This window comes from Patiria miniata, unplaced genomic scaffold (assembly GCF_015706575.1).
Source record: "Patiria miniata isolate m_02_andy unplaced genomic scaffold, ASM1570657v1 HiC_scaffold_25, whole genome shotgun sequence".
Classification (NCBI taxonomy): domain Eukaryota; kingdom Metazoa; phylum Echinodermata; class Asteroidea; order Valvatida; family Asterinidae; genus Patiria; species Patiria miniata.
This window is the reverse complement of record NW_024037064.1, coordinates 9901487-9972983: the sequence shown is the minus strand read 5'-3', so window position 1 is coordinate 9972983 and position 71497 is coordinate 9901487. Positions and strand designations below refer to the sequence as shown.

Genomic DNA, 71497 nt, shown 5'->3' with positions numbered 1-71497 from the left:
CCACATCTACAGTGCAGAACGTGGGCAGAGATTCGGAGGTGATTCACACTCACAATTGCAAATGTACAATTGAAACCCGGCCAGTGCTTTTAATAACTTTCTTTTTGAAATTGCAAGACCCTCCACATTTGCTGCTTTTGAGGAGAAACCTATGTTCACTTGTTTCGTAGTTACGTATCACACCACTCTTGTCTGACGTCCAAATTGCTTCATTTATTCAAAACTGAAAGACTGTTTGGCAAGTTTGAGATTTTGCCGTTGCATATTGCTTTTGTTTTGTTTTGGTTTTGCCAGAAGCAACTTCTTGACTCATGTTTTTCCATGTACTATATCGGGCTCATAATTAATATAACACTACATGTATTGTTCAGGGATCGACATGACATCGAATACAGAATTGAAATGTAAAATCAAACTTTAAACCTGATTCCAGAAATTTTAATGTATCTTTTATCATTTATTGACCATTCATCTAGTGTTTTTACTCTCCACGCAGTCCATGGCTCCTCCTTCTACAGCAAATACAATTAGGGCGCGGTGCTGTCAAAACTGTTTCGTATTGTTTAATCTGCAATTACCTGAATTCTTTGTAATTTCAAACTGTGTTCCCAAAGAGTGTATTTCCTGCTAATCAGTTTAACACAGCATATGCAGAAATACAAAAATGACCTGTCAAAATTCAAAAGAGGTGATTGCTCAGAGACACACAGCATTATTCCATACCATTCAAAGGGGCCGTTTTCATTAGAATATGATTTTTAAAAAAAAATGTAAAAAAATACATAAACAAATTCCTTAAATTCCCCATGAAACCATGCAGTTGCTTTTGACTTTTATTCAATTCACTGTTTGCAGAGCTCTGATGAGACTGACCATCTGGCAAGTGGCTGTATATGATGAACTCACTTGGATTACAGCTCATGGAAAAAATACACTTTGTAGTTTTGAGTATTGTGTAGAATTTGGATGTCTCGTCATCATTCAGATTGTTTGCAACTTTATGTTGCTACTTCTACGGCATTAACCGATGTGGATGGAGATTTAGAGGTGATTCACACTCACAATTGCAAATGTACAATTTTATTATTATAATTCCACACCATTCAAAGGGGCCGCTTCCATTAGAATATGATTTTTATAAAAAAAATCCTTAACAAATTCATTTAACTTTTCCCTCACGTTTCCACACGTTTTTGTTTTGGAAATGGACTCGATTCGAGTTGAACATAGTCCGAATCAGTCACTAGCCGAGTCTGACTCAAACCGAGTCCAATAGGCAACGAGTGTGATGCCAGTCACGAGTCAAACAAAAAATAAACAAATAAACGGACTCGAGTCATCCAAAATATACCCGCCTGAATCACCTGGGGGGGGGGGTTTGATAATTCAAATTACGTTTGCTGAATAATTACTCCTAAACCTATTATTGGACAACTTTTCCCCATTTTCAATTGAAAAAATTTGTACTGCCAAAAATAGTACACAAAATAAATTCAATTAGATAAAAAAAACGCTTCTTTGCCATTTAAAAACTCCCCGATCAAATTCAAATACAGTGTCAATAACAGGACTATTTAATTAGGAATCGAAATGTTAAGTGTCATTACAAAATGTCCAAACATTTAGAGTGTTGTCTGCTAAATGAGTAACGCCTACCTCCTGTAAGTCATTTAAAAAGTTGAACAAAACATACAGTTAGCACATCATTGATTAGTGTAAAGAAATCCCCGCTTTAAAATAAACAAGTTTGTTGATTGCTCTAAAATTATCTTGTGGAAGTGGAAACATTGGCCGAAATATACAGACAAACAAGTATAGTGTACTGCATTGTAGACGAGTGTACGGTACTCGAGTGCGCGGTCGATCTTTTGGACTTCGTTCAATTGGCACTCGTCAAGGGCATTTATCATCCCATGTCAGGCTTGTGTGCCCCTTTAAGTTTGCGCAACCTTAAGTCAGCCACAATCACGTACTGTTATCGTGAAGCCCTGAGAATCGGCCTTTCACATGCAGTAGTTAAATACACGACTCCATATAGTACAAGCCTGCATACACATGATGCAGTAGATGTGTTTAAAACACTGTCTTTGAGCTCAACCTTGTTCTAAAGTACACAGGACAGTTAAAACATTCCTATTGGCCAATAACCGGTCACGTGGTATGAATTTAAGTGAAAACTAAAATCAGATAAGTTATTTACGTTTATTTTAGTATTCACTATTTACAAACTTAATTGCATGTAATCTATACGAACCAAAATCTACTGAAAACGTATCGTTGATGTCGAAAAAAATACAATAATACTTAATTGTAGTTTTGGTTATAAAGACAAAACATTTCCCTAACTTCTGTTCATGGTAACTCGAGTGTTGGCAATAATGCAAATAACAAACAAGAGCTGTCACTTCCCTAAGACGGTGTTGTTACTGCAGGAGTTCGTCTATAAGATTATCATGAGTTGTAATAATCACATAATTTGTTTCAATGGAATGTTTTTAATCCGGTTTCTTCTTGAAATTAAACTTCTGAATATAAGCCAACCCAATAAGTTGAAGCCGCTGAAATAAACTAATAGCACTCAGTTTTTAAATGAGCTTAGTCAAATCAACAGAAAATGGTCACATTTTCGATAATTTTTTTATATTTACAGACTGGTTACAGAAATTAAAACAAGCTTTATGCTTAAGCTTTCAATTTGACTCCACCGGCATATTTAAACAGTACATTTTTAAATCATCTCAATACTTTTGAGAAATTGTGTCAAATTTGCTTGGCCAGTTCAAATAAATGTATAGTTTGATAATTTATATGAACATTTACCAACACTGTTTTACTTTTCAATTGAAAGCTTAATCTTGTCATAAAATCTCACAGTAGATTCCTTATTATTTTGGCCAAGAACCTATCACGTGGGTTGAATTAACCTTGGAAAATATCAGGCCATCTCATTTTCAGTATTTACAAACTGAATCGCATGTAATCTAAAATTTACTCAAAACATATTATAATATCGTAGATGTTGAGAAGATACGTATATACATAATTGAACTGTCGGTTACTACATCCAACAATTCTCGTGACTTCTTTACATGATAAATTTAAGGTTATGCTGGTTTTAATGAAAGTAACACTATTAATATCATGAGTTGTAATAATCACTGCATTTGATTCAAAAGATTTGTTTTCAATTTTCTTCATGAATTTAAACTTCTTAACATAATTTAATCCATTTATTGAGGCAACTGAAATCAACTAATAGGCCTACAACTCGGTTTTTAAATGAGCGAAATCGAACAACATAGAATGATCAAATTTCCTAAAACGTTGTACTTACATGCAGATTGAATATATATTCATAAATACCTAAGACAGTTTACGCATTCCTATTGGTCGAGAGCCCGTCACGTGGCCGGTCTTAAACGGATGATAAAGACATGGCTAGCTGGTCTAAAACACTTTTCCAGTGTCACAATAAAATGTGGACTCCTAAAAATCCAGTGCCTCTTATCGTTTCATTGGTTGAACGTTCACAATCCTCACGTAGACATGCGCAACACTACCAGGGAGTCAGAATTTTAAAGTTCTAAATTCAAAACGCAACGCGCCAGGTGCGTTCTGCGCGACATCGCACAGAACATGATACGCGCGCGTCAATCCCCATAAAAGGGTTGTTTACATCGCCAGCTGAACACTCCATTATTTTGCAAGAGGGATGTTTCAAAAAGCATAAAGTGAATTTGTTGAACAAAATTGAGATGTTTTGAACGAATTATATTATTTTTTCTTACCGAAAAGGTATTTATGAATGGGAATAAATATGTGCTCCGTCGGTATTTATCACTCTGTTTAAGACCACTTAGAGTCTGGCTGCTGATAATTACCCTCGCCTCCGGCTCGGGTAATTATCAGCACCCAGACTCTAAGTGGTCTTAAACAGAGTGATAAAAACCTCCGAAGCACACATTTATTCCCTTATTAAAATATGTCTTTAACAGAACGATTAAACTTAGCTTTAAATTTGACTCTACACGTGCCGCAATTTCTTACCAAAGGCTTTTATCTAAAAAAAAATCAAGGAATTCGTGCAAAAAATCCCGATTTTGATCAACAAGTTCACTCCAGCTTTTTGAAACATCCCTCTAGCAAATTAATGGAGTGTTCAGCTGGCGAGTAAGATGTAAACAACCCTTTTATGGAGATTGACGCGCGCGTAGCACGTTCTGCGCGATGTCGCGCAGAACGCACGCACCTGGGCCGTTGCGTTTAAATTTAGAACTATAAAATTCTGACTCACTGGTAGTGTTGCGCATGCCTACGTGAGGAATGTGAACGTTCAACCAATGAAACGGTAAGAGGCACTGGATTTTTAGAAGTCCACATTTTATGTGACACTGGAAAAGTGTTTAAGACCAGCTAGCTATGTCTTTATCATCCGTTTAAGACCGGCCACGTGACAGGCTCTCGACCAATAGGAATGGCTAAACTGTATGAGGTATTTATGAATTGAGGTTCAAGTTATTCATCCTTGTAGTACTTGATCTTAGAATGAATTTTTATATACATGAATTATGTAGGCATGGAACACTCAACTGTTAAAAATAGTCCCTTAACTGATTTTGACTGAAAGGACAACTTTGCACAGAATGTATGTTTGCATATGAGGGAAAATGACCAGCTAAAATTCTAACGAGTAGATCGTTCAAAGAAACACCTAAGCATTATTCCATACCATTTAAAGGGTCCATTTTATAGAATTGCTGGGATGCAATCGTCCCACTTGGTATAAATTTGTTGTCAGAACCGTTTGCCATTGGAAATGTGAATCGTATACATGTAGTTATACGATGTCATTTTTTTGGCCATAATGTATTTTTTTTTCGGGGGGGGGGGTTCTTTCTGCGTCGATAGTGACAGTTACAAGAGTTATTTTGAGCTTTCATTCCGGGTATTTTTTGTGTTTGGTGTTTCTTTTCTTCCAATTACTGAACCCTCAGATGTCAGGAACAGCATATTGCTTGTATAGAAACCGATTGAATGACAAAGATGACTCATTATAATTCGAAATGGCTATTTATAAAAGAAAAAAAAAAGTTTAAAAAAAAGTTAGGACATTAACTCTTTGAAATATCCAATTTACTGGAAATATAAACTGCTTACAGTGGTAAAAATAGTACATGTATCCTCGGTGTCGTATTGAATAGTGTTTTAAGAAATTCATCATTTCTCTTGTTCAAGTGATCATTCTGTTAAAGTAAGGTTTAAACCAAAGACCCACACTGACAGCTCCAAATATACATGTATATACTTGATTAGAAATGACTGATAACTATATGTCGTATCACACCTGGTGATAAACCTTCACTGAGTAGTAGTCAGCCACTGCCAGCTGCCCATCGGATGTGAATGTTATTCCCATGGGGTAGGGCATACCCTTTGTGATGCATGTGAGAAAGCCACCTTGAGAGTCATAGTGATGGATATGACCTGTGTAACAAGCACTACGTATTGCAACATAGATACCTGAGCTATCAGTCCATACACCACAGCAGTGTTCCGCTGGTTCACCTTTGATGGTTGGTTTGATGATACGTTTTGTAGTACCATTGCCATCAACAATACCCACTGTGTCTGACTTCCATTCATTATCACTTATTATCGCTCGATCATTGCTGTCAAAAGCCAGAAAATAAGGTTTAATCTTGACTGGTATGGTATGAAGGAGCTCACCATCAGTGGGGCTGTGCACTGTCAATACCATCCTCGCCACATCTCCCACTGCAATGGTACCATCATTCTTGACAGCTACGCCCTGGAGGTTAATCGCGGTCTTACCGACCTCACTCCGTGGCACCGTTGGGAACTTGTATGCCAGCGTGTTGTCGCTGTTGAACACCTTCACATGGGATGCGCTTTCCTCAACAACCACCAAACGATTGTCAGTTGGTGTAGCTGCGATACCGCATGGATCTGTAGGAGTCACGATATAAAAACAAACAGTCATAATAATCAATGGTTTATTTGGATTTCAGTTGTCTAAAACCTCCAACAATGAAATATTTAATATAGTGTTAATAAGCAAAGGTGTCCGCCAAAGAATATTTTCGAGGTTGGATGTACTATGCTTGGGAAATCATCACGTGTTAACGTATCCTTTAAATTTTGAGGTTTTAAGCTTGTCTATATATCTATGCCCAGATAATGTGGCAGAAACTGTTTTTCATTAATGTATCTTTTAGTGTGAATAATGGGAAATATAAAAGACTTTGACTACCATACAGAAATCAAACGAAAATGCGTCGGGAAGAGCAAAGGCCAAAAAAACCATAATAATAAAAATTAAGCTTGTATTTGTTCATTTCATGGACAAAAAAAAAGGAAATTGGATTTTTCAACATGGATGATGCATTTATATTAAAAACATCTCCATGTTATGAAAAACAAGGTATTCATGAAAATGTCATGCATTACATTTACTGCGATACCGTTTCATGAGATCTTGTGAGGAAAAAATATAGTAACCTAATAATGATGGGCAAAGAAGAATTGTTAGTGTGCATAATTCGGGAGATGCACTGTAATTTAAACTTACATCCTTGCATTGGAATCGTGCTTTTTTTGTTGCCATCGATGCTGCAGATCACAACTCGACTGTTGAAGCGGTCACCCACTGCAATCTCATCAGGTTGACGAGCAGCAACGTCCCAAGCCCCTCTGAACTCTCCTGGATCGCTTCCCGCTGTATCAAACTCTCGATACAGCTCCCATTTACCTTCCGTTACCACCTCACCCAGACTGATGCCACCAACACCCTCAGTCTGCTTGAACTTCAGGAATGCGAGCCTGTTGTCAACTCTAGGTATACTCTGATCTGCCAACAATTTCAAGTCTTTGCTGATTGTGGGATAGAGTGAGAGAAAGTCACTATCCGATGCAGTCATTGTCACTTCTCTAGCTGTGTCTAGTGAATGCTCGAATCTTTCCAATGCCAAGCACATAGTTTTCTCACATTCTTCCAGTTTTTGTTCGCGATCTGTTTGGATGTTTTTGATGTCGTCAACGATGCGATTTTCCTTAGCCGTTACCTCTGCTCGTATATCAGCTGCTCTGTCTTGCACTTCTGTCATGACCCTCTTAACTGTGACACCCAAATTTTCCTTCATTCTGAAGACTTCCTCCCGTGATTTCTGGATATGCAACATTGTGTTTTCAAGTGGAGTAAACAGTTCAGCCAATGACTGCTTGAAAACCGATGTGGCTTCATCTCTCTCAATATATGTGTGTTCTGGCATGCGGTGGTTTATGACGGTACAATCTCGGCAGATCAACAACTCACATGACGTACAAAAGAACCGTGCCACTTCCCCCTCATGGATCAGACATTTCGGATGTTGTTTCGGATGTTCCTTTGTGACTGTAACCTTTCCCTCATGAATGTCCTCCAATGGAGCTACCTTGTGGTTTGATGTGGCTGCGAATCGAAGATGCATTCTGCTGCAGACTGAGCACATATACTGGCCACAATCCAGACATCGCTGCGTTGCCTCGTTGTCTTCCTCACATACATCACACAAAAGACAGGTATCACCCGATCCCACTATCTTTTTCTGAAGTTCAAGCTCCTCAACCAGACCAATCAAATGAAAGTTTGTTTTCAGACCCTGCACCCCCACCTTGGAAAGTTTCGTCTCTTGCCGACACACAGGGCAAGGAATTTCTGCAGCGTTATGATGCTTTGTGCAGTACTTCAGCAGACAATGCTCACAAAAGCTATGCAGGCATTCCAGTATCTTGGGCTGTTGGTATCTCTCTTGGCAGATGCAGCACTCAAGATGATGTCTGCCGATCGTCTCCAGAGCTGAACTTACTGCAGGTCCAGTTGCCATTTTTGTCTAACAAATGTGAGGAGACATATTTTAGTAAGAAAAACAAGAGTGATAAAAATGTAGCATAAGTTTATCATTCGCATGTCTTCTTACATGGGTAGGGACCAATAGTAATTGGCAGGATGTGCTTTGTATTTAAAACGAATCGCCAGGTACAGGGCTCTCAAGATGTGAATTAAAAAGTCCAAAACACACCCATTATCCATAACTGCACATCCTCTTAAAAATATCACAACTTTTATTTTATCTGTGATGCTTCCTTGGCATTTTTAGATGTGGCTTCATGCGGGAAGGTAGAGAAATCTGGAATGGACTTTAATCATCTAATGTTGAAATTCATCATTCTTGTCCAGTTTTTGAATGCAATCTATCAATTTACTTGTGATAAGTTAGAGTTGTAAGATGCTCCATAGTTGTCCTATAAAAATATGTCTCAAATACTGGCCTTCCTTGGTATTGAGAGCACAAAGCATTATGGCCTTATGTACATGCTACATTTCCCTATGGAAGCTGCTTGGTTATTAACCAGAAGAAAAAAAAGCGAATCTCGTACATCATGCACTTTACAGGGGACATTTTGAATGTTGACGACACTTTAAAAACACACACACACACACCCAGACTTGTTTCACATACCTAGTGTGGACTTTCCTTTCTTTTCGTGTAGTTAAGGAACACCAGTGGAAAAACTCATTTTTCTCAAACTGTGAAAACTCTTACAACCCAATTTTTTTTCAATGATTCCCTTTAGTGTTTCTCTTCATTCTGCTACAGATAAACCTAACCCAAAAATGCCTCTAAACCTGTTTTCCGGAAATGGGGAAACACTGTGTGGACGTGGGCAAGTCCACACTTCGTCGCTGCTACCTACATTATGTGGACGTCTTTTGTTCGGAAGTCCACACTGCGTATGTAAGACAAGCTCACACCCACACACCCAACCCCACACACACACACAACAATTATCATTTTTGCAGTGTAAAATGTTATTATTTCAGAACAAGTTAAAGAAAGCACTTTTGTTGTTCATCATGGAAAGTGAAAATCACACGTCATACGGGGTAACATGTCATGGTTTTTCTTTATGTTTACGTTCTTCTACAAGCTGTCATTTGTTTCCATAAAAGGAAGTGGATTTAAAAGTTATTTTGGAAGAGGATTTCCTAAAGTATCTGATACTAATTTATTAATTTCCTCTCACCGTGGCTGCACCGGCTTTCTTTTAGCGTACGCTAGTTTGCCAGAGGAATCTGAGACGACCTCTGCTAAATTAACGTATTACTAAAAGAAAACGGTGAAGGCCAAATATTCACCGCCTTCTAAAAAGGATAAAGCGATAGCCACATAAGAAACATTTGTACATGAACGCAGACACTTCAACAAAATGTGTCATATAATACCGTCAATCAAAATATGGATATAATGTAGTCATGGTAGTTTAGGACACCTTTTTTTTGTTTACAAACACATGACAGATTATGTTAATAAATCACAACCCTTCCCTCTTTCAACAACATTAAGCTAGCTAGTAATATTCAACATGGTATCTTAGCGAACTATTTAGATGATTCCAAACACATACATGTAAAGTGACCTTTCCTGCTTGTATCATAGCCAAATGTTTAGGTTTTAATTAATAATTAAGTCCCCAAAAAAGTGTATTTTCTTTCTCTTATATTGAACGGGCCGGTGCTCCACTTCACGATTAGTTTTGCTTGCACCGGTACTTTGCATCGGGTACTGCCATTACTGACACAGCAAGTAAGCCTGATATGACTACAGTATAACATCATACACAGTATTGAAAGAGACCCAAATTTGCGAACTAAACAATAACATGCCTAACGAACGTTATAATTCCACACGTCGCACACACCCACAAAATTAAGATCATCGTTTCACAACAAAATGCTTCTCCAGGGTTAGCCCCACTAGTGTGGCCGCAGTCATGGCAGTATGCTGCGCTGAACCTCTGGCCACACACCGTGGTACCGCGCACTACTGAGGACGTTTTTTCATAAAAAATACAGGCAGTTTCTTACATAGGCCTTATGGTTGTATTCTATGATGTCCCATCTATCACTTCTGGGATGCTTAGGTGTAATGATGTTCAATTTTCCGAGATATTCTTGAATCTTTCTGGAGCCCATATGCACTCGTGAAACGTCTGGTGATGGCAGCCATTTTGAATGTGACAAGAGATGACCTCAAGCTGTGACGTCGCGTTTATGCAAATTGCTTGTCGAGTGAGGGCGCGAGTTGCAAATGCGACGGCTGTTTCCTGTGCCGTGGATCCTGAATAGAGATCAGTGCACGTGGCCCCCAGACGATAAATGCATGGTACAGGAAACAGCCGTTGCATTTGCAACTCGCGCCCTCGCTCGACAAGCAATTTGCATTAATGCGACGTCACAGCTTGAGGTCATCTCTTGCATGTCACATTCAAAATGGCTGCCATCACCAGACGTTTCATGATGCATGAGTGCATATGGGCTCCAGAAAGATTCAAGAATATCTCGGAAAATTGAACATCATTACACCTAAGCATCCCAGAAGTGATAGATGAGACATCATAGAATACAATCATATGTAAGAAACTGCCTGTAATTTTTATGAAAATGTCCTCAGTAGTGCGCGGTACCACGGTGTGTGGCCAGAGGTTCAGCGCAGCATACCGCGGCCACATTAGTGGGGCTACTCCAGGATTAGCCCCATAAATGTGGCCAATGTACTGGACTAGGCCTACCTCCGTGTATAGGCCACACTTCCGCCCTGTACAAAAACATGTCAAACTTTGTCAAATTTTGATTTTCACTTTCAGGCTTAGTTTATCGATATAGTTATGTTTGCTTTAAAAGCTAAGGCTAATCTGAAAGTGCTGCCTTTTCAGATGTCTATTTTTCGTGAAATTTCCAGATTCGTTGCGTATCAAAAAATTAAGGTAGTGGATATTTTGCCAGAGGTAATGACGGCAAACTAACGTTTACTAAAGGTTTGGCGGCGGCAATCCATATCAACAGAGGGCGCTATACACTTTAAGATAGGGCTGAATTATAACATGTATTCAATTCCCATCAAGGTTGTGTGGCACGTTTGGTGTAGTGGTTAAGCAATAGCTTTAGTGAGCGGGATGGCTCGGGTTCGATCCCGATCCCTGCCACATTTTAAATGTTTTTTTTCCCATCCCCAAATAAATAAGAATATTCTTCTTTGATAGTGGATATTTTGCCGGAGGTGATGACGGCAAACTAACGTTTACTAAAGTTTTGCCGGCGACAATCCATATCAACAGAGGGCGCTGTACTCTTTAAGATAGGGCAGAATTATAAGATGTATTAAATTCCCAACAAAAGTTGTGAAGCACGGTTGGTGTACTGGTTAAGCGAAAGCTCTCGTGAGTGGGATGACTCGAGTTCGAATCCGATCGCCGCCACATTTTTTTTTCCCATCCCAAAAAAATAAGAATATTCTTATATTATTTTAATATGTCTCAAACATTTTATTGCAGAGTATTACATTTTCTTTTTCAGATTTGTGGCTCTGGAGGATTTTTTTTAAAAGGGAAATAAAGTCCGAAATTATAAAATCAAAATGTGACAAAGTTCGACATGTTTTTGTACATCACTACACATAGGTTGTCGTTGTTGTGCTCACGTTCAAAACTGCATGATAATGGCGTCTGACCTCGACCTCATGCAAATGTGGTGCGGTGCGCTTGCGCATAATGCACTGCATGCATACACGGCAGATTCCCCTGCGCCGCGCCGACGACTGTTTCCTGATGTAGAGCGCTGTGTAAGTTCGCGGTACGCCTGGGAGTCGCGCTGGCTAGCCAGGCGTACCGCGAACTTACACAGCGCTCTACATCAGGAAACAGTCGTCGGCGCGGCGCAGGGGAATCTGCCGTGTATGCTGCATTATGTGCATTATGCGCAAGCGCGCCGCACCACATTTGCATGAGGTCGAGGTCAGACGCCATTATCATGCAGTTTTGAACATGAGCACAACAACGACAACCTAGGCAGAGGGGGTCTCCAGAATTGAACGGAAAATTTCACTTTTTTTCCGGATCGTAAGTAAACTTAAGTACAACCATCTTAATCATCTATGTCTACTTGTACCTCAGGTGACATATCTAGTAATTTGGAGGCCGTTTTGAAGGTGAAATCTGATGTTTTTTGTTGGAAAATGTTGGTTTTTGGGACTGTCAGTGACTGTGTTGTCTAGGTCGAGGAATGGGCTTGGACCCTACTATCGCCAGACCATGTCCAAATTTTTAAAAAGGCGATAAGTTGGGTCCAAGTTACTCAGACTAGCATGGAGCCAGACTAAAATTTGTCACCGGAAAATGTTTAAGTACAAAAAAACAGTAACTGCGCATGTTCAGTGCATATCCGGCAAACGAACGTTTACTAAAGGTTTGCCGTCTCCGGCAAAATATCCACTGCCAAAAATTAAACATAAAATTTCACGAAAATTAGACATCTGAAAAAGACAATGAAAGACAGCACGTTCTGATTAGCCCATGAAGAGGGTGAGTATGCTTCTAAAGCAAAAATAAACTACAAACTAAGCCTAAATTTTAAAATCAAAATGTGACAAAGTTCGACATGTTTTTGTACATCACTACACATGACATGCTACATCATACACATGATACATGGTGGAAGTGTGGCCTTTATTTACGGAGGCAGTCCAGTAAATATTGGCCACATTTATGGCCTTTATGGGGCTACTCCAGGATTCACGGTTGTCAGATATATTTTGCTCACATTTATCCCACGTTTCTGGTTTGAATGGAGAAATCTTTATGTTTCTGTCGAGTCAAACGAAGAGAATCTTTCGGTTGTTTTCCTCGATCGACGCAATGAACCCGGAAGTACACTCAACGTAAACTGTAACATGAAGAGCGCCTCCAAGAGACAGCACGCTAATTTAATCGGTGCTTCTAGTTCTATCTGACCTTAGATAGATTGTGTTCTTGACCACCTGTTCGAACTTTTTTTGTTACTTTGAATCGTGCCAAAAAAAAATTATTCTCAAATTAATTTTAAAATTTAACGTCATCAGGCGTCATCAGGTTCAGTCGACAGTGCGTTCGAATGTCTCTTCCAGTGGTCTCCTCAACTCTCTCTTTGTTACCGTCGAGGGGCCTTCACACATTTTCTTTTCTTTCCGGCACTTCTCCTTCCCATCTCATTCCACAAAACTGCATTAAATAAACTGTTTTAACTTTTGTTTTAATATTGTATTAGTGTTTGCCTTTTTTCATTTTTGTTTATTACTATGTTTTAATATCTATTTTCCCCTTGCTTATTTTTCATTGATTTTTTTTTTCGGGGGGGGGGGGGGGAGGGCGTGGGGATGGATGGGCTCGGTTGGGGGTAGGGAGGTTTCAAAAGTAGCTCCAGCCTTTAAATAATTTAAAATGAACCTTACAAGGAATGTATATCATTTATGTAGACGGACATTTTCAATTTTTTTCTTCACGTTTCTTAAAAACCCAGGCTCATGCGCTAATATTATCCGAGCTGCTGTTACTGTTGAGTTTTTATTTATTTTTTTGTTAAATTCTAAACTGCTTCAATTGCGGCATCTCGTCCAACGGTCGGAAGATATGCATTCAAATGTGCATTCCAATGTTTTTTTTTTATTGTTTTGTTTTACCTCAAGCCTTTCTTTATGCATCCATTTCCGATATTCAAAAGACGGCTGGAAACCTTTCCTCATTAAACCCACTGGTATTTACTCCGGAGCCTTAAATTGACATTTATACAAATCACTGTTTGCAGACATGAGCTGCGAAGTACGTGACTGTAAAATTACTGGACTAAAGCCCATGGACAAAATTGGATTGGTCAGTTTAGATCATTATTGTGGAGGATTGAGACGTCTCATCATCTAAAATGTTTACAACTTGTTTGTTTCCTCTTCTTTAGGCATTAACCCATGTAGATGGGGATTTAGAGGTGATTCACACTCGCAATTATAAACGTACAATAGTTAAACCCGGCCAGTGTGTTTGATAATTTTCCTTCCAAAATTGGAAGAAAAGACACCCAACCTGTTGCTTTTGTGGAAAATACCCTGAAACTGACCTCTGTTCATGTTTCTTGATTGTGAGTGTATCACACCAATCTTCAGTGCTTCGATTAAAAACTCAAAGACTCTATCCGAATTGGCAGGTTTGAGATTTTGCCAATAATTTGTTTCTGTTTTGGTTTTGGTTTTGCCAATAATACATTATTGACTCATGATTTTCTCTACTAAGTTCTGTCGTTACAGATGTAAACTGCAAGCCCAAATTCCCTCCATTATGCGTCTACAACTAACTTTGAGAGATTGACACGACATTGAATACATAATAAAAATGTACATTCAATTTTCTTAATCTTCAATTTCAGAAAGGGAAATGTAAATGTAATTTTTTTTATCACTTGTTTACTATTCTGTTCCTGTTTTTTTGTTATCACTTGTTTACTATTCTGTTCCTGTTTTTTTTTTTTTTACTCTCCTTTGCTCCCTTCTTTTGTTCGATTAATAAACGTAGTGCTGTCATGAATAAGTGTTTTTATTGTGTATAATGTTCAATTCCATTACGTTTTTGTAATTCCACCCTTTATTTCCAATGTTTGTATTAACTGCTCATCACTTAAAAACAGAAAATAAAAAAAATCTACCGAAATTCTATAAAGGTGATATTTCAGAAAAACACTTCAGCATTTTCCCATACCATTTAAAGGGTTCGTATTCATATAATTGCAGGATTGCAATTGTTGTATGAGCAGTTTTTGTCTATGCAAAATTATACGATCATAGGAAAAGTGGGTTATTTTTTGGGGGGTAATAATTGATTTGTAAATACTGCGTCAATACTGGCAGTCACCGGAATTATTTTGAGCTTTTGTTCAGATGTATTTTTCTACGGTGTTTCCTTTCCCAACTGACCCCTAATTTTCAGGAACTGCATATGTTTCTTGAGAACTAAATTGCACTAAAAACGGTAAAACATAATAATTAGAAATGGATATTTGAAAAAAATTGGAGGTCATATAACCTCTCTAAAATATCAAATTTACTGAAAATGTAAACTGCTTGAAGTAAAAAAAAAAAAAAAGGTGCATGTATTCTCGGTGCCGTACTGAAAGGTGTTTTCAAAGAGTCGTCCGGGGTGATTCAAAATCAAGTTTGTAATATCACTCCTAAACTTAATACAGTACATTTTTTTCCTTCGATTTCTCAATTAATTGAATACATTTGTATTTCGAAAAAGGAAAAAAAAACACATAAACAAATCAGATATAAACCGCGTGATTACTTTGCTTTTAACTTGCATGGGTTATATTTATTTAGCATTATGGGGCAAATTTTCTGGCTAAGTTACGAAATTCCTACTTTGTGTAATCAAATACAGTGTCGATAAAGGGACTATTTAATTAGGAATTTAAAGGATGAATGTCATTGACAAAACTCCAAACAATTGGATGGTTGTTGGCGTAATGAGCTAAACCTGCCCCATGTAAGTCACTTACTTTTAACAAAGCTTCATATGTAAGCATTTGAATAGTAAAGAAATCCTCGCTTTATTGCAATAAAAACAAGATTGTTTTCTTTGTCTAAAATTATTCCATGAAAATTGAAAACATTAAGCCAAAATATACAGATAGGCCTAGACAAGTATATCATGAGACGAGTGTAAGGCGGTGAATGCGCGGTCGATCTATTTGAACTTCGTTCAATATTGGCACTCAAGGAGATTTAGTATGGTCCCGTGTCAGGCTGACCCTTTCTGTCTGCGCAACCTGAATTCAACTACAAACACGTACTGTTATCGTGAAACCCCGTGTATCGGCCTTTCACATGCAGTAGTTAAATACACGACTCCAAAAGCCTGTATACAAATGATGCGCCACAGTTTACTAAACTAGATGTAGCATTAAAATAACCGATCACTTGGCTTGAATTTAACCCTTTAAACAAATATTAGGTTATCTTACGTTTATTTCAGTGTTCTCCATTTACAAACTTAACTTAGAAAATTACACATGTATAATTAGACGTTTGTTTAAAAGATGAAACAATTGTCGTAACTTCTGTTCATGATGCATAAAGGACTGATAATAAAGGACTGCACAAAGGAGTGATAATGATATTACAATAATCTTCAGTTGTCAGATCCAGTGTATTGTTTGTTGAAAAATAAAATACATCTAACGTACCAGAACAATTGATATACAAACAAATCGTAATAATGGTATCCCAAACTTTCTCTCGAATAACGATTTCAGTTATTCATCTCTATAGTACTTGATCTTAGGATGACTTTTTATATACATGAATTAACAATCTTATTTGCTTCAACCACGCTTACGGTTAGGGTTTTCCCTTCAATTTCATTCTTAAACATTTTTTTTTACAAACTGTTACCGCATTTGATTCAATGTGATATTTTGCTTTCTCTTACTTTTTTGGGGGAATTCAAGTCTATTACTATCAACCAAGCCATTTTTTTTCAGTTGAAACAGCTGAACTCAGCCAAATTAACTTTTAATTAACAGGAGCAAAGTGAAATCAACATCATGAGAATGAAACAATTTCTCAGAAGTGCGCATTTACAGGCGAGCTGAACTAGAATTCAAATACCTAACATACTTATACTTAACATAGTTGGGATGTATTGCTTAAACTACATGTACATACCGGTACATGTCCCACATGCATGATACATTGTAATTAGTGTATGCGCATCCAACTGGACATCTAGGCCTTAACTTCAATGTATTGTTCAACCCTCCTGCTGTCTGATCAGTCACAGACAGTCAACAAATCAACCCTCTTTCTTACCATGCCTCTTATGAATCAAATTAGGTTTTGCCCTTCACCGACGTTTTTTATGCCTCTTATGGCTAGTCACCAAACAGTCAGATCATACATGTATTTCAAGCAAGCACTGTGACTAGTCAAATTAAGTCAACAGACACAAGCAGATAAGTAGTGGGCACATGTCTTATCTATCACCTACAGTCAAAGCATAGCTGTAGCACGACACATAAACTATCACAGCCAGTCAATCCTGCTTTATTTTGTCAGAGAGCACTCAATCGTTAAAAACAGTCACTAGACTGATTTTGACTGAAAGGAAAACTTGCACAGAATGTTTGTTTGCATAGGAGGGATAATGACTAGCCAATATTATAACGAGTAGATCGTTGATATCAGTATTATTCCATACCATTGATGGGGTCCATACCGTCCATTTTATAGAATTGATTGGATGCAGTTGTCATAATCGGTATAAATTTGCTGCAAGAGCCGTAGTATCGTATTGCGAATGCAAATCATAAGCAAAACTGCGATGTCATTTTTGGCAAAACATGTACTTTTTTTGTTCTTTCTGTGCGTCGATATTGACAGTTGCCCGAGTTATTTTGAGCTTTTATTCGAAGCATTTTTGTTGTCTTCTAATTACCAAACCCTTAGTTATCAGGAACTGCGCATTGTTTGTTGAGAAAAGGCAACAACTAAAAAGGGTGACTCATTATAATCCGAAACGGCCATTTACATGTATCAAAGAAAGAAAAAATTGTTGAACATATTGCCTTTTTGAAATATGCAATTTACTGGAAATATAAACTGTTTACAGTCGAAAAATGGTACGTTTCCCCGGTGTCGTATTGAATAGTGTTTTAAGAAATTCATCATTTCTCTCTTTTAAGTGATCATTGTGTTAAAATAAAGGTTTAAACCAAAGACCACATTGACAGCTATAAATATACATGTACATACTTGATAAAATTAAGACGAGAAATCTTCAACCGACCACAGTTGTGGACAAAATGACCGATTGATCAGAAAGTCACAATTTTACAGGCAACACATGTAATCCAATACTGTATAATAATGGGGTTTTTTCGTGTTGTATGAATGTGCTACACTTAAATTTATTGTGGCAATTAGAACCACTCGCTCATTTTTCTATCGACATTTCACCCATGCTTATATATTGACATGACTGATTACAATGTCGTATCACACCTGGCGATACGTCTTTACCGAGTAGCAGTCAGCCACTGCCAGCTGCCCATCAGATGGGAATGTGATACCCATTGGGTAGTGCAGACCCTGTGCGATGCACTGGAGGAAACCACCCTGAGGGTCATAGTGGTGGATATGACCCGTGTTGCTACCATTATGCATTGCAACATAGATACCTGAGGTATCAGTGCATACACCGGTGCAGTATTCCACTGGTTGACCATTGATAATGGGTTTGATGGTGCGTTTTGTAGTACCATTGCTACCGGCAATATCCACTGTTTTGGATGCATTGCGACTTATTATAGCTTGATCATTGCCGTCAAAAGCCAGAAAATAAGGTTTTATCTTGACTGGTATGGTATGAAGGAGCTCACCATCAGTGGGGCTGTGCACTGTCAATACCATCCTCGCCACATCTCCCACTGCAATGGTACCTTCATTCTTGACAGCTACGCTCCGGAGGTCAACTGCGGTCTTACCGACCTCACTCGGCGGCACCGTTGGGAACTCGTATGCCAGCGTGTTGTCACTGTTGAACACCTTCACATGGGATGCGCCATCCTCAACAACCACCAAACGATTGTCGCTGCGTGTAGCTGCGATGCCACGTGGATCTGTAGGGGGCACGATGTAAAAACAAACAATAGTGGTCAATTTCAATCTGAATTGCAATTTATAAAAATATCAAAAATGAATTGGAGTGACAATTAATGTGCCCCTGGCCAAAAAAAAAAAAATCACTGTGTCTTAAGGTATCCTCTACATATTGATGTTTAAGCCTTTCGATAATTGCCTTTTGTATCTTTCAGTGAGATAATAGGAGAAAAACTAAAAGACTTCTGACAACAATTGAGAACTTAACCGGTGAACCAGTGTATCAGGAAAACTTATATTTCTTTCATTTTAAATGGATTTTTCTTGAACTTTCATCCTTTGAAAAAATGTCATGAAAGGAGCAAACAAATTTCATAAAAAAAAACAAGAGCAAACTAATTAAAAATGCGTGGGGACAGGGCAAAGACCTAATATCAAACATGAGGTTCAATTCAAAGTAGAGTTTGTTCAATTTAAAAATAGCAAGGGAACTTGACATGGACGATGCATTTATATTTAGACATCTCTATGTCATGAAAACCAAGGTATTCACTTAAATAATTATGTTTCGCATCAAAGTAACTGTTATTCCGTTTCATTAGATCTCTTGAGGTTAATTAAAAACAGATAATGACGGGGAAAGAAATACATGTACATGTTCATAATTTTAGAGATTTCAATGCACGGTAATTTAAACTTACATCCTTGCATCGGGATCGTGCTTTTCTGGTTGCCTTTGATGCTGCAGATAACAACTCGTCTGTTGTTGATGTCAGTCACTGCAATCTCATCAGGTTGACGAGCAGCAATGTCCCAAGCCCCATCGAACTCTCCTGGACCTCTTCCCTCTCTACCAAACTCTCGACACAGCTCCCATTTGCCTTCCGCCACCACCTGACCCAGACTGATGCCACCAACACCCTGACTCTGCTTGAACTTCAGGAATGCAAGCCTGTTGTCAACTCTAGGCATACTCTGATCTGCCAATAATTTCAAGTCTTTGCTGATTGTTGGATAGAGTGAGAGAAAGTCACTATCTGATGCAGTTCTTGTTACCTCTCTAGCCGTGTCTAGTGAATGCTGACATCTCTCCGCTGCCAAGCCCATAGTTTTCTCACATTCGTCCAGTTTTTGTTCACGATCTGTTTGGATGTTTTTGATGTCGTCAAGGATGCGATTTTCTTGAGCCGTCACCTGTGCTCGTATCTCAGCTGCTCTGTCTTGCACTTCTGTCATGACCCTCTTAACTGCCACACCCAAATCTTCTTTCATTCTTGAGACTTTCTCTCGTAATTTCTGGAGTTCTGTCATTGTGTTTTCAAGTGGAGAGACCAGTTCAACCAACGATTGCTTGTACGTCGATGTGGCCAGATTTCTGTCAATGTACGAGTGTTCTGGCTTACAGTGGTCAATGACGGTACAATCTCGGCAAATCAGTGTTTCACACGTCTTGCAGAAGAACCTTGTCACTTCGCCCTCATGGATCGGACATTTCGGATGTTGTCTCTGATGTTTCTTTGTCACTGTAACCTTTCCCTCACGAATGTCCTTCAATGGAGCTACCTTGTGGTTTGATGTTGCTGCGAATCGAAGATGCATTCTGCTGCAGACTGAGCACATATACTGGCCACAATCTAGACATCGCTGCGTTGCCTCATTGTTTCCCTCACAAATTTCACAGCTAAGACTATCACCCGATCCCACAACCTTTTCCTGCAGTTCAAACGCCTCAACCAGGCCAATCAGATGAAAGTTTGTTTTCAGACTCTGCACCCCCGCCTCAGGAAGTTTCGTTTCCTGTCGACACACAGGACATGGGATCACTGTAGTGTCCTTGCGATTTGTGCTGCAGTATTTCAGTAGACATTGCTCACAAAAGCTATGTAGGCATTCCAGTATCTTGGGCTGTTTGTATCTCTCTTGGCAGATGGAGCACTCAAGATGATGTCTGCTGATTATCTCCAGAGCTGAACTTACCGCAGGTCCAGTCGCCATTTCTGCGAGGAACAAAAATATAATTGTAACACTATAAAGAAGCGGATCACTTCAGTTTTTATTTTATTTTTGAATTGTTGATCCGTGCCGTTTTTGTTATTAATCTCCAAATACTTTAATAATTGAAGCAATGCACCGGCTCTTACCCGAGTTTAGTGTACTATAACCAAAGCAGTCTTTCAATGAGTTTAGATTTGCCAGCATGGTGCGTCACTCACCCTAATTACAGGGTTCACCTGTTGCATCCGCTGTGTGTTACCTGGTCGTCTTGTGGCGTCAATAGAGTCTCTTGGTCGTACGTACTGCTCTGAATTGAACAACTTTCTTCCAGGCTTATAATACTGCACTACTGATGTGGATGATCCAAGGATAAATTGGCGGACAACAGTATAGTGTAGTGCACTATAAACGAGTCTATGTGTACGGCACTGAGTACGCAGTTGATATCTGGACTTTGTTCAAATTGCACTCAAGTGTATTTATCATCCCGTGTCAGGCTTATTTAACCCTTTCTGTTTGCGCAACCTAAAGTCAGCTATACAATCGCATAATGGTATCGTAATGCCTAGTGCATGTAGCGGTCTTACACATGCAGTGGTTAAACGCACGACTCCAAAGTACAAGCCTGCGTATAAATGAAACACCAGAGTTTAATTAAGCTAGCTGCAGCAGGGTGGCAGTATAGGTTTGTTAAAAATAACGCTCGGCCTTCGACTTTTTTTCCAACAAATGTTACGTTCTACACTCTATAAAGTTAACAAATCCCCGATATGTACATTCGCACGTCTAAAAGAAGATTGAGGTTGCTAAATTATTTGAAAATGACCTCATGTCTGGACGGATTCGAAAATGATTTGTATATATTTCGTGTTGAAAGTCAAAACTCAAAGCACTGTCCATGACATACCAAGAGATGTGATTTGTATTCAAGTGACCCTGGAGTATGCCAACATACTCTGGCGATCTGTTTTTGTTTATATTAACAAGGAATGTTTGAAATTTAACCAGTACTACCCGTTTCGTTTAATTAATGTATTTTGCATTTGTCAACATGGCTGAATGGATCACCTTTGGATACCCTCACTATACAGTTTTAGGGAGGGAGCCATAGCTTTCCAACTCTCGTATTTGCACAAAACTTGCAAAAGACGTCAAATTCAACTTGAACTAAACTTTGTCTCATAAAAGGTTCCACTGAAATTACCATTATTTTTGTTACCCAGTTAATTAGACGATCAACGGTACAGAGAATCAATTTGACTTTTGAGGATAGATCTTCGGCTATATTTCACGACAAACATCATACGGTTGTAACTGGGATTTGCTTATATATGTTTCGTTAATACACACTTTTATATCACTAGACACTCAATAATTGTGGCCCAGTATTAAAGAAAGGAGTCAATCCATCTCGAAGGAAAAAAATATCTCGTCTTGGGTCCCATATTCATAAGGTGATCCCAGGAAACACGGAGTCCTTGAATTTTCCATACAACGTTAACTCAATATCAAGTAGGCCTATTACGCTTTGTTTTTCAAACGATACATGTAATAACCTCATCTTTAACCCTAAAGGGGCCGGGGCGGATCCGCCCCCCCCCCCAACATTTTCGGCCATAGCCTCTAAAAAATTTTTTCGCGACTCGAGCTGTTATAACTTTTCAGCTTCGAGCTTTGCGCATTTTTTGATACCAAAAACATAAAAATCAGACCACGGGTTGACGTGTAGCGAAAAATTTTCCTTTTTTATTTTAAATTGGTTCCAATAAATTATTTTTGTGTCATTGGTTACAACATGCACTTATAACATGCACTTAAGCTAAACAAAAAAAAACCCTAATTAATATTACAAACAAAACGGTTTTTCAGTTATCTCAGGACTGTCAGGAAATTGCGTCAAATTCGCTTTGACAGTTAAAACTAATTTATATCCTGCTAATTTTGTTTAAAATTTAAAAACAGTAAATTTCGTTCCAGTTGGGAGCTCATCAACCATGTCATAAAATATTTAGGACGGTTAAAACATTCCTATTGGCCAAGAACCGATCACGTGGCTTAATGTTAACCCTTTGAAAAGAAATCAGGTTAGTATCTAAATATTTATAAACTTAATCTCATGTAATCTACATTGAACTTAAATCTACTTAAAACATATCGTTGATGTCAAGAAAATACATTGATACATAATTGGACTTTTGGTTAAAAGATAAAACAATGCTCGTAACTTCCGTTCATGATAACTCGAACTTTTTTTTCGCTGCAGTAGTTCGTCTTTTTAATTACCATGAGTTGTAATAATAAAACAAAACATTTTTCCAATAGATTGCTTTTAATCCAGTTTCTTCTTGATTGCAAACTTCTGAAGCAAACCCATTCAGTTGAAGCAGCTGAAATTAACTAATAAAACTCACCTTTGAAATGAGCGAAGTCAAATGACATTTACATTTCCCATAAATTGTGTTTTTACAGAAATTGAAATATGTCTTTGACAGACAATCAAATTCAGCTTTCAATTTGACTCCACTTTTTACGTATTTAGACAGTTAAAGACTTTCAGGAAATTGTGTCAAAATTGCTTAGACTCGTTTAAATAATTATAAAGGTATGTAAGTTACTTGAAAATTACCAACACTGTTTTTCTTTTTCATTGAAAGCTTATCCTTGTCATAAAATCCTTACAATACATATACATGTAGCTAACATATTCCTATTTGCCAAGAATATAACACGTGGGCCGAATTTCAACCTTGGAAAAGATCCGGCCATCTAACTTCAGTATTGATTATTTACAAACTGAATTACATGTGTGTCCTGGAAACATATTATCGCAAATGTCGAGAAAATATGTAAATATATTATTGAACTGTCGGTTATTACATCAAACAATTCTTGTGACTTCTTTACATGATCATCAGAGGGTTATATTGGTTTTAATACAATTAACAAATAATATTACTGTTGACAGGAGCTAGACCAGATGATTATTTGTACTAATCAATGTACTTTGTTTCAATGGAATTCCTCTTTCTTCTTGAATATAAACTTCTTAACACAATTCAACCCAATTATTGAGGCAACTGAATTAAACTTAAACAATTCAGTTTTGAAAAAGAGCCAAATCAAATAGAATGAACTTAGAATGATAACATTTTCTAAAACGGCTTATTTACAGGCGGGTTACATAATATTAAAATATGTCCTTAACAGAACGATCAAACGTAGCTTTAAATTTGACTCTACACGTGTCGAAATAGTTTTGCAAATTTGTTGCTGTAGTATGAACCTTTGTGTGTTTTAGGAGTTTCATTGTTTATTTTAGTCACTCAATGAGCGTCTTTTGTGTAAAAACATAATTTAGGATTCATGATATCACATTAGCACCCTCAGTTGTCTTAACCCGTATGTCGTTTGTTGAAATAAGTCTAATTTATCAGAGAATTTAATTTGAAGAAAATTGAAATAATGGTATATCACGTTTTCGCTTGAATAGCTATTTAAGTTATTCATCCTTGCAGTACTTGATCTCAGAACGATAAATGAATTACGAAGGCAGAGAACATCCCATCCATAAAAACTGTAACTTAACTAATTTTGACCGAAAGGAAAACTTTCCATATAATATATGTGTACATAATGAGGGGAAAAGACAAACCAAATTATAACGAGTTCAACGTTCGGAGAAACCCTTCAGCATTATTCCATACCATTTAAAGCGTCCATTTTTTTATAGAATTGCTGTGATGCAATTATCATAATTGGTATAATTTTGTATTAGCCTTTTTGTCTATGTGAAATGTCATAATCATGGGTGAACTGCGGGTAACATTTTTGGTAATAATTGTTTTGTTACCACTGCATCGATGCTCACAGTTGCCAGAATTATTTTAAGCTTTTGTTCAGTTTTCAGGAACTGCATATTGTTTTAGTTGAGAACCAGATTGCAATAAAAAATGTGAATCATAATCCCAAGTTGTATTTACAAATTGAACTGTCAAAAACAAGTGTCATTAAACATTGAAATCTTAACCGCTTTGAAATATCCAATTTACTGGAAATATAAACTGCTTTAAGTTGTAATAAGGGTACATGTATCCTCGGTGCCGTATTAAATATCTTTTAAGAAATTCTGTATTTTTCTCTTTTAATTGGTCAATGTATTATAATAAGGTTTAAACCAATCACCTACAGTTGAAAGCTCCAAATACATATGCATGCATTTGACAAATTGAGACGCCAAATGCTCAACCGACCTCAGTTATGAACAAAATGGATCGTTTGATCATTAAGTTGAAATTTAATCTAATGCCTTATTTGTACATTTTGTAAACATGTATCTCGTGTTGTATCAATATTCTACAACTTGCTGTTTATTGTTGAATCTATTGTTGAATCTATATTGTTTATTAATTTCTCTATGGACATGCAACCGCTGATTTGAAATTGACGACTGATAACATTGTCTTAAAACAATTGTGATTAGAACTGCTCTTTAATAATTTGTCCATAGACATGTCACCACCGATTAGAAATGGACATGACTGATTAGAATGTCGTATCACACCTGGTGATACATTTTGACTGAGAAGTGGTCAGCCACTGCCAGCTGCCCATCAGATGTAAATGTAATACCCCAGGGCGAGCGCAGACCCTGCGCAATGCACTGCAGGAAGCCACCTTGAGGGTCATAGTGATGGATATGACCCGTCATGGTATTGTCACCACTATGCATTGCAACATAGAAACCTGAGCTATCAGTGCATATACCGCAACAGTATGTTACTCTTTGACCATTGGTTGGTTTGATGGTACGTTTTGTAGTATCATTGCCAATGACAATGTCCACTGTCTGTGATAAATAGTCACTGATTATCGCACGGTCATTGTTGTCAAAAGCCAGAAAGTACGGTTTAATCTTGACTGGTATGGTACGTAAGAGCTTACCATCAGTGGGGCTGTGCACTGTCAATACCATCCTCGCCACATCTCCCACTGCAATGGTACCATCATTCTTGACAGCTACGCTCCGGAGGTCAACTGCGGTTTTACCAACCTCACTCGTTGGCACCGTTGGGAACTTGTATGCCAGCGTGTTGTCGCTTTTGAACACCTTCACATGGGGTGCGCCTTCCTGAACAACCATCAAACGATTGTCGCTGCGTGTAGCTGCGTTGCCGCGTGCATCTGTAGGAGTAGCAATGTAAGAACAAACGGAAGTAGTTAATTTCGATTTGGATTACAAAATTAAAAAACAAAACAAAAGGGCATTCTGTCAAAATGGCATATCGTGTCAAGGTTATGAGTATTCAAGGTTATGAGGCGTCGGACTTATGAGTATTGTACATGCTTGAGAAATTACCAGGTAGTTTGGATGTTTATGGTTGTCTTTATATCATTGCCCCATTACAAGGCACAAATGATTGTTCCTCATTAAAACTATCTTCCAGTTAAATGATAAAAAATATAAAACACATTCATGACAACTATACAGAACGTATTAATCGAATTTCAGGAATACCGACTTTTTATGCACATTTTCTTTCTTCAACCATTTTTATCAACTCTACCAATTCAAACGCCTTTTGCATGAGCTTTCCATCTTTTGCACAGAACTTGAAAAAACAAAGCGAACCAAATATAAAAACTATTAGAGCCAAAACTAAAACCACAGTCGAAACTCCCCACCAATATCAACAATCAATGAGTTTTAAAAGAAAAAAAAAGGGGGGGAAAAGATTCTTGACATGAACGATGCATTGATGTTCAAAACATATCCACATTATGAAAGCCAACGTCAATAACATTTTGCATCAAATATGCTGTGATTCCGTTTCTGATCTCGTAGGGAAAATTAAAAACAGTGACAGGCAACAAAAACTGTACGTGTGCACAATTCGGGAGATCGCAATACTATGCACGATAATTTAAACTTACATCCTTCCATTGGGATCGTGCTTTTCTGCTTCCCATCGATGCTGCAGATCACAACTCGTTTGTTGGTGCAGTCAGTCACTGCAACCTCATCAGGTTGACGAGCAGCAACATCCCAAGCCATATTGAATTCTCCTGGACCGCTTCCATTTCTACCAAACTCCCGACACAGCTCCCATTTGTCTTCCACCACCACCTCACCCAGACTGATACCACCAACACCCTCACTCTGCTTGAACTTCAGGAATGCGAGCCTGTTGTCCACTTTAGGCATACTATGATCTGCCAGCAATTTTAAGTCTTTGCTGACTGTGGAATAGAGTGAGAGAAAGTCACTATCTGATGCAGTCCTTGTCACCTCTTTAGCCGTATCGAGTGAATACTGAAATCTCTCCGCTGTCAAGCCCATAGTTTTCTCATACTCTTCCAGTTTTTGTTCACGATCTGTTTGGATGTTTTTGATGTCATCAAGGATGCGATTTTCTTGAGCCGTTACCTCTGCTCGCATCTCAGCTGCTCTGTCCTGCACTTCTGTCATGACCCTCTTAACTGTGACACCCAAATCTTCTTTCGTTCTTGAGACTTTCTCTCGAGATTTCTGGAGTTCTGTTATAGTGTTTTCAAGAGGAGGAAACAGTTGAACCAAAGATTGCTTGTATGTCGATGTTGCCTCGTCCCTCTCAATGTAGGAGTGTTCTGGTTTGCAATGGTTTACGACAGTACAATCTCGGCAGATCAGCATGTCACAAGTGGTACAAAAGAACCGTGCCACTTCGCCCTCATGAATAAGACATTTCGGATGTTGTTTCTGGTGTATCTTTGTCATTGTAACCTTTCCCTCAAGAATTTCCTCCAACGGAACTACATTGTGGTTGGATGAGGAAGGGAATCGAAGATGTATTCTGCTGCAGACTAAGCACGAATTGTGGCCACAATCCAGACATCGCTGCGTTGCCTCATTGCCCCCCTCACATACATCACACAAAAGACAGGTATCACCCGATCCCACTATCTTTTCCTGAAGTTCAAGCTCCTCAACCAGACCAATCAAATGAAAGTTTGTTTTCAGACCTTCCACCCCCACCTCGGGAAGTTTTGTCTCCTGTCGACACACAGGGCAAGGAATCGCTGCAGCGCCCTGATGCTTCTTGCTGCAGTATTTCAGCAGACATTGCTCACAAAAGCTATGCAGGCATTCCAGTATCTTAGGCTGTTGGTATCTCTCTTGGCAGATGCTGCACTCAAAATGATGTCTGCCGATCGTCTCTAAAGCTGAACTTACTGCAGGTCCAGTCGCCATTTTTGTCTAATAAATGTGAAGAAAAATATTTTATTTAAAACATAACACTGATAAAAATATATCACTCGTATGTTTCCCTTTATGGGTAGGGACCACTAGTAATTGACAGAATGTGTTTTTGCATTTGAAATGAATCGACGTGTGCAGGGGTCTCAAGATGTTAATTAAAAGGAAACAAGTGCAAAATCATATCCTTATCCATAAACTGCAACTCCCCTTCAAAACATCACATATTTTATTTTATCTGTGATGCTCCCTTGGATTTCTGGTATTGTTGGTTAATCCGGGAAGGCAGAAATCTGACAGTGACTTTATCATCTAATATTGCACTTGAGCGTTATTTTAAAATTTCTAAATGCAAAACATCAATATACATGTACAAAGTTATGTTGTAAGATGCTCCATAGTGGCCCATGAATATGTTTTTCTCCTGGACTTCCTTCGTATTTAGAGCCACACAGCACTAGGCGTGCATGCTAAGATTTCCTGAAAAGGAAATTCACTCTCGAAGGACTTTGTAATTATCATGGACAGATGGACATTCTTCCCATTATATTTTCTGAGATAACACGAAAAGTCGTGGTATTTCCATCTACATTTACATTATGCACCTATCAAATGTTTCCCCACCCCGCGCTGCCCCAGGTCCAATGTCGGGATTTGGTCACGTTTTTCATGCCCCAGGGTGGGGATTTGGTCACTCAAATTACATTGTTAACATTGGCGCACTCATGGAAAGGCAATCACTAGTGCGCCCCACGTATGTAAGTCTGGGCATGGTCGGGGATTGTCACTTAAATTTTGCCCGAGGGGTGAGGATTTTGTCACTTCAAAAGTGACAATCCCCACGTCTTGGGTGGGGCACCCCGGGAGGGGCCAGGGGAGGGGTTGGGGAAACAATTGATAGGCGCATTATGATTTTCCAGCTCTGTCATTTGTTTTTAAAACAGGTAAAAATAATAAGAAAAAGTGTCCTATACTTGTACGTCAAACCGATAGTCCTTTGCATCGAGCAATGCCATTACTCAATATATATATTAACAGCCATTAAACGAGTACACGCAGTACGTATTACATGTACATGTACATGTACATTTGTGGTGGTTGTACATGTACATGTAGGTCTATGTATTCCCAAACGTACAGACACGTACATGTACGCAAAATAATTAACACGTTTATCCGACGTTCCCGGTTTGGATGGTAATATAATGTTTCTGTTGAGTCGAAAGAAGCGAATCTTTCGGTTGGTTAAATTTCAGGCTCGAAGCAATCAACGCGGAAGTAGAACTATAAGTCGAAGTGAAATGTAATTTGAAGAGCGCCTCCAAGGGACAGCACGGCAATTTTTCCTATGTATGGTACAGTAGATAGATTGTGTTCGTGACCATCTGTTCGAAACTTTTACTTACTCTGAATCTGGACCAAAAAAATGCATCTAAAATTAATAAAAAACAAAATAAACCAATACCGAGGGCTTCATCAAGCGTCATCGCCAGTGCATTCGAATGTATTTTTAAGCAGTCTGCCCAACTCTCTCTCTTTGTAACCGTTGAGGGGGTAATTTACACGGGTTCACACACTGTTTCCTTGTTTTCCAAAACAAGGGAGTGGCCTTTTTGTTTGGCAGTGCACTCCTACTTTCCCATCTCATTAAAAAAAAAGCTGCATTAGATAGGTATATATGTTTAATTTCCATTTTACATTTTTTTTTTTGTATTTACAACAACAAAAAATCTCCATGCATTCATTGTTTTTGAAGGGGGGGCGGGGCGTTGGAATGGATGGGTTGGGGAGGTTTCAAAAGTACCTACGGCCTTTAAAAAACAAGGACTTTCTATTGAGGACGTCTAAATGAGCCCGATTCCCGATCTGAGGGCGGTATATGATCCGGAGAAGTTTCCATTTTCCCCCATTTTTCTTAAAACTTACCCGCGGTCATTGCCTGAACAATAATTATATCTGAGCCCCTTTTACTTTTTTTCTTCATTTTCTATAAGTTCTAAACTTCATTTATTGCCGCATCTTCCCCAACATATGTCGGGAAACATGCATTTCTCATATGAATCAATGATGTTTTAAAGGGTTTTTTTCTCAGTCATTCTCTATGAAAGTCCATTTGCGATGAATCACCCCCCCCCCCCAAAAAAGAAAAGTGATATCCCCATGAAACCATGCAGTTGCCTTTGACTTTTATTTAATTCACTGTTTGCAGAGCTCCGATGAGACTGACCATCTGGCAAGTGGCTGCATGATGACCTCTCTTGGATTAAAGCTCATAGAAAATTGGACTTGTCAGTTCTTATTATTGTGCAGACTTTGGATATCTCATCATCATTCCGATTCAACTTGTTTGCAACTTGTTTGTTTTATGTTGCCACATCTACAGGGCCGAGAACGTGGACAGAGATTCGGAGGTGATTCACACTCACAATTGCGAATGTACAATTGAAACCCGGCCAGTGATTTTAATAACTTTCTTTTCTTTTCGAAATAGACGACCCTCCACATTTGCTGCTTTTGAGGAGAAACCTAAGCATGTTCACTTGTTTCGTAGTAATTGTTAGTGTATCACACAAATCTTGTCTGAAGTCCAAATTGCTTCATTTATTCAAAACTGAAAGACTGTTTGGCAAGTTTGAGATTTTGCCGTTGCATATTGCTTTTGTTTTGTTTTGGTTTGCCACAAGCAACTTTTTGACTCATGTTTTTCCATGTACTATTATGATCAGTTAGGCTCATGATTAATATAACACTACACGTATTGTTCAGGGATCGACATGACATCGAATACAGAATTAAAATGTAAAATCAAACTTTTAACCTGATTCCAGAAATTTTAATGTATCTAGTCATTTTCTGACCACTCATCTAGTGTTTGTACTCTCCACGCAGTCCATGGCTCCTCCTTCTATAGCAAATACAATTAGGGCGCGGTGCTGTCATAACTGTTTCGTATTGTTTAATCTGCAATTACCTGAATTCTTTGCAATTTCAAACTGTGTTCCCAAAGAGTGTATTTCCTGCTAATCGGTTAAACACAGAAAATGCAGAAATTCAAAAATGACCTGTCAAAATTCAAACGAGGTGAAGCGCCAGAGACACACAGCATTATTCCACACCATTCAAATGGACCGTTTTCATTAGAATATGATTTTTTTTTTAAAAAGTACCTTAACAAATTCATTTAAATTTCCCTCACGTTTCAACACGTTTTTGTTTTGGAAATGGACTCGATTCGAGTTGAACATAGTCCGAATCAGTCACTAGCCAAGTCTAACTCAAACCGAGTCCAAAAGGCAATTAACGAGTCTGATGCCAGTCACGAGTCAAACAAAAAATAAACAAATAAACTGACTCGAATCCTCCAAAATATACCCGCCTTAATCACCTGAGGGGGTAAGGGCGGATCCAGGGGGGGGGGGGGTGGGGGGGGCAAAGGGGACCATATGGCCCCCCCCCCCAAACGAAACCAATTTTTTTTTTTATGTGACATCGTAATAAAGGCAGGCAATGAGTACACCACCATCTTTTCCTCAAAAAAAAACATTGGTTAAAGTGGTCAGAAATTGCCTCAGATCGCACCACAGAGCATCTAGAATCCAAAAAAATTTCGGGGCCCTTAAGCGGGCCCCGAACCCCACGCCGTAATTTTTTCGACCCACTTTTTGGGGGGACCAAATTTTTTTTGGGCCCACCAAAAATTTTTTGGGCCCCCCCAAAAAATTGTGTTCTGGATCCGCCCTTGTGTGACAACAGTGGAACATACAGGTCCAACTCGTTACCCGTTACTACTCGGTCCAACATGTAGGTCCCGTCCGTTACGCAGCCCCGTCGCCAGCTCCGAACATTAAGGGGGCCATAATAGTATACACATATAGACTGGCAATGAGGTCACTAGTGCTCGTCTATGCGCCCCGTGGGACTGTGAGTGACCAGAAGAGGGTCACATTTCCGGAGGCCACAAAAAGGACCTTCTTCTGGTTACTCACAGGCCCGAGGGGGGCAGAGACCAAGGGCAGATGCAGGGGTGGGGGAGCCAAAGGGGGCCATGCCCCCCCCCCCCCCCAAAAAAAAAAACGAAACCAATTTTTTTTTTTTCATAACATCGCAATAAAGGCAGGCAATGCGTACACCACCATCTTTTCCTCAAAAAACATTGGTTAAAGTGGTCACAAATTGCCTCAGATCGCACCACAGAGCATCTAGAATCCAAATTTTTTTCGGGGCCCTTAAGTGGGCCCCGAACCCCACGCCATAATTTTTTTGACCCACTTTTTGGGGGGACCAAAATTTGTTTTGGCCCCCCAAAAATTGTGTTCTGGATCCGCCCTTGTGAGGGGGGTGGGTGATAATTCAAATTACGTTTGCTGAATAATTACTCCTAAACTTTTTATGGGGCAACTTTTCCTCCCATTCCCCATTTTAAATTGGATAAATTTGTATTGCCAAAAATACACAAAATAAATCCAATTAGATAAAAAAAACACTTCTTTGCCATTTAAAAACTCCCCCATCATATTCAAATACGTGTCAATAACAGGACTATTTAATTAGGAATCGAAATACTAAGTGTCATTAAAAAATGTCCAAACAATTAGAGTGTTGTCTGCTAAATGAGTAACGCCTACCTCCTGTAAGTCATTAAAAAAGTTGAACAAAACATACAGTTAGCACATCATTGATTAATTTGAAGAAATCCCCGCTTTATTGAAAATACACAAGTTTTTTAGCCAAAATATACAGACAAACAAGTATACTGTAGTGTAGTGCATTGTAGACGGGTGTACGGTACTCGAGTGCGCGGTCGATCTTTTGGACTTCGTTCAATTGGCACTCAATGGTATTTATTATTAGTATCGTCCCGTGTCAGGCTTGTTTGACTCCTTCTGTTTGCACAAAGTCAATTGCATTCGCGTACTGGTATCGTGAAGCCCTGTGTATCGGCCTCACACATACACAAATGCAAAGTACAAGCCTGCATACAAAACATGCACCACAGTTTAATAAGCTATAACTGTAGCATTTAATTGTTGTAAAACACTGTTTTTCTTTCCAATTGGAAACTTTGTCATGAAATACCTAGCTAGGACAGTAAAAACATTCCTATTGGCCAAGAACCGATCACGTTGCTTGAATGTACTCCTTTGATAGAAATCAGGTTAGCATCTTACGTATATTTCAGTATTCACTTTTAACAAACTTAATCTCATGAAATCCATACGAACTAAATTCTACTTAAAACATATCGTTGATGTCGAGAAAATATTAATGTATAATTGTATATTTGGTTAAAAGATATATACAACAATTCTCGTAACTTCTGTTCATGATAACTCGAGTGTTACATGTATGTTAGCGACAATGCAAATATGAAAACAAGAGCTAAAACTTCCCTAAGCCGTTTTTTGTCACTGTAGGATTTCGTCTATATGATTATCATGAGTCGTGATTATCACATGATTTGTCTTCATGTAATGTTTTTGATCAAGTTTCTTAAAATATACCAACCCATTCATTGAAGCAGCTGAAATCAACTAATAAAACTAAGATTTGAAATGAGCTAAGTCAAATCAACAGAGAATGAACCCATTTCGAGAAATTGTGTATTTACAGGCAGGTTAACCGCAATTTAAAAAATGTCTTTGACAGAACAATCAAATTTAATTTTCAATTTGACTCTACTTGACATATTTCAACAGTTTATAAATTATCTCGAGATTTTTTGGGAAACTGTGTCAATTTGTTTTTGGACAGTTGAAAGAAATGTATGCATGTATCTTGATCACTGAGTTAAAAATGTACCAACACTGTTTTTTTCTTTTCAATTGAAAGCTAATCCTTGTCATAAAGTCCTTAGGAAAGCTTATACATTCCTTTTGGTCAATAACCTATCACGTGGGTTTTATATGAAACCCTGTAACAAATCGGGCCATCTCACTTTCGGTATTCAATATTTACAAACCGAGTCTCATGTAACCTAAAATGTTCTCGCAACATATTATCGTAGATGTCGAGAAAATTCTAAATATATAATTGAACTGTCAGTTACATGTATTACATCAAACATTTCTCGTGACTTCTTATTAATCTGAAGGTTATGCTGGTCTTAATTAAAGAAACAAAACAATATTTTGTTTCATAGGAGCCAGCTCACATGATTAACATCATGAGTTGTAATAATCACTGTATTTGTTTCCATGAAATGCTTTTTTTCATTCCACTTTCTTCTCGAATTTCAATTTCTCTGCATAACTCAACCCATTGAGGCAACTGAAACCAACTAATAAAACCTTGTTTTGAAATAAGCGAAGTCAAAATCAGCATAGGATGATCATATTACTTAAACTGCGTATTTACACTCGGGCTGAATATAAATTAAAATTATGTTTTGTAACAGAACGATCAAGCTTAGCTAAGAGACGCAATTTCTTGGCAAAGGCTTCGATCTGCTGTTGTAAGATGAAAGTTTGTCAGAACTATTGCTAGCTTTCGGGCCGAATTCATTTTTGTTGATGTCTTTCTGGAGTTTCATTGTTTAAATAGTCTCTCACAGTTGGTCAATAAGCGTCTATTGTGCACATAATTTTGCCAATGGGCTACGATTTGTATTCATATCACATTGACACCCTCAGTTGTCAGAACCAGTATGTTGTTTGTTGAAAAACGAAATACATCTAACGTATGAGAGAAATTGATATTGAAACAAAACTGTAATCGTGTTTTCTCAAGTTTTCTTTCGAATAGCGTTTTAATTTGTTTATCCTTACAGTACTTGAGCTGAGGATGAATGTTAATATACATGAATGAAAAACCGTATTTGCTTTTAGAGTTTTTCTTCTTCAATTTGATTCCTAAAGCTTTTTCAAAATTATCACCAGATTGATTCAATGTAAACTTTTTTATCTTATCCTTTTTTCTTTTGAATGAACTGAAAAGGATGACTCATTATAATTATACTTGATGAAATTAAGACAACCGCCCACTTTTGTGGACAAAATCGACCGATTGATCAGAAAGTCAAAATAATACAGGTAACACATGTAATCCAATACCGTACACGTTTTTTGTATACTATGTGATGTATCAATAATCTAAAACTTTTAATTCATTGTTGTGATAGGACCGCTCTTTACTTTTTCTATCAACATGTCTCAAATGATGAGAAATTGACATGACTGATTAGAATGTTGTATCACACCTGGTGATACACTTTGACTGAGGACCAGTCAGCCACTGCCAGCTGCCCACCAGATGTGAATGTGATACCCCACGGGTTGTGCAGACCCTGTGCGATGCACTTGAGAAAGCCACCCTGAGGGTCATAGTGGTGGATATGACCGGTGTTGGCAACATTTTGCATTGCAACATAGATACCTGAGCTATCAGTGCATACACCGAAGCAGTTACGTACTGGTTGACCATTGATGGTGGGTTTGATGGTACGTTTTGTAGTACCATTGCCAACAGCAATATCCACTGTCTGTGATGTATAGTCACTTATTATCGCTCGATCGTTGATGTCAAAAGCCAGGAAATAAGGTTTAATTTTGACTGGTATGGTATGAAGGAGCTCACCATCAGTGGGGCTGTGCACTGTCAATACCATCCTCGCCACATCTCCCACTGCAATGGTACCATCATTCTTGACAGCTACGCTCCAGAGGTCAACCGTGGTCTTACCAACCTCACTCGGTGGCACCGTTGGGAACTTGTATGCCAGCGTGTTGTCGCTGTTGAACACCTTCACATGGGGTGCGCTTTGCTCAACAACCACCAAGCGATTGTCGCTGCGTGTAGCTGCGATGCCGCATGGACCTGTAGGGGGCATGATGTAAAAACAAACAATAGTGGTCAATTTCAATCTTAAATTGCAATTTATAAAAAAAATCCAAAATAAATCGGAGTGATAATTAATGTTTCCCTTGCCAAAACTATGCATTGTCAAATATACATTTGTACGTGTACATCTTAGGGATATCACTGTGTCTTAAGGTATCCTGTACATATTGATGTTTAAGCCATTCAATAATTGCCTTATTTATCTTTCAGTGGGATAATAGGAAAAAACAAACTAAAAGACTCCTGACAACAATTGAGAACTTAACCAGTGAACCAGTGTATCAGGAAAACTTATATTTCTTTCATTTTAAATGGATTTTCCTTGAACTTTCATCCTTTGAAAAAAATGTCACGAAACGAACAAACAAAATTCATGAAAAAACAAGAGCAAACTAATTAAAAATGCGTGGGGACAGGGCAAAAAAACCAATATCAAACATGAGGTTTGATTTACAGTAGTGTTAGTTCAATTTCTGAAAAAAAATAGCAAGGAAATTTAATGTTTGACATGGACGATGTATTTACATGTATATTTAAAAATCTCCATGTTAAGAAAACCAATGTATTCACTAACACATGTTTCGCATGAAATTTACTGTGATTTAGTTCGATCAGATTTCTTGAGGTAAATTACAAACAGATAATGACGGGGAAAGAAATACATGTACGTGTGTATAATTTGAGAGATTGCAATGCACGGTTATAAAAACTTACGTCCTTGCATCGGGATCGTGCTTTTATGGTTGCCATCGATGCTGCAGATCACAACTTGTTTGATATAGTAGTCAGTCACTGCAATCTCATCAGGTTGACGAGCAGCAATGCCCCAAGCCCCATCGAACTTTCCTGGACCGCTTCCCATTTTACCAAACTCCCGACACAGCTCCCATTTGCCTTCCACCACCACCTCACCCAGACTGATGCCACCAACACCCTCACTCTGCTTGAACTTCAGAAATGCAAGCCTGTTGTCAACTCCAGGCATACTCTGATCTGCCAACAATTTCAAATCTTTACTGATTGTGGCATAGAGTGAGAGAAAGTCACAATCCGATGCAGTCTTTGCCACCTCTCTTGCTGTGTCTAGTGAATACTGACATCTCTTCGCTGTCAAGCCCATAGTTTTCTCATACTCTTCCAGTTTTTGTTCACGATCTGTTTGGATGTTTTGGATGTCGTCAAGGATGCGATTTTCTTGCGCCGTTACCTCTGCTCGTATCTCAGCTGCTCTGTCTTGCACTTCTGTCATGACCCTCTTAACTGTGACACCCAAATCTTCTTTTATCTTTGAAACGTTCTCTCGTGACTTCTGGAGTTCCGTCATTGAGTTTTCAAGTGGAGAAAACAGTTCAGCCAATGATTGCTTGTACTTGGATGTGGCCTCATCACTCTCAACGTACAAATGTTCTGGTTTGCAGTGGTTTATGACCGTGCAATCCCGGCAGATCAACACTTGACACGTTGTGCAAAAGAATCGTGTCACTTCGCCTTTATGTTTCGGACATTTTGAATATTGCTTTTGGTTTTCTTGCATTACTTTTATCGTTCCTTGACGAATGTCCTCCAAAGTAGGGATTATGTGGCTTGATGTAGTTGCAAATCTTTTGTGTGAACTTTGACAACGTGAGCAGATATTCTGTGCACAGTCCAAACATCGATGTGTTGCTTCATTGCCATCATCACATGTCTCACATAGCAGCTTTGTGCCACCCGAACACACCAACTTTTCCTGCAGTTCCAATTCCTCTACCAGACCAATCAGATGAAAGTTTGTTTTCAGACCCTGCACCCCAGACTCTGGAAGCTTCGTCTCCTGTCGACACACAGGGCAAGGAATTTCTGCAGCGCCCTGATGCTTCTTGCTGCAGTATTTCAGCAGACATTGCTCACAAAAGTTATGGAGGCATTCCAGTATCTTTGGCTGTTGATATCTCTCTTGACAGATGCAGCACTCAAGATGACGTCTGCTGATCGACTCTAGTGCTGAACTTACTGCAGGACCAGTCGCCATTTCTGTCTAATAAATGTGAAGAAAAATAGTTTATTTAAAACATAAGAGTGATACAAATGCATCATTTGCATGTTTCCCTATATGGCGAGGGCCCAATATTAATTGGCAGGATGTCTTTTTGCATTTAAAATAAATCAACGTTTGCAGGGCTCTTAAGATGTGAATTAAAAAGAAACAAGTGCAAAATCAAACCCTTATCCTTAAACTGCACCGCCTCTTCAAACCATCACATAATTTATTTTATCTGTGATGCTTCCTTGGATTTGTGATATTGTTGGTTAATCCGGGATTGCAAAACATCAACAAATGTGCAAATAAAGATTTATCATGGACAGATATGGATACTCCCATCTTTGGCATTATATTTTCTGAGATAACATGACATGGTTTCCTCTTTATCGTTTTATTTTCATCTCCATTCACATGATTAACAACTGTCATTCCTTTTTAAAACATGTTAAAATAATAACAAAAAGTGTGCTGTATACTTGTACGTCAAATCTATAGTCCTTTGCAACAAGCAATATGCTTGTACATGTATTAGCAATACTCGATAAACAGCCACACATGTACATGTACATGTAACAAGTAATAATAATAATAATAATAATTTGGGAGGCTAATCATCCTTACTCGCAGCTGAATTGCGAAGGACGCGGCTACAACATGGTCGGGCCGCTGGCACATAAAGGCGCCTATGGCTGCCGGCCACATCGACCCATACATGTATATGACCAAGGACCGAGCACAGCCTGAGATCGAAAGTGTGTGATTTTTTCAGAGGGAGGAAAACCGGAAGGCCCGGAGAAAAAGGAGAGGACCAACGCACAACTCTACTCACATGCGATCCGCGGCCAGGATTCAAACCGTGGTCACCTTGGTGAGAGGCGAGCGCTTTACGCACAAGCCACCCATGCCACCCAAGTGTCATGGAGTACACGTACATGTGTACATGTAGCTCTACTGAGTGGAGCGTTGAACTACGGTACCCTACATACAAAAGCTCCACCGATTTGCCATACTTTGGCGACAGGTACACGGTCGACTAGCCCCATAAATGTGGCCTATTTACTGGACTGCCTCCGTAAACATAGACCACACAAACATGTACAAAAATCGTGTCGACTTTGCCAAATTTTGATTTTCACATTTAGGCTTAGTTTGTAGGATTTTTTTGCTTTAGAAGCATACTCACGCTCTTTATAGGCTAGTCAGAAAGTGCTGCCTTTTTCAGATGTCTAATTTTTGTGAAATTTCATGTTGAAATTTTGATACGCAAACGTGTAAAAATGAATCTGGAAATTTCACGAAAAATAAAAAGGCAGCACTTTCTGATTAGCCTATAAAGAGGGTGAGTGTGCTTCTAAAGCAAAAAAACCCTACAAACTAAGCCTAAATGTGAAAATCAAAATTTGGCAAAGTCGACACGATTTCTGTACATGTGGATGTGTGGCCTATGTTTACGGAGGCAGTCCACATTTATAGGCCACATTTATGGGGCTAACGGTCGACATGACGGTATGCATTTTGTGCATGCCCTCGGGAGGACAAAAGGCCCCCAAAAAAAACTGATAAAGAGAATACAAATGAGAAAGACAGTAACCCTGGATAGATCCACACATTCATGACATTCCATAAGACCCCTAAATTGTTCCAACCAACCAGTGATTTTGAAAAAAGAAAAAAATAGTCTGAACTTACCGCTCACAATCATTGTAAATGTGTCTGCCGAGTTGTACAGTCCATCACTGACATAACTTATGCATAATTCATCGCGCGCGTGTGTGACTTCAACATTGAAAAAAACAAGTTGCGCTTACTCAACGACTGTTTTATGTAGTCATATGTGCCCCGCGCCGTCTGACATGACAGTGTGGGCTTTTGGCGCGGGACACATGTGACTACATGAAACAGTCGTTGATTAAGCGCAACTTGTTTTTCTTCGATCGAGCAACGACAGTGACGTCACGTCAGACGCCCTCATTCGGCAAGTCGGAGCAAGGTCTGAGATCACGGCAAACACATTGAGCTGTAAGTTTTCTGACTATTTTGCTAGTTTTTTTCCAAAATGTCCGCTGTTTGGGAACGATATTTAAGGGGTCTTATGGAATGTCATGAATGTGTGGATCTATCCAGGGTTACTGTCTTTCTCATTTGTATTCTCTTTACCGGTTTTTTGGGGGGTCTTTTTGTCCTCGCGTGGGTATGTACACTATTAGACCCATGAACGTGGCTTGTACACTATCAATCATGCTACATTGTACCTCGTCGCCGTCACCAAAGTATGCCATATCGACGGAGCGTTTGTATGGAGGGAACCGTAGTTCAATGCTCCACTCAGTACTCCTAGAACTATGAGGCTCCACTACTTGGAGCCTCATACTTAGTTCTAGGAGTATTCACTCAGTAGAGCTAATGTACACGTAGCCTACATACCAATCATGCCAATTTGTACATTTTGTCACACACGTACAAAATGCCTCATCAGAATTTCACAACAAAATGCTTCTCCAGGATTTAAGGAAGACAAAGATTATTGTGCTCACTTTTATCCGACGTTCCCTGTTTGGATGGTAAAATGATGTTTCCGTTGAGTCGAAAGAAGCGAGTCTTTAGGTTGATAAATTTCAGGCTCCATTAGCACTCATTAGCACACGGAAGTAAAAATCGACGTGAAATGTAATATGAAGAGCGCCTCCAAGGGACAGCACGCCAATTTTTTTTCCTGCGCATCTGGTTGTGTGAGTGACTTCCTGCATGGTACAGTTACTACAGTAGATAGATTGAGTTCGTGACCATCTGTTCGAAAATTTTACTCTGAATATGGACCCAAAAAAAATGAATCTAAAATTAATTCAGAAAAATAATATCGAGGGCGTCATCAAGCGCCATCAGCAGTGCATTCGAATGTCTTTTCCAAGCTGTCTGCCCAACTCTCCCTTTGTATTAGGGGGTAATTGGTTCACATATTGCGCAAGTTTCCTTGTTTATTAAATCAAAAGGGATGGCCTTTTTGCAATGCACTCCTCATTACCCATCTCATTAAAAAAAACTGAATTATATATGTATATGTATATTTTAATTTCCATTTTATTTAATTTTTTTTTTAAATAAATTTAAAAATGCATTCATTGTTTTTGAAAGGGTGGAGGGGCGTTGGGATGGATGGGGTTGGGAGGCTTTGAAAGTACCTACGGCCTTTAAAAAACAAACACCTCCTATTGAAGAAGTTTCCATTTTGTTTTTCATTTTTTTTTTAACTTATACCCGCCCGCGCTCATAAACGGGATATCTGAGCCCCTTTTACCTTTTTCCCCTCATTTTTATAACTTCTAAACTGCATGAATTGCCGCATCTTTCCCAATATATTTGTGTCGGAAAACATGCATTTCTCATATGAATCACGGATGTTTTAAAGTTTGATTCTCCGAGTCATTCTCTATGAAAAGTCTATTAGCGATGAATCACAAAAAAAAAAAGGAAAAGTGATATCCTATGAAACCAGTTGGTGTCATTATGGAGCCTTTGACTTTTATTCAATTAAATTTTTGCAGAGCTCTGATGAACCATCTGGCAAGTGGGTGTATGATGACCTCTCTTGGATTAAAGCTCATAGAAAATTGGACTTGTCAGTTCTTATTATTGTGCAGACTTTGGATATCTCATCATCATTCAGATTCAATTTGTTTGCAACTTGTTTGTTTTTTGTTGCTACATCTATAGGGCAGAACGTGGACGGAGATTCGGAGGTGATTCACACTCACAATTGCAAATGTACAATTGAAACCCGGCCAGTGCTTTTAATAACTTTCTTTTCGAAACTGAAAGAAGACCCTCCACATTTGCTGCTTTTGAGGAGAAACCTATGTTCACTTGTTTCGTAGTTACGTATCACACCACTCTTGTCTGACGTCCAAATTACTTCATTTATTCAAAACTGAAAGACTGTTTGGCAAGTTTGAGATTTTGCCGTTGCATATTAGTTTGTTTTGTTTTGGTTTTGCCAGAAGCAACTTATTGACTCATGTTTTTCCATGTACTATATCGGGCTCATAATTAATATAACACTACATGTATTGTTCAGGGATCGACATGACATCGAATACAGAATTGAAATGTAAAATCAAACTTTTAACCTGATTCCAGAAATTTTAATGTATCTTTTATCATTTTTTGACCGCCCATCTAGTGTTTTTACTTTCCACGCAGTCCATGGCTCCTCCTTCTACAGCACATACAATTAGGGCGCGGTGCTGTCATAACGGTTTCGTATTGTTTAATCTGCAATTACCTGAATTCTTTGTAATTTCAAACTGTGTTCCCAAAGAGTGTATTTCCTGCTAATCAGTTAAACACAGACAATGCAGAAATACAAAAATAACCTGTCAAAATACAAACGAGGTGATCGCTCAGAGACACACAGCATTATTCCACACCATTCAAAGGGACCGTTTTCATTAGAATATGATAAAAAAAATCATTAAAAAAATCATTTAACTTTTTCCTCACGTTTCAACACGTTTTTGTTTTGGAAATGGACTCGATTCGAGTTGAACATAGTCCGAATCAGTCACTAGCCGAGTCTGAGCCAAACCGAGGCCAAAAGGTAACGAGTCTGATGCCAGTCACGAGTCAAACAAAAAATAAAAAAAATCAACTGACTCGAGTCCTCCAAAATATACCCGCCTGAATCACCTGAGGGGGGGGGGGGGTTGATAATTCAAATTACGTTTGCTGAATAATTACTCTTAAACCTATTATGGGACAACTTTTCCTCCAATTCCCCATTTTAAATTGAATAGATTTGTATTGCCAAAAATACACCAAATAAATTCAATTAGATAAAAAAACACGCTTCTTTGCCATTTCAAAACTCCCCCATCAAATTCAAATACAGTTTCAATAACAGGACTATTTAATTAGGAAATGAAATGTTAAATGTCATTAAAAAATGTCCAAACAGTTAGAGTGTTGTCTGCTAAATGCGTAACGCCTACCTCCTGTAAGTCATTTAAAAAGTTGAACACAACATACAGTTAGCACATCATTGATTACTTTGAAGAAATCCCCGCTTTATCGAAAATAAACAAGTTTTTTAGCCAAAATATACAGACAAACAAGTATAGTGTAGTGCATATTGTAGACGAGTGTACGGTACTCGAGTGCGCGGTCGATCTTTTGGACTTCGTTCAATGGGCACTCAAGGGTATTTATTAGCATCTTCCCGTGTCAGGCTTGTGTGACTCCTTCTGTTTGCACAAAGTCAATTGCATTCACGTACTGGTATCGTGAAGCCCTGTGTATCAGCCTTACACATACACAAATGCAAAGTACAAGCCTGCATACAAAACATGCACAACAGTTTAATAAGCTATAGCTGTAGCATTTAATTGCTCTAAAACACTGTTTTTCTTTCCAATTGGGAACTTTGTCATAAAATGCCTAGCTAGGACAGTGAAAAACATTCCTATTGGCCAAGAACCGATCACGTTGCTTGAATTTAACCCTTTGATAAAAATCAGGTTAGAATCTTACGTATATTTCAGTATTCACTATTTACATACTTTATCTCATGAAATCTATATGAACTAAAATCTTGTCAAAACATATCGTTGATGTCGAGAATATACATTAATGTATTTGACTTTTGGTAAAAGATAAGGAGTGTTACATGTATGTTGGCGCTAACGAAAATATCAAAACAAGAGCTGAAACTTCCCTAGGCCGTTTTTTGTCACTGTAGGATTTCGTCTATATGATTATCATGAGTTGTAGTTATCACATAATTTGTTTTTATGTAATGTTTTTGATCAAGTTTCTTAAAATATACCAACCCATTCATTGAAGCAGCTGAAATCAACTAATTAAAACTACATTGTAAGTTTTGAAATGAGCTAAGTCAAATCAACACAAAATGATCATATGTCGTAAAATTGTGTATTTACAGGCAGGTTAACAGCAATTAAACAAAATGTCTTTGACATGTTTGACAGAACAATCAAACTTAATTTTGAATTTGACTCTACTTGACATACTTCAACAGTTTTTAAATTATCTCGAGATTTTTTGGGAAACTGTGTCGATTTTTTTTTCTGACAGTTGAAAGAAATGTATGCATGTATCTTGATAATTGAGTTAAATTTTACCAAGACTGTTTTTTTTTCTTCTTTTGAATTGAAAGCTAATCCTTGTCATAAAATCCTTAGGAAAGCTTATACATTCCTATTGGTTAATAACCCATCACATGGGTTTAATTGACACCCTGTAACAAACCGGGTCTTCTCACTTTCGGTATTCAATATTTACACACTGAGTAGCACGAAACTAAAATGTACTCACAACATCACAAGATTTGTTTTCATATAACGCTTTTAATCAAGTTTCTTCTTGAATTTAAGCTTCTTAAAATATATCAACCCATTCACTGAAGCAGCTGAAATAAACTAAAAAATGTAAGATTTAAAGTGAGCAAAGTCAAATCAACAGAGAACGATCACGTTTCGAGAAATTGAGTAATTACAGGCAGGTTAACAATCAACAATCAACTCTAATTTTGAATTTGACTCTACTTGATATTTAAACATTTTTTGTTCATATTTTCTCGAGATTTTTTGGGAAAACGTGTCAAATTTTCTTGGACAATTAGAAATGTAGTTTATAATTGAGTTTAAAATTTACCAACACTGTTTTTTTTTTCAATTGAAAGCTAATCCTTGTCATAAAATCCCCAGGAAAGCTTATACATTCCTATTGGCCAAGCACCCATCACGTAGGTTAAATTGAAACCCTGTAACAAATCGGGCCTTCTCATTTTCAGTATTCAATATTTACAAACTGAGTCGCATGTAATCTAAAATGTACTCACAACATATAATCGTAGATGTCGAGAAAATTCTAAATATATTATGGAACTGTCAGTTATTACATCAAACATTTTTCGTGACTTCTTTACAGTAAAAATAACCTGAAGGTTATGCTGGTTTTAATTAAAGAAACAAAACAATGTTTCGTTTCATAGGAGCTAGCTCACATGATTAACATCATGAGTTGTAGTAATCACTGCATTTGTTTCCATGAAATGCTTTTTTTCATTCCACTTTCTTCTCGAATTTCAATTTCTCTACATAACTCAAACCATTGAGGCAACTGAAACCAACTAATAAAACCTTGTTTTGAAATAAGCGAAGTCAAAATCAGCATAGGATGATTATATTTCTTAAACTGCGTATTTACAGGCGGGCTGAATATAAATTAAAATTATGTTTTGTAACAGAACGATCAAGCTTAGCTGTACAAGTGTCGCAATTTCTTGGCAAAGGCTATATCTGCTGTTGTAAGATGAACGTTTGCCAGAACTATTGTGGTGTAGGCCTGCTAGGCTTTCGGGCCGAATTCATTTTTGTTGTTGTCATTCTGGAGTTTCATTGTTTATTTAGTCTCTCACAGTTGGTCAATGAGCGTATATTGTGCACATACATAATTTTGCCAATGGGCTACAATTTGTATTCATATCACATTGACACCCTCGGTTGTCAGAACCAGTGTGTTGTTTGTTGAAAACGAAATACATCTAACGTATCAGAAAAATTGATATTGAAACAAAACTGTAATCGTGATATTTCAAGTTTTCTCTCTAATAGCGTTTTAATTTGTTGAGCCTTATATTACTTGAGCTGATGAGGATGAATGTTAATATACATGAATGAAAAAACTTCTTTGCCTTTAGGTTTTTCCTAATTTGATTTTTCAACGCTTTTTAAAAATCATCACCGGATTTGATTCAATGTTTACTTTTTTATTTTCTTTTTTGGTTTCTTTTGAATGAACTGAAAAGGTGACTCATTATAATCATACTTGATAAAATTAAGACAACCGCCCACTTTTGTGGACAAAATTGACCGATTGATCAGAAAGTCAAAATAATACAGGTAACACATGTAATCCAATACTGTATACGTTGTTTTGTATAATACGTGATGTATCAATATTCTTAAACTTTTAATTGTTTTCATTGTTGTGATAGGACCGCTCTTTACTTTTTCTATCAACATGCCTCAAATGATGCGAAATTGACATGACTGATTACAATGTTGTATCACAACGGGCGATACATTTTGACTGAGTTGTAGTCAGCCACTGCCAGCTGCCCATGTGATGAGAATGTGATACCCAGTGGGTAGTACAGACCCTGTGCGATGCACTTGAGAAAGCCACCTTGAGGGTCATAGTGGTGGACATGACCCGTGTTAAAACCATTAGACATTGCAACATAGATACCTGAGCTATCAGTGCATACACCGAAGCAGTATTCCACTGGTTGACCATTGATGGTGGGTTTGATGGTGCGTTTTGTAGCACCATTGCCACCGGCAATATCCACTGTCTTTGATGTATAGTCACTTATTATCGCTTGATCACTGCTGTCAAAAGCCAGAAAATAAGGTTTAATCTTGACTGGTATGGTATGAAGGAGCTCACCATCAGTGGGGCTGTGCACTGTCAATACCATCCTCGCCACATCTCCCACTGCAATGGTACCATTCTTGACAGCTACGCTCTGGAGGTCAACCGCGGTCTTACCAACCTCACTTGGCGGCACCGTTGGGAACTCGTATGCCAGCGTGTTGTCGCTGTTGTACACCTTCACATGGGATGCGCCTTTGTCAACAACCACCAAACGATTGTCGCTGCGTGTAGCTGCGATGCCGCGTGGACCTGTAGGGGGCACGATGTAAAAACAAACAATAGTGGTCAGTTTCAATCTGAATTGCAATTTATAAAAATATAAAAAATGAATTGGAGTGATAATAAATGTGTCCTTGGCAAAAAAATATACATCGTCAAATATACATGTACATTTGTACGTGTACATGTTAGGGATATCACTGTGTCTTAAGGTATCCTGTACATATTGATGTTTAAGCCTTTCTGAATTGCCTTTTGTATCTTTCAGTGGGATAATAGGAAAAAAAACTAAAAGACTCCTGACAACAGTTGAGAAATTAACCAGTGAACCAGTGTATCAGGAAAACTTATATTTCTTTCATTTTAAATGGATTTTTCTTGACCTTTCATCCTTTGAAAAAATGTCGTGAAACGAGCCAACAAATTTCATGAAAAAAAACAAGAGCAATCTAATTAAAAATGCGTGGGGACAGAGCAAAAACCCAATATCAAACATGAGGTTCAATTTACAGTAGTGTTTGTTCAATTTATGAAAAAATAGCAAGAAAAGTTGATTTTTGACATGGACGATTTATTTACATTTAAAAATCTACATGTTATGAACACAAAGGTATTCACTTAAAATGTTTCGCATCAAAGCTAGTGTGATTCCTATTCATCAGATCTCGTGAGGAAAATTAAAAACTAAAATATAATGATGACCAAAGAAAATGTTGTTTGTGTGCATGATACGGCAGATTGCAATGAACGATAATTTAAACTTACATCTTTGCATCGGTATCGTGCTTTTCTGGTTGCCATCGATGCTGCAAATCACAACTCGTTTGTTGATGTTGTCAGTCACTGCAATCCCATCAGGTTGACAAGCAGCTATGCCCCAAGCCCCTCTGAACTCTCCTGGACCGCTTCCCTTTCTACCAAACTCCCGACACAGCTCCCATTTGCCTTCCGCCACCACCTCACCCAGACTGATGCCACCAACACCCTCACTCTGCTTGAACTTCAGAAATGCAAGCCTGTTGTCAACTCTAGGCACACTCTGATCTGCCAACAATTTCAAATCTTTACTGATTGTGGCATAGAGTGAGAGAAAGTCACTATCTGATGCAGTCTTTGTCACCTCTCTAGCTGTGTCAAGTGAATACTGAAATCTCTCCACTGCCAAGCTCATAGTTTTCTCATATTCGTCCAGTTTTTGTCCACGATCTGTTTGGATGTTTTTAATGTCGTCAAGGATGCGATTTTCTTGAGCTGTTACCTGTGCTCGTATCTCAGCTGCTCTGTCTTGCACTTCTGTCATGACCCTCTTAACTGCGACACCCAAATCTTCTTTCATTCTTGAGACTTTCTCTCGTGATTTCTGGAGTTCTGTCATTGTGTTTTCAAGTGGAGAGACCAGTTCAGCCAACAATTGCTTGCACTTCGATGTGGCCAGATTTCTGTCAATGTACGAGTGTTCTGGCTTACAGTGGTCAATGACGGTACAATCTCGGCAGATCAAAGTATCACATGTCTTGCAGAAGAACCTTGCCACTTCGCCCTCATGTACTGGACATTTTGGATGTTGTCTTGGGTTTTCCTTCTTCAGTTTCACCTTTCCCTCACGAACGTCGTCCAAAGGAGCTATTACGTGGCTTGATGTTACAGGAACTCGTTTGTGTGAACTGTGACATCGTGAGCAGATATTAACTGAACAATCCAGACACCGATGTGTTGCCTCATTGCCATCATCACATGTCTCGCAGAGCAGATTTGTGTCACCCGAACACACCAACTTTTCCTGCAGTTCAAACTCCTCAACCAGACCAATCAGATGAAAGTTGGTTTTCAGACCCTGCACCCCCACCTCAGGAAGTTTCGTCTCCTGTCGACACACGGGGCAAGGAATTGCTGTAGAGCCCACGTGCTTCGTGCTGCAGTATTTCAGCAGACATTGCGCACAAAAGCTATGTAGGCATTCCAGTATCTTGGGCTGTTGGTATCTCTCTTGACATATGCTGCACTCAAGATGATGTCTGCTGATCGTCTCTAGAGCTGAACTTACTGCAGGTCCAGTCGCCATTTTTGTCTAATAAATGTGAAGAAAATTATTTTATTTTAAACATAACAGTGATAAAAACGTATCACTCGTATGTTTCCCTTTATGGGTGGGGACCACTAGTAATTGACAGGATGTGTTTTTGCATTTGAAATGAATCGATGTGTGCAGGAATCTCAAGATGTAAATTAAAAAGAAACAAGTGCAAAATCATATCCTTATCCATAAACTGCACCTCCTCTTCAAAACATCACATATTTTATTTTATTTGTGATGCTTCCTTGGATTTGTGTTATTGTTGGTTAATCCGGGAAGGCAGAAATCTGAAAGTGACTTTATCAACTAATGTTGCACTTTATCATTATGTCAAATTTCTGAATGCAAAACATCAATATACATGTACAAAGTTATAGGATGCTCCATAGTGGCCCATGAATATTTTTCCCTGGACTTCCTTTGTATTTAGAGGGCACAGCAATAGGCGTGAATGCTAAGATTTCCTCAAAAGAAAATTCACTCTCGAAGGACTTCGTAATTATCATGGACAGATGGACATTCTTTCCCATTATATTTTCTGAGATAACACGACAAGTTGTAGTATTTCTATCTGCATTTACATTATGTGCCTATCAAATGTTTCCCCACCCCTCCCACCCCGCGCTGCCCCAGGTCCGATGTGCTGCCTTTTTAAGATGTCAAATTTTTGTGAAATTTTATGTTGAAATTTTGATACGCAAACGTGTGCAAATGTGTCTGGAAATTTCACCAAAAAATGGACATCTGAAAAAGGCAGCACTTTCTGATTAGCCTATATAGAGGGCGAGAATGCTTCTAAAGCAAAAAAACAACAAAGTAAGCCTAAATGTGAAAATCAAAATTTGGCAAAATCGACACGTTTTTGTACATGTGGATGTGTGGCCTATGTTTACGGAGGCAGTTCAGTAAATAGGCCTCATTTATGGGGCAAGTATTACATGTACATGTATGTATATATACGTTTGTCTAGTCCGAGTAACTTGGACCCAACTTATCGCCTTTTTAAACATTTGGACATGGTCTGGCGATCGCCAGACCATGTCCAAATGTTTAAAAAGGCGATAAGTTGGGTCCAAGTTACTCGGACTAACGTTTGTCATGGTATGTACATGTATGTATTCCCAAACGTACAGACATGCAAAATAACACATCTGATTTTTACAACAAAATGCTTCTCCAGGATTTAACTTTAAAGAAGACAAAGATTATTGAGCTCACATTTACCCGACGTTCCCGGTTTGGATGGTAAACTGATGTTTCTGTTGAGTCGAAAGAAGCGAATCTTTCGGTTGGTTAAATTTCAGGCTCGAAGCAATCAACGCGGAAGTAGAAGTGGACGTGACGTGAAATGTAATATTAAGAGCGCCTCCAAGGGCCGAGTTCGGGCAGCCTGTTCTTGACACGGGTCGTATTGTTCTCGCGATGCGCGACCGAACGGCGGCAAGAACATACACGACCCACGAACACTGCACTCGGAACAGGATATGTACCTGTCTGGGTTTCGCACGAACCATGGAGTTAATCATTATAGCTCCCTGCACGAACAAAATACCCGTGTCAATTAACAGATCGCCCGAACTCGGCCTATGGTACAAGTTAAGTAGATGTTCGTGATCAGCTGTTCGAATATTTTACTCACTCTGACTCTGGACAAAAAACCTGAATCTAAAATCAATTAAGGATTAATACCGAGGGCGTCATCAAGCGCCATCGGCAGTGCATGTCTTTTTCAAGTTGTCTACCCAAACTCTCCCTTTATTACCGTTGAGGGGGTAATTTGAACGGATTATTGTGTTTCCTTGTTTAGCAAAAACAAGGGATGGCCATTTTGTTTGGCAGTGCACTCCTTATTTCCAACCTCATTACAAAAACTTTATTAGATATGTATATACTTTTTTAATTTCCATTTTCCATTGTTTGTATTTTTAAAATAAAATGTCTCCATGCATTCATTGTTTTTTGAAGGGGGAGGGGTGTGGGGATGAAGGGGTTGGGGAAGATTCAAAAGTACCTACGGCCTTTAAAAAAACAAACACTTGATGACGTCCAAATGAGACTGATTCCCGATCTAAGGGCGATATCATTTTTTCTTCATTTTTCTTAAAAATTAACCCGCGTTCATCGCCTGAAACGGGATATCTAAGTCCCTTTTACTTTTTTTCTTTATTTTTCTTTATAAATTCTAAACTCCATTAAATGCTGCATCTTACCCAATATGATGTCGGAAAACATGCATTTCTCATATGATTTTCAGTTTTATTCTCAAGTCATTCTTTATGAAAAGTCTATTTGCGATCACAAAAAAGTGATATCCCCAAGAAACCATGCAGTTGCTTTTGACTTTTATTCAATTCACTGTTTGCAGAGCTCTGATGAGACTGACCATCTATCTGGCAAGTGGCTGTATATGATGAACGCACTTGGATTAAAGCTCATGGACAAAATACACTTTGTAGTTTTGATTATTGTGTAGAATTTGGATGTCTCGTCATCATTCAGATTGTTTGCAACTTTATGTTGCTACTTCTACGGCATTAACCGATGTGGATGGAGATTTAGAGGTGATTCACACTCACAATTGCAAATGTACAATTTTTTATTATTATTATTCCACACCAATCAAAGGGGCCGTTTCCATTAGAATATGAAAAAAAAAGTAAAACAGTACATTAACAAATTCATTTAACTTTCCCCTCACGTTTCAACACGTTTTTGTTTTTCGAAATGGACTCAATTCGAGTTGAACATAGTCCGAATCAGTCACTAGCCGAGTCTGACTCAAACCGAGTCCAAAAGGTAACGAGTCTGATGCCAGTCACGAGTCAACCAAAAAATAAACAAATAAACTGACTCGAGTCGTCCAAACTATACCCGCCTGAATCACCTCGGGGGGGGGGGGGGGTAATTCAAATTACGTTTGCTGAATAATTACTCCTAAACTTATTAGGGGGACAACTTTTCCTCCCATTCCCCATTTCAAAATGAATAAATTTGTATTGCCAAAAATACACAAAATAAATTCAATTAGATAAAAAAAAACCGCTTCTTTACCATTTAAAAACTCCCCCATCAAATTCAAATATAGTCTCAATAACAGGACTATTTAATTAGGAATCGAAATGTTAAGTGTCATTAAAAAATGTCCAAACAATTAGAGTGTTGTCTGCTAAATGAGTAACGCCTATCTCCTTTAAGTCACTTAAAAATTTGAACAAAACTTCTAAGTAATAGCACATCATTGATTAGTTTGAAGAAATTCCCACTTTATTGAAACTATACATTTTTTTTGCCAAAATATACAGACAAACAAGTACAGTGTAGTGCATTGTAGATGAGTGTACGGTACTCGAGTGCGCGGTCGATCTTTTGGACTTCGTTCAATTGGCACTCAAGGGTATTTATTAGTATCTTCTCGTGTCAGGCTTGTGTGACTGCTTCTGTTTGCACAAAGTCAATTGCATTCGCGTACTGGTATCGTGAAGCCCTGTGTATCGGCCTTACACATACACAAATGCAAAGTACAAGCCTGCATACAAAACATGCACCACAGTTAAAAATAAGCTATAGCTGTAGCATTTGATTTTTTTAAAAACACTATTTTCCTTTCCAATTGGGAACTTTGTCATGAAATACCTAGCTAGGACAGTGAAAACATTCCTATTGGCCAAGAACCGATCACGTTGCTTGAATGTACCCCTTTGATAAAAATCAGGTTAGCATCATACGTATATTTCAGTATTCACTATTTACATACTTTATCTAATGAAATCTATATGAACTAAAATCTTCTCAAAACATATCGTTGATGTCGAGATCATACATAAATGTATTGGATTATTAGTCAAAAGATAAAACAATTCTCGTAACTTCTGTTCATGATAACTCGAGTGTTACATGTATGTTGGCGACAATGCAAATATGAAAACAAGAGCTAAAACTTCCCCAAGCCGTTTTTTGTCACTGTAGGATTTCGTCTGTATGATTATCATGAGTCGTAATTATCACATGATTTGTTTACATGTAATGTTTTTGATCAAGTTTCTTAAAATATACCAACCCATTCATTGAAGCAGCTGAAATCAACTAATAAAACTAAGTTTTGAAATGAGCTAAGTCAAATCAACAGAGAATGATCATATGTCGTAAAATTGTGTATTTACAGGCAGGTTAACAGCAATTTAACAAAATGTCTTTGACAGAACAATCAAACTTAATTTTGAATTTGACTCTACTTGAAATATTTAAACAGTTCTTAAATTATCTCGAGATTTTTTGGGAAACTGTGTCAATTTGTTTTTGGACAGTTGAAAGAAATGTATGCATGTATCTTGATCATTGAGTTAAAAATTTGTTTTTTTTTCTTTTCAATTGAAAGCTAATCCTTGTCATAAAATCCTTAGGAAAGCTTATACATTCCTATTGGTCAAGCACCCATCACGTGTGCTTAATTGAAACACTGTAACAAATCGGGCCATCTCATTTTCAGTATTCAATATTTACAAACTGAGTAGCATGTAATCTAAAATGTACTCACAACATATAATCGTAGATGTCGAGAAAATTCTAAATATATAATTGAACTGTCAGTTATTACATCAAACATTTCTCGTGACTTCTTTACAGTACATAATAACCTGAAGGTTATGCTGGTTTTAATTAAAGAAACAAAACAATGTTTCGTTTCATAGGAGCTAGCTCACATGATTAACATCATGAGTTGTAATAATCACTGCATTTGTTTCAATGGAATGTTTTTTTTTATTCCACCTTCTTCTCGAATTTCAATTTCTCTACATAACTCAACCCATTGAGGCAACTGAAACCAACTAATAAAACCTTGTTTTGAAATAAGCGAAGTCAAAATCAGAATAAGATGATTATTTTCTTAAACTGCGTATTTACAGGCGGGTTGAATATAAATCAAAATATGTTTCTAACAGAACGATCAACCTTAGCTGTACAAGTGACGCAATTTCTTGGGAAAAGCTTCTATCTGCTGTTGTAAGATGAACGTTTGCCTGAACTATTGTGATGTACGCCTGCTAGGCTTTCGGCCCAAATTCATTTTTGTTGTTGTCTTTCTGGAGTTTCATTGTTTAAATAGTCTCTCATAGTCAGCCATGAGCGTCTATTGTGCACAAACATAATTTTGTCAATGGGCTACATATTTGATTCATATCACATATTACCACCCTCGGTTGTCAGAACCAGTATGTTGTTTGTTGAAAAACGAAATACATCTAACGTATGAGAGAAATTGATATTGAAACAAAACTGTTATCGTAGTATCTCAAGTTTTCTCTTGAACAGCGTTTTAATTTGTGTTTCCTTATAGTACTTGAGCAGAGGATGAATGTTAATTAATATACATGAATAAAAAACCTTATTTGCCTTTAGGTTTTTCCTAATTTGATTTTTAAACGCTTTTGAAAAATTATCAACGGATTTGATTCAATGTTTACTTTTTTATTTTATTTGTTTTCTTTTGAATGAACTGAAAAGGTGACTCATTATAATTATACTTGTTGAAATTATGACAACCGCCGACTTTTGTGGACAAAATCGACCGATTGATACATGTAACACATGTAATCCAATACCGTACACGTTTTTTGTATAATACGTGATGTACAATGTATCAATATTCTAAAACTTTTATTTCATTGTTGTGATAGGAGCGCTCTCTACTTTTTCTATCAACATGCCTCAAATGATGCGAAATTGACATGACTGATTACAATGTTGTATCACACCTGGTGATACATTTTGACTGAGTTGTAGTTAGCCACTGCCAGCTGCCCATCAGATGGGAATGTGATACCCTGTGGGTAGTGCAGACCCTGTGCGATGCACTGAAGGAAGCCACCTTGAGGGTCATAGTGGTGGATATGACCCGTGTTGGCACCATTATGCATTGCAACATAGATACCTGAGCTATCAGTGCATACACCGTTGCAGTATTTCACTGGTTGACCATTGATGGTGGGTTTGATGGTCCGTTTTGTAGTACCATTGCCACCGGCAATATCCACTGTCTGTGATGTACAGTCACTTATTATAACTCGATCATTGCTGTCAAAAGCCAGAAAATGAGGTTTAATCTTGACTGGTATGGTATGAAGGAGCTCACCATCAGTGGGGCTGTGCACTGTCAATACCATCCTCCCCACATCTCCCACTGCAATGGTACTATCATTCTTGACAGCTACGCTCCGGAGGTCAACTGTGGTCTTACCAACCTCACTCGGCAGCACCGTTGGGAACTCGTATGCCAGCGTGTTGTCACTGTTGAACACCTTCACACGGGGTGCGCTTTGCTCAACAACCACCAAACGATTGTCGCCGCATGTAGCTGCGATGCTGAGTGTATCTGTAAGAATCACAGAGTAAAAACAAACAGTAGCGGTCGATGCCAATCTGAATTGCAATTTAGAAAAAAAAAATCAACATGAAATCTTAAAAGTGATAATTAGTTGTGTCCCTGGCAAAGACTAGACAATGTCAAGGTTCGAACAAAATGTTTCAGAAATCACTTCGTCTGTAAGTTGGGATGATTAAGCTTGTCTTTATATCTACACACCGATAATGAAGGACGAATTGGTTTTTGTATCTTTCAGTAGGATAATAGGAAAAAACCCGGAAAGACTTCTGACAACAATTGAGAACTTAACTGGTGAACCAGTGTATCAGGAAAACTTATATTTCTTTCATTTTAAATGGATTTTCCTTGAACTTTCATCCTTTGGAAAAATGTCATGAAAAGAGGAAACCAAATTCATGAAAAAAAACAAGAGCAAACTAATTAAAAATGCGTGGGGACGGGGCAAAACCCAATATCAAACATGAGGTTCAATTTACAGTAGTGTTTGTTCAATTTATGAAAAAATAGCAAGAAAATTTGATTTTTGACATGGACGATGCATTTACATTTAAAAATCTACATGTTATGAACACAAAGGTATTCATTAAAACATGTTTCGCATGAAATTTACTGTGATTTAGTTTCATCAGATCTTTTGAGGTAAAGTAAAAACAGATGACGGGGAAAAAAATACATGTACGTGTGCATTATTGGAGAGATTGCAATGCACGGTAATTTAAACTTACGTCCTTGCATTGGGATCGTGTTTTTCTGGTTGCCATCGATGCCGCAGATCACAACTCGGTTGTTGAAGAGGTCAGTCACTGCAATCTCATCAGGTTGACGAGCAGCAATGTCCCAAGCCACATTGAACTCTCCTGCACTGCTTCCCCCTTTACCAAACTCCCGACACAGCTCCCATTTGTCTTCCGCCACCACCACCTGACCCAGACTGATGCCACCAACACCCTCACTCTGCTTGAACTTCAGGAATGCGAGCCTGTTGTCAACCCCAGGTATCCTCTGATCTGCCAACAATTTCAAGTCTTTGCTGATAGTGGGATAGAGTGAGAGAAAGTCACTATCCGATGCAGTCATTGTCACCTCTCTAGCTGTGTCTAGTGAATGCTGAAATCTTTCCGCTGCCAAGCCCATAGTTTTCTCACATTCGCCCAGTTTTTGTTCACGATCTGTTTGAATGTTTTTGATGTCGTCAAGGAGGCGATTTTCCTGAGCCGTTACCTCTGCTCGTATCTCAGCTGCTTTGCCTTGCACTTCTGTCATGACCCTTTTAGCTGTGACACCCAAACCTTCTTTTATTCTGGAAACTTTCTCTCTTGAATTCTGGAGATCCATCATGGTGCTTTCAAGTGGAATAAACAGTTCAGCCAATGACTGCTTGAAAACCGATGTGGCCTCATTTCTCTCAATATATGAGTGTTCTGGCATACGGTGGTTCACAACGGTACAATCTCGGCAGATCAAAGTTTCACAGGTATTGCAGAAGAACCTTGTCACTTCACCGTCATGTATTGGACATTTTGGATGTTGTCTCTGATGTTTCTTTGTCACTGTAACCTTTCCCTCACGAATGTCCTTCAAGGGAGCAACTTTGTGGTCTGATGAGGAAGCGAAGCGAAGATGCATTTTGCTACAGACTGAGCACATATACTGGCCACAATCCAGACATCGCTGCGTGGCCTCGTTGTCCCTCTCACAAATGTCGCACAAAAGACAAGCATCACCTGATCCCACTATCTTTTCCTGAAGTGCAAGCTCCTCAACCAGACCAATCAGATAGAAGTTGGTTTTCAGACCCTTTACCCCAGACTCGGGAAGTTTCGTCTCCTGCCGACACACAGGGCAAGGAATTGCTGTAGAGCCCTCGTGCTTCGTGCTGCAGTATTTCAGTAGACATTGCTCACAGAAGCTATGCAGACATTCCAATATCTTGGGCTGTTGGTATCTCTCTTGACAGATGCAGCACTCAAGGTGATGTCTGCTGATCGTCTCTAGAGCTGAACTTACTGCAGGTCCGGTCGCCATGTTGGTCTAATAAATGTGAAGAAACGTATTTTTATTAAAAACATAAGAATGCTAAAAATGTATCATGACTTTATCATTCGCATGTCTTCTTATATGGGTAGGGACCAATAGTAATTGGCAGGATGTGCTTTGTATTTAAAACGAATCACCAGGTACAGGACTCTCAAGATGTGAATTAAAAAGTCCAATCACACCCATTATCCATAACTGAACATCCTCTTAAAAATATCACAACTTTTATTTCATCTGTGATGCTTCCTTGGCATTTTTAGATGTGGGTTAATGCGGGAAGGCAGAGAAATCTGAAATGGACTTTAATCATCTAATGTTGAAATTCATCATTCGTGTCCAGTTTCTGAATGCAATCTATCAATTTACTTGTGGTACGTTGAGTTGTAAGATGATCCATAGTTGTCCTATAAAAAGTATGTGTCTCAAATACTGGCCTTCCTTGGTATTGAGAGCACAAAGCATTATGGCCTTATGTACATGCTACATTTCCTGAAAAGGACATTCACTATGGAAGCTGCTTGGTTAATAACCAGAAGAAAAATAAAGCGAATCTCATACATCATGCACTTTACAGGGGCAATTTGGAATGTTGAAGACACTTTAAAAAAGAAAAGAAAAAAAGACACAATTATTATTTTTCCAGTGTAAAATATAATTATTTCAGAAAAAAAAGTTAAAGAAGGCACTTTTGTTGTTCATCATATGGAAAGTGGCCTCATAATTATCGGGGTAATCCTTACTTTAGTAGGACCCCGTTCCTATATAGGAAGGGAAAGACTCACCAAAACAGTTGACTAATAAATGACACTCAAAATTGGCATTCTGATATTTCTTGACACATCTGAGCAATTGGCAGTGACACTTTCTTGAATATCAGCAGGTTTAATTTGTGGAAAGAGGGCAGGGCTTTGATTTATGAAGGCAACTAAGGGGTAAAAGACGACAGTGGCAATCAGAAAACGGACTCAAAAACCAAGACGGCAAACATGAAAGTTCGATGCAATGAAAGCTCGATGCTGATTGGCTGATACAAAAATAAACATCTTATTTTATTTTTTTAGCAGCCAATCAGCAGCGAGCTTTCATTATGTAGGGCTTTCAATCGTGTTGTGAGAACTACAACATGCACCTGACTGCAAAAAAAAGGTAGGAAAGTCACATTTTCTTTGAAAGTGCTTTCAAAATTACAACTACATGTAACATGAGTTTAAGAAAAAAGACTGCTTTAGCCTGCAAAAGTCACTGTGGTACTGGAATCATCTGCAAAAATCAGTTTTGAACAGAACTTGTAAAAAATAGAGGTGTCCTAAAGATAAGGATTACCATTATCGGGAGTAGGCCTGTACTGCATTCTGTCTCAATCAATTTTCTGGGGTAACATGACATGGTTTTCTCTTTATGTTTATGTTCTTCTACAAGCTGTCATTCGTTTACATTAAAGGATGTGGATTCAAAAGTTACTTTTGAGGAACATTTCCTTGAGTATCCGATATTTATTACCTCTCAACGGGGCTGCGCCGGCTTTCTTTTAGCGTACGCTAGTTTGCCGGAGGAATCGAGAACCTCCGCTAAATTAACATATTACAAAAAGAAAACGCCGCCGCCCAAATATTCACAGCCTTCTAAAAAGGATAAAGCAATAGCCAGGCCAAGGTAGCATATACATGAGCGCAGACACTCTAATAAAATGTGTCATGTAATTATGTCAATTACAATATCGATATTATGTAGTCATGGTGGCTTAGGACACCTCTTATTATTATTTACAAATTGTGTTCATAAATCAAAACCCTGCCCTCTTTCCACAAAATTAAGCTAGCTGATATGCAACATGGTATGTTAGCCAACTATTTAGATGATTCCAAACACATAAAGGGATCTTTCATGCTACATATCATGTTTGCCAAATGTTTAGGTTTTAATTTATAAATACATGTATAGGCCTAAGTCCCAAAACATGAAAGTGTATTTTGTTTCTCTTATATTGAACGGGCCGGTGCTCCACTTCACGATTAGTTTTGCTTGCACCGGTACTTTGCATCGGGTACTGCCATTACTGACACAGCAAGTAAGCCCAACATTACAGTAACATCACACAAAGTATTGAGAGAGTCCCAAATTTGTGAACTAAACAATAACATGCCTAACGCAGTAACGAACGTTATAATTCCACACGTCGCACACACCCCCCAAAAACCAAGTCCGAGTAACTTGGACCCAACTCGGTAACGGAATCGCACTCGGGATACGGGGACCATCGAATGTACGCTGGGCATGTAGAAGAAATCGCGTCGTTCAAACATTAAACACGATCGGAAATTTAACGTGTTCAAGATCGCGAGGGGAGCTCTCCGAAATGAACGGAAAATTTCACTTTTTTCGGATCGTAAGTAAACTTCAGTACAACCATCTTAATTATCGATGTCTACTTGTACATCAGGTGGCATACATGTATCTAGTAATCTGGAGGCCGTTTTGAAGGTGAAATCTGATGTTTTTTGTTGGAAAATGTTGGCTTTTGGGACTGTGTTGTCTAGGTCGCGGTATTAGCTTGGACCTTACTATCGCCAGACCATGTCCAAATGTTAAAAAAGGCGATAAGTTGGGTCTGTGGGTCCAACATGTCCAAGTTACTCGGACTACCAAAAACCCAACATCATCATTTCACAACAAAATGCTTCTCCAGGATTCACGGTTGACACTGACAGATATATTTTGCTCACATTTATCCCTCTCTTCTGGGTTGCATGGTAAAATCTTGTTGTTCCTGTCGAGTCAAAAGAAGAGAATCTTTCGGTTGGTTTCCTGGACGCAAAAGTGAACGCGGAAGTACTTCGACGTGAAATGTAACATGAAGAGCGCCTCCAAGAGACCGCACGTCATTTTATCCTGTGCTAATTCTATCTATTACTATTAGATTGTGTTCGCGACCAAGTGTTCGAACTTTTTTTGTTACTCTGAGTCGTACCAAACAAAAACAATTCTCAAATTAATTTTTAAATTTAACGTCATCAGGCGTCATCAGGTTCAGTCGACAGTGCGTTCGAATGTCTCTTCCAGTGGTCCCCTCAACTCTCTCTTTGTTACCGTCGAGGGGGTACTTTGCACACATTTTCTTTTCTGTTCCCAGGGCACTTCTCCTTCCCATCTCATTCCACAAAACTGCATTATAAAGACTGTTTTAATTTTGGTCTGAATATTGTATTAGTGTTTGCCTTTTTCATTTTTGTTTATTATTATATGTTTTAGAATCTATTTTCCCCTTGCTTATTTTTCATTGATTTTTTTCGAGGGGGGGGGGGGGGGGGAGGGCGTTGGGATGGATGGGCTCGGTTGGGGGTAGGGAGGTTTCAAAAGTAGCTCCAGCCTTTAAATAATTTAAAATGAACCTTATAAGGAATGTATATAATATATAGAAAAAAGGACATTTTCATTTTTTTCTTCGCGTTTCTTAAAAACCCAGGCTCATATGCGGGAAGTTATTATCCGAGCTGCTGTTACTGTTGAGTTTTTATTTAATGTTTTGTTAAATTCTAAACTGTTTCAATTGCTGCATCTCGTCCAACAGTCGGAAGACGTGCATTCCAATGTGCATGCACATGCTTTGTATTGTTTTGTTTTACCTCAAGCCTTTCTTTTTGTATCCATTTCCGATATTCAAAAGACGGCTGGAAACCTTTCCTCATTAAACCCACTGGTATTTATTCCTGAGGCCTTCATTGACATTTTATACAATTCACTGTTTGCAGAGCTCTGATGAGCTGCCAACAAGTGACTGATTACTGGACTAAAGCCCATGGACAAAATTGGATTGGTCAGTTTTGATCATTGTGGAGGATTGAGACGTCTCATCCGATCATCTAAAATGTTTACAACTTGTTTGTTTCCTCTTCTTTAGGCATTAACCCATGTAGATGGGGATTTGGAGGCGATTCACACTCGCAATTATAAACGTACAATAGTTAAACCCGGCCAGTGTGTTTGATAATTTTCCTTCCGAAATTGGAAGAAAAGACACCCAACCTGTTGCTTTTGTGGAAAATACCCTGAAACCGACCTCTGTTCATATGTTTCTTGATTGTGAGTGTATCACACCTGCAATCTTAAGTGCTTCGATTACAAAGTCAAAGACTCTATCCGAATTGGCAGGTTTGAGATTTTTGCCAATAATTTGCTTCTGTTTTGGTTTTGGTTTTGCCAATAACACATTATTGACTCATGATTTTCTCAACTAAGTTCTGTCTTTACAGATGTAAACTGCAAGCCCAAATTCCCCCCATTATGCGTCTACAACTAACTTTGAGAGATTGACACGACATTGAATACATAATACAAATGTAAATTCAATTTTCTTGATCTTCAATTTCAGAAAGGGAAATGTAAATGCAATTGTTTTGAATCACTTGTTTACCATTCTGTTCCCTTTTTTTTTTACTCTCCTTTGCTCGGTTTATAAAAGTGGTGCTGTCATGAATAAGTGTTTTTATTGTGTATAATGTTCAATTCCATTACTTTTTGTAATTCCACCCTTTGTTTCCAATGTTTGTATTAACTGCTCATCACTTAAAAACAGAAAATAAAAAAAAATCTACCGAAATTCTATAGAGGTGATATTTCATAGAAGCACTTCAGCGATTTCCCATATCATTTAAAGGGTTCGTATTCATATAATTGCAGGGATGCAATTGTTGTATGAGCAGTTTTTGTCTATGCGAAATAACACGATCATAGGAAAAGTGGGTTAACTTTTTGGGGGTAATAATTGATTTGTAAATACTGCGTCAATGCTGGCAGTCACCAGAATTATTTTGAGCTTTTGTTCAGAGTATGTATTTGTCTACGGTGTTTCCTTTCCCAAGTGACCCCTAATTTTCAGGAACTACATATGTTTCTTGAGAACCAAGTTGCACTAAAAACGCGGTGACACATAATAATTAGAAATGGATATTTAAAAAAAATTGGAGATCACAGAACTCTCTAATAAAATATCAAATTTACTGAAAATGTAAACTGCTTAAAGTAAAAAAAAAAAAAAAAAAAAGGTACATGTATTCTCGGTGCCGTACTGAAAGGTGTTTTCAAAGAGTCACCCTGGGTGATTCAAAATCAAGTTTGTAATATAATCACTCCTAAACTTAATACAGTACATTTTTTTCCTTCGATTTCTCAATTAAATTGAATACAATTGTATTAAGAAAAAGGGGGAAAACACAAAAATAAATAAGATACAAACCGCGTAATTACTTTGCTTTTAACGTGCATGGGTTATATTTATTTAGTATTGTGGGGCAAATGTTCTGACTTTACGAAATTCCTACTTTCTGTAATCAAATACAGTGTCGATAAGTGACTATTTAATTAGGAATTTAAAGGATGAATGTCATGGACAAAAAGTCCAAACGATTAGAGAGTTGTCGGCGTAATGAGTAAAACATGCCCCATGTAAGTCACTTTTAACAAAGCTTCATTTGTAGGCAGATGAATAGTAAAGAAATCCTCGCTTTATTGAAATAAAAACAAGGTTGTTTTTTTCCTAAATTTATTCCATGGAAATGGAAAACATTAAGCCAAAATATACAGATAGACAAGTATATCATGAGACGAGTGTAAGGCGCTGAATGCGCGGTCGATCTATTTGAACTTCGTTCAATATTGGCACTCAAGGAGATTTAGTATGGTCCCGTGTCAGGCTGACCCTTTCTGTCTGCGCAACCTGAATCCAACTACAAACACGTACTGTTATCGTGAAGCCCTGTGTATCGGCCTTTCTCATGCAGTAGTTAAATACACGACTCCAAAAGCCTGTATACAAATGATGCACCACAGTTTTAAACTAGATGAAGCATTAAACAAAAATTATTATTGGCCAATAACCGATCACTTGGCTTGAATTTAACCCTTTAAACAAATATTAGGTTATCTTACGTTTATTTCAGTGTTCTCCATTTACAAACTTATCCTCATGTAATCTATATGAACCAAAATCTAGACAAAATATATCGTTGATTTCGAGAAAATTACACACGTAAAATTGGACTTTTGTTAAAAAGATAAAACAATTCTCGTAACTTCTGTTCATGATGCATAAAGGACTGATAATAAAGGACTGCACAAAGGACTGATAATGATATTACAATAATCCTCAGTTGTCAGAGCCAGTGTATTGTTTGTTGACAAATAAAATACATCTAACGTACCTGAACAATTGATATACAAACAAATCGTAATAATGCTATCCCAAACTTTCTCTCCAATAACGATTTCAGTTATTCACCTCTATAGTACTTTATCTTAGGATGAATTTTTATACATGAATTAAAAATCTTATTTGCTTCAACCACGCTTACGGTTAGGCTTTTCCCTTCAATTTCATTAGTAAACAATTTTTTTACAAACTTTCACCGCATTTGATTCAATGTGATATTTTGTTTCTCTTACTTTTTGGGGAATTCAAGTCTATTACTATCAACCAAGCCATTTTTTTTTGTTGAAAAACAGTTGAATTCAGCCAAATTAACTTTTAATTAACAGGAGCAAAGTGAAATCAACATAGAATGATACAATTTCCCAGAATTGCGCATTTACAGGCAAGCTGAACTAGAATTCAAATACCTAACATACTTATACTTAACATAGTTGGCATGTATTGCTTAAACTATGATACATTGTAATTAGTGTATGCGCATCCAACTGGACATCTGGGCTAAACTTCAATGTATTGTTCAACCTTCCTGCTGTCTGATCAGTCACAGACAGTCAACAAACCAACCCTCTTTCTTACCATGCCTCTTATGGCTAGTCACCAAACAGTCAGATCATACATGCATTTCAAGCAAGCACTGTGACTAGTCAAATTAAGTCAACAGTCACAAGCAGATAAGTAGTAGGCACATGTCTTATCTATCACCTACAGTCAAAGCATAGCTGTAGCACGACACATAAATCACAGCCAGTCAATCCTGCTTTATTTTGTCCGAGAGCACTCAATCGTTAAAAACAGTCACTAGACTGATTTTGACTGAAAGGAAAACTTGCACAGAATGTTTGTTTGCATAGGAGGGATGATGACTAGCCAATATTATAACGAGTAGATCGTTGATATCAGCATTATTCCATCCCATTGATCAGTTGGTAGGGTCCATTTTATAGAACTGATTGGATGCAATTGTTCTAATCAATTTAATTTGACGTGACTGATAGGAATGTCGTATCACACTTGGTCATACATCTTCACCGAGGACCGGTCAGCCACTGCCAGCTGTCCGTCTGATGTTAACATGATTCCATATGGCCAATCCAGACCCTGTGCGATGCACTTGAGAAAACCACCTTGAAGGTCATAGTTGTGGATATGACCATTGTGTTCACCATTAGGCATTGCAACATAGATACCTGAGCCATCAGTGCACACACCGTTGCAGTATTTCACTGGTTGACCATTGATGGTGGGTTTGAAGGTGCGTTTCGTAGTACCATTGCAACCGGCAATATCCACTGTCTGTGATTTATAGTCACTTATTATCGCTCGATCATTGCTGTCAAAAGCCAGAAAATAAGGTTTAATCTTGACTGGTATGGTATGAAGGAGCTCACCATCAGTGGGGCTGTGCACTGTCAATACCATCCTCGCCACATCCCCCACTGCAATGGTACCATCATTCTTGACAGCTACACTCTTGAGGTCAACTGCGGTCTTACCGACCTCACTTGGTGGCACCGTTGGGAACTTGTATGCCAGCGTGTTGTCGCTGTTGAACACCTTTACATGGGGTGCGCTTTGCTCAACAACCACCAAACGATTGTCAACGCGTGTAGCTGCGATGCCGAGTGGACCTGTAGGGGGCATGATGTAAAAACAAACAATAGTGGTCAATTTCAATCTGAATTGCAATTTATAAAAATATCAAAAATGAATTGGAGTGATAATTAATGTGCCCCTGGCCAAAATTTTTTACATTGTCAAATGTACGTGTACATGTTAGGGATATCACTGCGTCTTAAGGTATCCTGTACACTGTGATGTTTAAGCCTTTCGATAATTACCTTTTGTATCGCTCAGTGAGATAATAGGAGAAAAACTAAAAGACTTTTGACAACAGTTGAGAAATTAACCAGTGAACCAGTGTATCAGGAAAACTTATATTTCTTTCATTTTAAATGGATTTTCCTTGAACTTTCATCCTTTGGAAAAATGTCATGAAAAGAGAAAACCAAATTCATGAAAAAAACAAGAGCTAACTAATTTAAAATGCGTGGGGACAGGGCAAAAACCCAATATCAAACATGAGGTTTAATTTACAGTAGAGTTTGTTCAATTTATTAACAAAATAGCAAGGAAATTTGATTTTTGACATGGACGATGCATATATATTTAAAAATCTATATGTAATGAATACAAAGGTATTCACCTAAAAAGTTTCGCATCAAAGTTAATGTGATTCCGTTTCATCAGATCTCGTGAGGAAAATTAAAAACAAAAAAGATAATGAAGAGCAAAGAAAATGTTATTTGTGTGCATGATTCGGCAGATTGCAATGCACGGTAATTTAAACTTACGTCCTTGCATCGGGATCGTGCTTTTCTGGTTGCCATCGATGCTGCAAATCACAACACATTTGTTGTTGATGTCAGCCACTGCAATCTCATCAGGTTGACGAGCAGCAATGCCATAAGCCCCTCTGAACACTCCTGAACCTGTTCCTTTTCTACCAAACTCCCGACACAGCTCCCATTTGTCTTCCACCACCACCACACCCAGACTGATGCCACCAACACCCTCACTCTGCTTGAACTTCAGAAATGCAAGCCTGTTGTCAACCCTAGGCAGACTCTGACCTGCCAACAATTTCAAGTCTTTGCTGATTGTGGCATAGAGTGAGAGAAAGTCACTATCCGATTCAGTCTTTGTCACCTCTCTAGCTGTGTCTAGTGAATGCTGACATCTCTCCGCTGCCAAGCCCATAGTTTTCTCATATTCGTCGAGTTTTTGTTCACGATCTGTTTGAATGATTTTAATGTCGTCAAGGATGCGATTTTCTTGAGCCATTACCTCTGCTCGTATCTCAGCTGCTCTGTCTTGCACTTCTGTCATGACCCTCTTAACTGTGACACCCAAATCTTCTTTTATCTTTGAAACGTTCTCTCGTGACTTCTGGAGTTTTGTCATTGAGTTTTCAAGTGGAGGAAACAGTTCAGCTAATGATTGCTTGTACGTTGATATGGCCAGATTTCTGTCAATATACGAGTGTTCTTGCATACGGTGGTCAATGACAGTGCAATCTCGACAGATCAGCACTTCACACGTTGTGCAAAAGAATCGTGTCACTTCGCCTTCATGTTTTGGACATTTTGAATGTTGCTTTGGGTTTTCCTTCGTTGCTTTCACCCTTCCTTCACGAATGTCCTCCAAAGTAGCAATTATGTGGCTTGATGAAGTAGCAAATCTTTTGTGTGAATTTTGACAACGTAAACAAATGTTTTGCGCACAGTCCAAACATCGACAGGTTGCCTCATTGCCATCATCACACGTCTCACAGAGCAGCTTTGTGCCACCCGAACACACCAACTTTTCCTGCAGTTCAAACTCCTCAACCAGACCAATCAGATGAAAGTTTGTTTTCAGACCCTGCACCCCAACTTCAGGAAGCTTTGTCTCCTGCCGACACACAGGGCATGGGATCACCGTAGAGTCCTGGTGCTTCGTGCTACGATATTTCAGCAGACATTGCTCACAAAAGCTATGCAGGCATTCCAGTATCTTGGGCTGTTGGTATCTCTCTTGACATATGCTGCACTCAAGATGATGTCTGCTGATCTTCTCTAGAGCTGAACTTACTGCAGGTCCAGTCGCCATTTTTGTCTAATAAATGTGAAGAAAAATATTTTATTTAAAACATACATGTAACAGTGATAAAAATGTATCACGTTTATGTTTCCCTTTATGGGTAGGGACCACTAGTAATTGACAGGATGTGTTTTTGCATTTGAAATGAATCGATGTGTGCAGGGCTCTCAAGATGTAAATTGAAAAGAAACAAGTGCAAAATCATATCCTTATCAATAAACTGCACCTCCTCTTCAAAACATCACATATTTTATTTTATTTCTGATGCTCCCTTGGATTTGTGATATTGTTCGTTAATTCGTTAACCCGGTAAGGCAGAAATCTGAAAGTGACTCTATCATCTAAATATGTTGCACTTTATCATAATATGTCAAATTTCTGAATGCAAAACATCAACATGTACAAAGTTAAAGTTGTAAGATGCTCCATAGTGGCCCATGAATATTTATCTCCAGGGCTTCCTTTGTATTTAGGAGCCACACAGCAAATATAGTAATTATCATGATGGACAGATATGGATACTCCAATCTTTCGCATTAATTTTTTTTGAGATGACATGACATGGTTTCGTCTTTATCGTTTTATTTTCATCTCCATTATCATGATAGCCGTCATTAATTTTTAAAACATGTTAAAATAATAACAAAATGTGTGCTGTACTTGTACGTTAAATCTATAGTCCTCTGCATCGAGCAATGCCATTAGCATTACTCGATATATAGTCGTGTTCCCTAACGTGGCGCACTTCGAAGCTTACCCGACTTTCCTCGTGTAGTGTTGCCAAGCCTCTTTGTTGACAAACCTCAAATTCATGCAATAAAATACTAGTACTTTTACCTTATCAATGCTTGCTATTTTACCTCTGTGAACAATTTCAGTTTCATAAAATTTAATCTGAAATTCAAAAATGGTGGTGTCCGGAAATTGGGCAAAAATTGGCGGAGTGTTCCCTAACGTGGCGCACTTGAATAAATCTTGGAAAATTCCAAATTAACACTTACGAATTCCTATAAACTTGATAAATTCTGATAAATAATTAATATCTTTACTTACATACCCAGCCAAATGTTTGTCAGAAAATTATTTTCTTATTTTTCAGGGCATTTTCAAAGGGTTCACTTTGCACTTGAAAATAAAATCGGAAAATCACGCCAAAATAGCTTTTCCTTCTTACATTGTTACGGGTAAATAACTAAGGCTCGCGATTTATGAACAGAACCGTTTAGAACTTGATGAAATTTCACTTTCTGTGAAATTTCAGTTTAAAATTTTGCTCTAGCTAGGCGCTACCGGCGAAAAATCCAAGTGCGCCACGTTAGGGGCCGCGCCACGTTAGGGTACATCAACAATATTAACAGCCATACATGTACATGTACATGTAATAACAAGTACATGGAGTACATGTACATACACCCATGAACGTGGTTACAATACAACATGTACATTTAGTCACACACGTAAAAAATGCCTCATCAGAATTTCACAACAAAATGCTTCTCCAGGGTTTAAGGAAGACAAAGATTATTGTGCTCACATTTATCCGACGTTCCCGGTTTGGATGCCAAAATGATGTTTCTGTTGAGTCGAAAGAAGCGAATCTTTCGGTTGATTAAATTTCAGGCTCGAAGCAATCAACGCGGAAGTAGAACTAGAAATCGAAGTGCAATGTAATACGAAGAGCGCCTCCAAGGGACAGCACGGCAATTTTTCCTATGCATGGTACAGTACTATAGATTGTGTTCGTGACCATCTCTTCGAAACTTTTACTGACTTACTCTAAATCTGGACCCCCAAAAAATGCATCTAAAATTAATAAAAAAACAAAATAAGCCAATACCGAGGGCTTCATCAAGCGTCATCGCCAGTGCATTCGAATGTATTTTCAAGTTGTCTGCCCAACTCTCTCTTTGTAACCGTTGAGGGGGTAATTTGCAAGGGTTCACATGTTTCCTTGTTTTCCAATGAAACAAGGGATGGCCTTTTTGTTTGGCAGTGCACTCATGTTTTCCCATCTCATTAAAAAAAAAAGCTGCATTAGATAGGTATATATGTTTAATTTCCATTGTACATTTTTTTTTTGTATTTAAAAAAAAAATTCTCCGATGCATTCATTGTTTTTGAAGGGGGGGGCGGGGCGTTGGGATGGATGGGTTGGGGAGGTTTCGAAAGTACCTACGGCCATTAAAAAACAAACACTTCCTATTTTGGATGTCTAAATGAGCCTGATTCCTGATGTGAGGGCGGTATAGGATCCGGAGAAGCTTCCATTTTCTTTTTCATTTTTCTTAAAAGTTACCGCCGCTCATTGCCGGAAATGGGACATCTGAGCCCCTTCTACTCTTTTTTCTTAATTTTTTATAACTTCTAAACTGCATTAATTGCCGCATCTTTCCCAATATAATTGTGTCGGAAAACATGCAAATCTCATATAAAGCACGGATGTTTTAAAGATTTATTCTCCGAGTCATTCTCTATGAAAAGTCTATTAGCGATGAATCACAAAAAAAGGAAACGTTATATCCTATGAAACTAGTTGGTGTTATTATGGAGCCTTTGACTTTTATTGAGTGGTCGGGCACAACCCGACCACTCTTTGGATCTGTTACGATTAATCTTTCTTTCTTTCTTTCTTTCTTTCTTTCTTTTTTTTTTCCGGACAATACTTCTCCGCGGGTTTTCTCTTAAACGGTATATGGTATGAACTTGTAGCTTTCAATATATATCGACCCTCATCCGAAGTGGTGCATATTACTGTGACGTCATGATTACGTCATCAGGTGTCAAATTACAAGTGATTTTATCTGAAAAAGTGACCAATTACTTTCACCTATAACTCTTAAACAATCAATGATGTTTGTATTCTGTAAATCAGATAGACCATTAATCGCTTAACAGTTTTTGTCGCATACGTGAACTCGCTTGACCTTTACTTCCGGGTCTACCGGAAGGTCAAAGTTAGGTGAATTCAAAATGAAGACGTTAGCCTGACATCAAAACAAAGCAGCATTTCTTCCGAACGGTTCACGGTATGATCACAAAACCTTGTGTGAACTTGTACCATGTTACAAAGATGTTATAAATTTTGTTACGTCATCATGACGTCATCAGGTATCAAATTACAAGCTATTTAAGGGCAAATTTTGACAAAATAGTTTGCGTTATATCTTTTGAACTAAATAGAGTATCGTGTTCGTTTTTTCGTGAGGTTGTAGACTATGCCGTGAGGAAAATTTCGTGTTCCCGGACGCAAAACCGCTTGACCTTTACTTCCGGTGTTACCGGAAGTGCAATACAAACTGAATATAACTCAAAAGCGGAAGCATTTTACTACAGACATATATATTATGAAAGTGTTTAGTGAGAACGCAAGACGCAAAAAAAAACAGTGTGATGACGTCATCATCCGAAAGGGCGCCCCCTATCGGCACATAAAATAGAGTTTCCCTTCTTTAATTGTAAAACCATCCGTCCAAATTTTACCAAATCGCCCCTTGACATTCTCTGATTAACCACAGATAACTTGGCGAGGTTTCAAATTCATGACGTCATCAGACCGGAAGTTACTTTAATGAGAATTTGAAAAAGATCATAGTTTTAATTTAATTCTATCATCATGTGATCCCTGTCATATCTTCGAAGTCCAAATAATGATCTCCATTACAATGTTCACCTTTGGATCTCTAATATGCTGGGACGTCATCAAACCGGAAGTTAGGTGTTATCAATACGTCATCAAACCGGAAGTTAGGTGTTATTAACACAATTATATTTCCCATTTTTTCATACGTTATTTTAACTTTACAATGAAAAATTATCCTCTCCGAACTTTATCAGTATTCACTAACTATTTTTGACTGATGACGTCATCAAACCAGAAATAACTTTTTGTGCACATAGAATGTTTACTGAAATTGATCACACCGTTAAAGATACCTTTTTGAAACATTGATTGTACTTGAAGGGATTTAATTTCGTGATCCTTTTTTCTACATAAACATATATTCCTAACTTAACTGGGCAGTGTATAATGAAAAGGCTGTCCGCCCGACCACTCTGCGTTTGTAACTCAACAAACGCGAAACTCTAGTTCAATTTAATTTTTGCAGAGCTCTGATAAACCATCTGGGAAGTGGCTGTATGATGACCTCTCTTGGATTAAAGCTCATAGAAAATCGGACTTGTCAGTTCTTGTTATTGTGCAGAATTTGGATATCTCATTATCATTCAGATTCCATTTGTTTGCAACTTGTTTGTTTTATGTTGCCACATCTAGGGCAGAACGTGGGCAGAGATTCGGAGGTAATTCACACTCACAATTGCAAATGTACAATTGAAACCCGGCCAGTGCTTTTAATAACTTTCTTTTCGAAATTGCAAGAAGACCCTCCACATTTGCTGCTTTTGAGGAGAAATCTATGTTCACTTGTTTCGTAGGTACGTATCTCACCAATCCTGTCTGACGTCCAAATTGCTTCATTTATTCAAAACTGAAAGACTGTTTGGCAAGTTTGAGATTTTGCCGTTGCATATTGCTTTTGTTTTGTTTTGGTCTTGCCAGAAGCAACTTCTTGACTCATGTTTTTCCATGTACTATATCAGGCTCATAATTAATATAACACTACACGTATTGTTCAGGGATCGACATGACATCGAATACAGAATCAAAATGTAAAATCAAACCTTTAACCTGATTCCAGACATTTTAATGTATCTTTTATTATTTTTTGAACGCTCATCTATTGTTTTTACTCTCCACGCAGTCCATGGCTCCTCCTTCTTCAACAAATACAATTAGGGCGCGGTGCTGTCATAACTGTTTCGTATTGTTTAATCTGCAATTACCTGAATTCTTTGTAATTTCAAACTGTGTTCCCAAAGAGTGTA

General features: G+C 38.2%; 9 protein-coding genes across 9 annotated transcripts; all 9 read right to left on the bottom strand.

Moving 5' to 3' along the window:
- Nucleotides 1–4468: 4468 nt before the first annotated feature.
- LOC119733269 (E3 ubiquitin-protein ligase TRIM33-like) lies at nt 4469–12753 on the bottom strand. Its single transcript, XM_038206854.1, has 3 exons — nt 12656–12753; nt 6590–7889; nt 4469–5967 (listed from the first exon to the last, which is right to left on the bottom strand). Exons 2-3 carry the CDS (start codon nt 7881–7883, stop codon nt 5339–5341), a joined length of 1923 nt encoding a protein of 640 aa, XP_038062782.1. The 5' UTR covers nt 7884–7889; nt 12656–12753; the 3' UTR covers nt 4469–5338.
- A 5069-nt stretch (nt 12754–17822) lies between these two features.
- On the bottom strand, nt 17823–20510 carry LOC119733022 (E3 ubiquitin-protein ligase TRIM56-like). Its single transcript, XM_038206602.1, has 2 exons — nt 19217–20510; nt 17823–18535 (listed from the first exon to the last, which is right to left on the bottom strand). The coding sequence occupies exons 1-2, from the start codon at nt 20508–20510 to the stop codon at nt 17913–17915; spliced, it is 1917 nt and encodes a 638-aa protein (XP_038062530.1). The 3' UTR covers nt 17823–17912.
- A 4555-nt stretch (nt 20511–25065) lies between these two features.
- On the bottom strand, nt 25066–27738 carry LOC119733021 (E3 ubiquitin-protein ligase TRIM56-like). Its single transcript, XM_038206601.1, has 2 exons — nt 26442–27738; nt 25066–25691 (listed from the first exon to the last, which is right to left on the bottom strand). The coding sequence occupies exons 1-2, from the start codon at nt 27736–27738 to the stop codon at nt 25066–25068; spliced, it is 1923 nt and encodes a 640-aa protein (XP_038062529.1).
- A 5471-nt stretch (nt 27739–33209) lies between these two features.
- On the bottom strand, nt 33210–37591 carry LOC119733453 (E3 ubiquitin-protein ligase TRIM56-like). The gene is made up of 2 exons (XM_038207015.1): nt 36295–37591; nt 33210–35556 (listed from the first exon to the last, which is right to left on the bottom strand). The coding sequence occupies exons 1-2, from the start codon at nt 37589–37591 to the stop codon at nt 34934–34936; spliced, it is 1920 nt and encodes a 639-aa protein (XP_038062943.1). The 3' UTR covers nt 33210–34933.
- Nucleotides 37592–45604: 8013 nt separating this feature from the next.
- LOC119733019 (transcription intermediary factor 1-beta-like) lies at nt 45605–48338 on the bottom strand. Its single transcript, XM_038206600.1, has 2 exons — nt 47042–48338; nt 45605–46306 (listed from the first exon to the last, which is right to left on the bottom strand). The coding sequence occupies exons 1-2, from the start codon at nt 48336–48338 to the stop codon at nt 45687–45689; spliced, it is 1917 nt and encodes a 638-aa protein (XP_038062528.1). The 3' UTR covers nt 45605–45686.
- A 5704-nt stretch (nt 48339–54042) lies between these two features.
- Nucleotides 54043–55482, bottom strand: LOC119733389. Its single transcript, XM_038206969.1, has 2 exons — nt 55458–55482; nt 54043–54720 (listed from the first exon to the last, which is right to left on the bottom strand). Exons 1-2 carry the CDS (start codon nt 55465–55467, stop codon nt 54098–54100), a joined length of 633 nt encoding a protein of 210 aa, XP_038062897.1. The 5' UTR covers nt 55468–55482; the 3' UTR covers nt 54043–54097.
- A 46-nt stretch (nt 55483–55528) lies between these two features.
- Nucleotides 55529–56757, bottom strand: LOC119733018 (E3 ubiquitin-protein ligase TRIM56-like). The gene is made up of 2 exons (XM_038206599.1): nt 55611–56757; nt 55529–55542 (listed from the first exon to the last, which is right to left on the bottom strand). The coding sequence occupies exons 1-2, from the start codon at nt 56755–56757 to the stop codon at nt 55529–55531; spliced, it is 1161 nt and encodes a 386-aa protein (XP_038062527.1).
- Nucleotides 56758–63968: 7211 nt separating this feature from the next.
- Nucleotides 63969–66226, bottom strand: LOC119733388. The gene is made up of 2 exons (XM_038206968.1): nt 65326–66226; nt 63969–64602 (listed from the first exon to the last, which is right to left on the bottom strand). The coding sequence occupies exons 1-2, from the start codon at nt 66023–66025 to the stop codon at nt 63980–63982; spliced, it is 1323 nt and encodes a 440-aa protein (XP_038062896.1). The 5' UTR covers nt 66026–66226; the 3' UTR covers nt 63969–63979.
- On the bottom strand, nt 66058–68236 carry LOC119733017 (tripartite motif-containing protein 2-like). The gene is made up of 3 exons (XM_038206598.1): nt 68148–68236; nt 66278–66628; nt 66058–66063 (listed from the first exon to the last, which is right to left on the bottom strand). Exons 2-3 carry the CDS (start codon nt 66620–66622, stop codon nt 66058–66060), a joined length of 351 nt encoding a protein of 116 aa, XP_038062526.1. The 5' UTR covers nt 66623–66628; nt 68148–68236.
- Between the last annotated feature and the right edge of the window lie 3261 nt (nt 68237–71497).

Bases quoted from the DNA above. Each gene is read 5' to 3' on its own strand.
- LOC119733453 (XM_038207015.1), bottom strand. From the start codon at position 37,591: ATGGCGACTGGTCCTGCAGTAAGTTCAGCACTAGAGTCGATCAGCAGA. The intron at 35,557-36,294 runs GTAAGTTTTTAT...TGCCCCCTACAG, and splicing joins CACGATCCCGATGCAAGGAC to GTCCATGCGGCATCGCAGCT.
- LOC119733021 (XM_038206601.1), bottom strand. From the start codon at position 27,738: ATGGCGACTGGACCTGCAGTAAGTTCAGCTTTAGAGACGATCGGCAGA. The intron at 25,692-26,441 runs GTAAGTTTAAAT...CTACTCCTACAG, and splicing joins CACGATCCCAATGGAAGGAT to ATGCACGCGGCAACGCAGCT.
- LOC119733388 (XM_038206968.1), bottom strand. From the start codon at position 66,025: ATGCAAGAACACTCGTATATTGACAGAAATCTGGCCATATCAACGTAC. The intron at 64,603-65,325 runs GTAAGTTTAAAT...TGCCCCCTACAG, and splicing joins CACGATCCCGATGCAAGGAC to GTCCACTCGGCATCGCAGCT.
- LOC119733022 (XM_038206602.1), bottom strand. From the start codon at position 20,510: ATGGCGACTGGACCTGCGGTAAGTTCAGCTCTGGAGATAATCAGCAGA. The intron at 18,536-19,216 runs GTAAGTTTAAAT...TGCCCCCTACAG, and splicing joins CACGATCCCGATGCAAGGAT to ATCCACGTGGCATCGCAGCT.
- LOC119733269 (XM_038206854.1), bottom strand. From the start codon at position 7,883: ATGGCAACTGGACCTGCAGTAAGTTCAGCTCTGGAGACGATCGGCAGA. The intron at 5,968-6,589 runs GTAAGTTTAAAT...TGACTCCTACAG, and splicing joins CACGATTCCAATGCAAGGAT to ATCCATGCGGTATCGCAGCT.
- LOC119733019 (XM_038206600.1), bottom strand. From the start codon at position 48,338: ATGGCGACTGGACCTGCAGTAAGTTCAGCTCTAGAGACGATCAGCAGA. The intron at 46,307-47,041 runs GTAAGTTTAAAT...TGCCCCCTACAG, and splicing joins CACGATACCGATGCAAAGAT to GTCCACGCGGCATCGCAGCT.
- LOC119733017 (XM_038206598.1), bottom strand. From the start codon at position 66,622: ATGGCGACTGGACCTGCAGTAAGTTCAGCTCTAGAGAAGATCAGCAGA.
- LOC119733018 (XM_038206599.1), bottom strand. From the start codon at position 56,757: ATGGCGACCGGACCTGCAGTAAGTTCAGCTCTAGAGACGATCAGCAGA.